Genomic DNA, 53,865 nt, shown 5'->3' with positions numbered 1-53,865 from the left:
TCCATGTTGTGTGCAACGTGTATCAATACTTCATTCCTTTATGTGACCAAAATAATCCTCCCTTCACCGGTACACCACATTTTGTTCACGCATTCAGCAGTCGATGGGCGTTTGGGTTGTTTCCACTTTCGTGGCTATTATGAATAGCGCTGCTGTGTGTATTTGTGCACCAGTTTTGAGGACATATATTTTCATTGTTTCTGCGGATATACCTAGGAGTAGAATTACTAAGCCACATAATAATACAATGTTTAACCTCCCAAGGACTACCAGAGTGTTTTCCAAAGCAGCTGAAACTTTTTTAAAAAAGATTTATTGATTTGAGAGAGAGAAAGAGCACACAAGTGTGGGTAGAGGGGCAGAGGGAGAGGGAGAGAGAGTCTTAAGCAGACTCTGTGCTGAGCTTGGAGCCCGATGTGGGGCTCGATCTCATGACCCTGAGTTCGCGACCTGAGCCGATCAAGTGGGATGCTTAACCGACGGCGCCACCCAGGCGTGCCAGCCGCTGAACCTTTTACATCCCCACCAGCGGTGTGTGAGGATTCCAGTTTCTTCTCATCCTCACCAACCGTCATTACCCAACTTTTGGATTCTGTGGTATGACGAGGTCTCACTATGGTTTTGATTTGCATTCCCCTGATGGCTAATGAATTAGAACATCTTTTCAGGAGCCTGTTGGCCATTCGTATATCTTGTTTGCAGAATTGTCTGCTCAGATCAGTGTCGAAACTCCGCGATGTTGTTCCCTTACACAGACTAAAATGCAAACCCTACTGAGGTCTACAAGGCCCTACATGATCGTGATCGGGCCCTGCCTTCGACTGCATCTCCGCTCACTCACCCTGCTCTGACCACGCTGCCCTCAGAATGGCAAGCTGGTCCCCACTAAAGTCCTCCGCACGGGCTATTTTCCCCTGCCGGACGCCATGTACATAGCAGCCCTGGGGTCAGCGTCACGGAGGCCTGCCCTGTCCCGTCAATTTCAAGGCCCTCCTCCCCAGGCCCTTGCCAGCACTTCTCAACTTTTCCTTTGATCTTTTTTTTTTTTTTTTTTTTTTTTTTTTTTTTTTTTTTTTTTTTACTGTCTGATAAGATCTGGAAGAGCTGGGCTCCAGGCATGACTACACCTTTCATCACTGTGTGACCCTGGACAAGCCACGGTCCCTCTCTGGGCCCCAGCTGCTCCATCTGAAAACCAGGCAGGGGCACACTGGCTGATCTCATAGAGCCTTTCTGACTCTGTCCTTCTTTGATGCCAGCTTCTGAGTGACAGCGCTGCCAGGAGGGCACGGGCCTGGCACCGTGGCAATGAGGAAAGGGTGGCTGGAGCCAAGTTGGTCACAGATTGGAGCAGGCGGCATGACTGATTATCGCCAGCCCTGTGGGGACAGTCTCCAGGAACATGTGGCGGCCTTGACCTGGTGCCCAACCTCCAGGAACAGCAGGAAGAATTGTGAACAGCTCCAGCCGGGACTGGATGCCTCAGCCACTTTCCACTTGGAAATTACCCACCTTGGCTGCGAGAATAATCTTCTAACCTCCAGACCTGCTGCCCTGGGGGAATCAGAACAGGATTCACAGAGCTGGAGGTAGAGGTGAATGGGGAGGGCAGCAGGTAGACTGAAGAGCATTCCAGGTAGAGAGAGAGGCATACAAAGACACAGAGCCACAGAGCCACAGATCCTCCAGGTGCGCTCAGGGCATGCAGGACAGCTAGGTTTTGCCGGAGGACTGAGGGGCAGTGGCAGGTGGTAACAGAGGCGTCGACAGGGCAGGATCCCGCAATGCCAAACTGAAGAGTCTGGACTTTGTCCTGTAGGCTGGAGAGCAACACAAGGATTTTAGGCAGAGGATAGAGGTGACCGGGTTGTGTTTTCTAAAATGCCCTTTCCCCAGATAATGTGAAGGCAGGTGGGGCTGACGAGAGAGCGGAGACCTGGAATAGTCAGGACAGCCCTGCTCTCGCCCAGGTGAGCTGGGATAAAGGCTGGAACACTGCAGCTGGAGAGAAGGAGACCGACTTAAAAGCTGTTTGGGAGGTGAAAGCACATGAGAGGGATGTGGGTTGAAGGAGAAAGCGGAGTCTAAATAATGAACAATGCAGGAACAGCGGATGCCAGCCTCCTGGGGTGCTGGCGACAACAGAGACGGCACAAGGAGCTGGCGTGCCACTGTCCAGCTGCCTGAGGGATGGACGATAGAGGCAGCAGCAGGAGAGGGTGATCCCAACCCAGGGATCGGAATGTGCAAAGGCACTGGGGTGCGAGAATATGGAGAGTTACAGGAAGGATGAGGCTTTCTGGCTGGCCGTTGCACAGAGGGTGTGATGGCAGGAGAGGAAGGGAAACTGAGGCCGAAGAGGGCGGGAGGGGCAGAGACACTGGCATCAGAGGGCTGCTAGAGCCCAGAGCAGGAGCCCAGCTGCAGCACCACCGACTGTCACTGCCTGACGCAGAGCGTTCACTCCGCACGAGAAGGCTGGTTGCTAGGGTTAGTCAGCCTCTCCTGGACTCCTTCCCACATGTGCGGGGCAGAGATGGATGGATGTCAGCCCGATTTTCAACCAGAAGGAAGGCAAACTCCCCTGAGCAATTGGCCAATGAGTTTGATGCTGATCTTGGGCAAAATTCTCAAAGCAATCATGAAAGAGGGTGGGTGGCTAGAAAAGGAAGTAAATCCTCGGGGCTGACCTGGCTTTCTGAGGACTCCAGCAACACGCTGAGCTCCTAGCCTGCAGCTGGTGGAGGACTTTTGCAGGGAACCGTAAGATACTAGGGAAAAAGAGAGAGAGAGAGAGGAGAGAGATTGCATCGAAAAGCTTGGATATTTTATTTTATAGCCAGAAGATTTCATTTAAAATCCAGATTTCCAGCTTCTCTTGAAGAATGCGGCCATCTGGCAACACTAGGCCCGTAGTGACCACAGTGACCACCCCTCTGGCCAGGACATGCCTCCTCTTTCTGGGTCGCCGTGCCCACACCCCTGCAGTCCCACAGTGGGTGTAGACATTTATACTCGGCTTACCAGGTTCCGGGAGGCATGAGCAGCTTCCTGGTGTTCCCTTACCCAGTGGTCCCTCAACTGGTCCTGGGAGCATCATTCTTCAGGTGGGCTCCGTGGGGAAAATAAGGGTGGGTGTGAGCCCTGGGACTTTCTTTGGCTTGGTGGGAGCCCTGCAGTCCCCAGCCTCTCTCAGTCCCAGCACATGCTGATGGGGTCCGTCAAGTGCCCCATTAAGACCCTGGACTTACAGCGAAATTCGGGGTTTTTTTCAGTAGCAACTTGAATGCCCACAGAGCCCATTTGGGAAAATACTGCCTTTGCTAAAGATTTATTAGATAGTTATGCTTTCTTTTTCTTTTCACTTTCTGATTAGAGAAAACATTCATGTGGTCAGAAATATAATATCCGAAGGTGCACAGGGAGGGCCTCACTCCACCCCGGCCCCCATCTGCCCAGCCCCCAGCCCAAAAGAGGGGGTCACTTTTGTTTGCTGTGATGTATCCTTCCAAATTTTCTTCATGCATTATATAGATATAGATGCATATTTTTGACATGAGAGGAGTACAGCATACACAATTCTGCATCTTTGTGCTCTTTTTAGACACTGCAGTATTAATTCTCAATGTAGGAAAGTTTGAATAAGGGAATTTGGAAGAAGACAGTAATAAGTCACTGTACCGGCGCCCAAAGAAAACCACTATTACCATCCAGTCTGCCCTTCTAGACAGAAATGGTAGTTGTTTTTCTCTCCCGTAGGTTAACAGGGCAGGAGTTCTTAATTATAATCATTTCCTAAATACCATTTCAGTCTTGCGATTTTATTACTCAAGATAAACATTTTCTCTTATTCTTTCATAGTTTCCAAAATGGGATAGCAATAGCTATCAGGATGCCATTATGACATAATTTCTCCACCAGTCCTCTAGTTTGAAACACCTGGAAGTCGTTCCCAGTATTCAACTGTCGTAAATAATACAGTGAAACCTGCAGTCTGTTCTGCATCTGGGTTGGGCTGAGTGGACGTCTCCGGAAGCCTCGCCCCCAGATCAGACACTGAAGGGTCAGGGGTGGTCCCCCAGGGCAGGGGCTAGGAGCTGAGGGTGCTGCTGGGGGAACGTAGCTAAGAAAGGGGACATGCTGAGGTCAGGGAAGGAGAAGGGACAGGGCAGGACAGAGCCCAGCTGGAGGAGGACGGGTTCTGGGTCAGGCATTGTGCTGCGTTCACACCCACTGAACACCGACTACTGGGGCTTTGCACACCTTTGCCCATTTCTTCCTGACAACAGCCAGATAATATAGAAACTACCATCATTTCCATTCTGCCTGTTGGGGCATCCGAGGCAGCGAGACAACACCATGCCACTGCTTGCCGTGGCTGCGGAGAGCAGCGGTGGGGGGTGCTGGTTCTAGAAGTGCCTTGCTCTTAAGCCTGCAAGCCTCTCGGCACCCTTGTGTGGGTGAGGTTATTATCCCCATTTCACAGGAAGGGAAATTGGGGCTCCAAGCCAAGTCTCCTGGACGGAGTGGCCTCACTGGTAGGTAGCAGAGCTGGTGTTAGAATGCACGGCAGCTGCTGGGGGGACCCTTTGTTTCCCTGGGGCCGGGAGGCCGAGGTGAGGGTGGGCTGAGGGGCAGGCCGGGAGGTAAAGCCTGCTAACCGAAACACCGTCCCCACTGGCCTGGCAGGCTGCCCTGCGCTCACCAGGAGCCGCCCCTGCACCCACACTGTCCCCGTGGAGACCCGCGTGGCCTTGCAATGCTCATTTCTTCTCCCCGTCTGGCCACCTGGGGTGCCTTGCCTCCCAGAAAAGGCAGGACTCCCGCGTGCAGGGTTTCTGAGAGAAGAGCAGAGAATGGCCATGGGGAAGGGAGTGACACTTGCTTGGGCGCCACCTCACTTCTGGTACCATCTCTTTGTGTCCCATCTCGTCTTCCCAGCACTGCACGCTGCAGTATCGTGCCCATGTACAGATGGAAAACCGAGCCTCGGAGAGGTTTCTGGCTCCTCTCCACTGCACAGTGGTGGCTTCCTGCATGAGCCAGATGTTTCCTCAAGGGTGGGGCAGGCAGCCCCGGCATCCCGAGGTGGACTTGGGTGGTCAGCGGCACAGATGTCAGCACGCAGCCCATCCTACGGAGAGAGGATTCCCTTTTCAGTGTCCAAGGGAACAGTCCCTCCCTGTGTCCAAGGGAAAGTATCCGTTTGGTGCCAGTCCGTCTTCAACACCTGTCCAGGCCTTTCTGACAAGGAGAGAGGCTGGTTCTTCGGCAGCACTAGCCATGGGGGATGTAACATCGGTTAATCGCCACATTAATTTTCAGGGTGACCTATTTGAAGGAAAGTGATCTTGCTGGTTATTGCAATGATAAAACAATTCCGTTTGCAATAAATCCAACCACTTTAAAGAAAAATATTAAGTGAAAAAACAGGACTGGTATTTTGTGGGTTTGGCAAGAATCCTGGAGGTGGCGCATGAGCGAATGAGGGTTAAGAAATAGAGGAAGTGGGGGCACCTGGGTGGCTCAGTCGGTTGAGCTTCTGCCTTCGGCTCAGGTCATGATCCCAGGGTCCTGGGATTGAACCCGCATCAGGCTCCTCGCTGGTGGGGAACCTGCTTCTCCTCCCCCCACCCCCCCGCTCGTGCTCTCCACTATCTCTGCCTCTCTCTCTCAAATAAATATATAAATAAAATCTTAAAAAAAAAGAAAAGAAAAGAAAAGAAAAGAAAAGAAAAGAAAAGAAAAGAAAAGAAACACAGGAGGTGTGGGATGGGGGTAAGTTGTCGGGAATGGGAACCGGAGATGGCTCTTCCTGACTTTGACCAGCTGTGTGGCCTTGCCTCGGCGGTTGGCCTCTCTGTGCCGCATTTGCAAAACAGCATAATAGTTAGTGACTGCCCGACTGCTCTGCAGCGCTCTCCTGCGGGACCCGAAATGAGGCCATGGGCCTGTGGGGGGGCCATGGAAAGTGGGAGAGGACAGAGAGGATTATGTAAGATAGCCAGTGTGTATGCATGCTCCCAACAAATGTCATTTGCTGCCGCCATCGTTAAAGCCGGCGGCCGCAGGAGCAAGCTGCACCTTGTCGGAAGGGCAGCACCTGGAGTGAGCCTGGGGGAAAGCAGCACAGAGACGGATGGAGATCCCGTGTTGGCAGGGGCAGCTCCGGTGCCCAGCTCTCGTGGCGGCGGTGGCCGGAGGTAGGGGGAGGTGATACGGCGATGGAGATGACGGTGGCGAGGGTGCTGATGGCAGCGGTGACAGGCAGGGCGGTGGTGGCCCTGATGATGGTGAGGAGTCCAGTTGGAGGGCCCGAGGGCTGTTTGATCATAAAGAAGCAGAAACTCAGGAGAACAAGGAGCTCTGTCGAGCTGCCTGGAAAAGGGGACTTTGTTCTATGGGGCTTCAGAGCTCTAAGGAACCTACAAAAATGTCTGCAAACTCATACAGGCGCACACACACACACACACACACACACCCCAGATCTAAAATACAAAAAGAAAACCACAAAATTGCAAGTAATAAATGTTTAATTGCCCATCTACAATTGTGCCACTATGACAGCTGGTCAGTGGCAGCTCATTATACCAAATAGCTAACTACACATTCTCTTTTCTTTTCTTTGGAATATGCATTTATTATAAGGCATTTATTATGCAATGGTGTATGCCTCCAAAACAAAGAGTGTGTAGGGCTCTATAATGTCTTTAAATGGCTATGACTGGTTGGCAAATAATTTCTGAGATAGTAAGTCCCCCATCACTGGAGGTATGCAAGGCAATTGGGGCTGACTACCTTTCCGGGATGCTGTAGAAGGGCTTCTTGACCACGGGGTGACCACTGAATGTTGTTTCCACCCAGAACACTCCTATGTTGTTATTTTGGGAGTTCATGATTCCATCCTTTCCACCCCCTCTACACATGCATGCATAAAGTTGTTGGAAGAAACCTTTGAGATATTCTAAGCCCATCTCCTCACTTGTCTGCTGAGGAAACTGAGGGTACGGAAATTGTTGGAGGTAGCACAGTCAGTCAGAGTCATACCGGGGACTCAAACTCAGGGTCCAAATTCCCAACCCTGTGCCCTCTCCACACCATCCCTGCCCCCCCTGGATGGCAGAGGTCTGGGCCCCCCTGCAAACATTGGCAATTCAGGTCTCACCCCTCAGAAAATCCAAGGCAGAATTTTCATTTGGTCCAGTCCAACTCCGGCCCTGAAAAGCCCTTTCCCCGGCCTTGCCCACACTTGCCAAGCCACTGCTGGCCGTGGACTTTGGCCAAGTCACAATAACACCATAAACCTCAATTTCCTTATCTAGAAGATGGAGGTGAATAATGGAATCCACATGATGGGTTATTGCAGAGATTAAATGGGATAAAGCATACGAGGTACTTAGAACATTGCTTGGCACCTTCAAAGTGCCCAGTAAATGGGATATTTTATTGTTACGATGGTTGTTTTCAACATGCATTTAGTCAATCCAGTAAGTATTAATTGAGCCCTCATTAAGTGCATGTCAGGGAACAAGACAGAGTGGATCCTGGCCCTCATGGCACCCACGTTCCAGTGGGGAGAGAGAAATAGTGTAGTGAACAAGTATAGGGAAGTAAGAAAAAGGCCAGGAAAAAAATGTGCTCTGTGGAAAGCCGAATGGAGGGATATGATAGAGGTGAAGAGAGCTGCTTTGGGGGGTCAGGGATGGCCCCTCTGTGGAACTGACATTTGTGCCAAGATTGGAACGTGCGGGTGAACAGCACGCCACGAGCAGGAGTGAGGGGCATGCCTTCGGCACTGGAGCGAGGTCAGCCTGGCCAGGTGTCCACTGAGGCCTCAGGCATGATGTAGACCAGAGAGGCAGGGCGCAGAGCCCACGAGGCCTTGGGAGCCCAGGGGAGGTGTCATGGTACAGCGCTGGCAAGAGAGAAGGGAGGCCAGTCGAGAGCGGTCACAAAAGTCCAGGCAAGAGATGATGCTGGCTTGAACTGGCCCTGGGATGGCGGCAGAGGCCAAGGAAAGCAGCCACATTCTGGACACACGCATTTCAGAGTCCCCGGGCTTGCTGGCAGGTTGGACATCCAGGGTGTTGTCTCGGTATTTAGCTGAGCACCTAGGTGGATGAGAGGGAGGCAGGGGGTGGAAAAGAGAATCAGGGGTCTCCCCCAGCCCCACACTTGCCAATTTTACACGCACTCTGTGCCTACGACATCCAGGATAGGCAAATCCAAAGAGCCAGAAGGCAGGTTGGCCGTTGGGAGGGACAAGAGGCAACGGCGACTGACTGCCTGAGGAGCGTGAAGTCTCCTCTCGGGGAGACCGACCTGCTTTGGAACCACGACGTTGTGAATAGACCAGATGCTGCTGAATTACACACTTTGAAATGTTAATTCTCTGTTATGTGATCCTCGCCTTAATTGAAACAAGAAAGGAAGGAGAGATAAAGACTGTCTCAGGCAAACACTAACTAAGGGAATTTGTTGTCACCAGCTGTCCTTCAGGTCCCCACATCAACCGTTAGCAGGGGCCAGGCAAACAGCGTGGGGTCTCTCACTGATAAGGAAACACGTCAACGAGAGCGGGTCGCACAAACGGTCAGGGATGAGCTGGACCAGATGCGTGTCTTGGACACTCAGAGGCTACGGCCCCAGGCCTGCTTCCGTGCCCTGCCTGTGTCTTTACAGCTGTGTGCCCTACAAGTGACCTTAACCTCTCAACCTGACTTTCACCATCTGTCAAGCACAGATAATAATAATCTTAGCCTCACAGAGATGGTCAGCTATCTGTAGGTTACCAGCAGATGGAAGTGACCACTGCCCCGGCTTGTGGTCCCGGGTGCGGACCTCAGTGTCCCCCTCAGTGCGATGCCAAGGTGATAGCATTCATCGTAATAGAATGTCCACTTTGATCCCACTGCCCCACTCTGGGCTAAGGAGTCAGTGGGACCCTCCCCAACCTGTGCCAAGTGGCCCCAAATTCCAGAACCTTCGGATCTGTTCACCTCTCAGCCCGTACAGAGGGGCCCCACCAAGGGGGCTGCAATGCTGGAACAAGACGCACTTGAGGACAGAAGGAAACACAATCCCTGGCTTTGGGCCCCTGGAGGAAATGGAAGAGGAGACCAAAGCTCAGATGACTGGAATCCAGGACCTTTCTCTCTAAAGAACAGCCTCGACCAGAAGCCTTTTCCTGCCCACAGGGCTTTGACCAAAGGTCCAGCCCACTGCCGGGAAGGTGTTAGAAGTCTACAACCACAAAGATGAGAGACTAACATTAGTGCTATTGCAAAGAAGGAATCACACCACCTCTTCGAAAAGCCCAAACGGTCATTTCTTTCTCTACAGGGAAAGATAAATAGGCAGTGGCCCGCTACAGGGACTCCGGAGTCCGGCACACGTGGATTCAAATCCTGACTTTTCCACTTACCGGCGTTGAGACTTTGGGCAAGTTCCTGAACTTGTCTGAGCCTTGGTTCCTGCATTCGTAAAGTGCAGAAGCAGTTTCTTGCCTCAAGATGTGGTGGTAAAGCGTAAAAGAGATGATGTTTATGGAGAGAGCCCGAGGCCTGCTGAAGTAAGAGTCCAGACATGCTGACGAGTAACGTGGTCCTCACTGATGGTTGGCTGACTGGATAATCTTGGACCTGGTGGTTAAAGTTTCAGTGGCTTTCCATTGCCTTCAAAACTAAGTCTAAACTTTTTTTTTTTTTTTATGTAAATTCAATTTAGTTAACCTATACTGCATTATTAGTTTCAGGGGTAGAATTCGGTGATTCATCAGTTGCATAGAACACCCAGGGCTCGTTCCATCACGTGCCCTCCTTAATGCCCGTCCCCCAGTTAGCTACCCCATCCCCCCACCTCCCCTCCAGCAACCCTCCCTTTGTTCCCTATGGTTTGCCTCCCTTTCTGTTTCCGTCTTATTTTATCTTTCCCTCCCTTCCCCTATGTTCCACGGTTTTGTTTCTTAAATTCCACACACGAGTGAAATCATATGGTATTTGTCTTTCTCTGACTGCTAAGTCCAAACCCTTTAGCTCCATCCCCAGCTCCAGCTTCCCCTGGAGAATCAGCCAGAGAGATTGGCGGAGGCCAGATCCTACAGGGTGTGGCAGGCACGGTCACCTTATGCGAACAGCAGGGAAGCGTTGGAGGGGCATGGCATGAGCAGGCTGACTCCCAACCCTGTGCACTGATTGTGCGGAGAGGATGGTCCCTGAGAAAACGAGTTCGGAGTGGAGGATTAATTATAAGGGGGCTCCTGGACTAAGCAGACTGAGCTCCAGCCCTGACCTGGAGCCCTGACCAGCCACACAGCTGGTCCTGCTCTCCGCGTGATCGGATCACCCAGCTTCCACCCCTCTCTGTGGTGTTCCCTCTGCCAGGCATGCTCTGCCCCTTCCGTTCTCCACCTGCCCAACTGTGTGGCTGTAGGTTTTGAATTGGTGACACATTCCCAAGGGAAAAAGACTCAAAAGGTCCCAAAGGGCATAGAGTAGAAGAAGTCTCATGGGACACCTGAGCTGGCTGAGTTGGTTGAGTGTCCGACTCTTGGTTTCAGCTCAGGTTCTGAGATCAGGCCCCACGTCAGGCTCTGCGCTCAGCGTGGAGCCTGCATGAGATTCTCTCTCCCTCTTCTGCTCGTGTTCGTGTCTCTCTCTCTCTCTCTCTTTTTCTCTCTAAAATAAATAAATCTTAAGGAAAAAAAGTCTTTCTCCCACCCTTGGCTCAACCCCCAGGTCCGCAGAGGAAACAGCCCCCTTCTGGCAAGTCCCGGTACCCTTTCCGAGGCAGCCCCAGGTGGATGCGTGGGCACACACACATTCCCCTTTTCCTAGCCTACTCGGCACATGTTCGGAGACCGTCCCACATGGGCCCAGACAACCTACTCAGTCTTTCTGATGGCTTTGTTGCTTTGTGTCCTCTGGCCTTTTACACCATTTCCAGCTTTTGCTAACACAGTCAGTGCTGTGGGGAGTCACAGGACAAGTTCCTAGAAACACAACTGCTGGGTCAGGAGTCTGAGTGTTCTTAGCATTAATGGGATTTTCCAGGCTCAGTAAAGCACACGTTCGCACACACACACAGCTGTCACCTGCCACCAGCCACAGAGCCCAACTTCATTTCTCCAAGTTCCCACAGCCCTTTCTTGTCTCCACCATGGCCCCTGCTACCCATCCCTTGGCTATGTCTGAACTGCGGGGGCTGGGACCTGCCATGGCCACTTGGTTTCTGTCCCCGGCCCCGGCCTCACAGCTCGCACCAGGCTCCTGGGTGATGGTAACGGGGAGCCCCAGAGCTCCGAGCACCTAACAGGCAGTCAGCATTTCTTAAGCGGAGCTGCCCCTCAGCTGGCATCTGTAAGTGGGAACAAAGGACTCCCGGGGAAGACCAAGGTCATTTCCATTCTGACAGACCACTGAGCCTCGGTCATGTTTGCTCAGCACCCCATGGGGGTAGGGCCAATCTGGAGCTTGCAAAGGCTTGTCTGCCTTCCTTAAGGAACGGAAGTTGCCCCACTGACAGAAGTCCTGCTTCTCGGGCCCCTCTGGGACTGCTGACAGGGACAGAGTTCCTGAGGGTCTGTTGCTGGGGTGGCTTTCTAATGCCCTCAACACCAGGTGCCTAGGACATTTGGAACGGCCAATTATAGGGAGGTTCTAAGAAATTATGGCTCATAAAGAGACCGAACTACCTTTCCAGAACCCAGTGACTTCTGTCTCATAACCTATGGTGATTCCTGGGGGTGGTCAGCAGGGCCCAGCTCAGGCCCACCCCCACTGCCACAGCCCGCCTCCTGGGAGAGACCGCAGGACAGCAGGGCAGGGGCCTCTTCCTGCCTCCAGTCACATCACCCTTCGCTTACGCTCCCCCTCTACCCCTGAGGCTTCCCATGGCTCTGCGGTTAAAATCCACCATCTCCCTCCTGGTGGAGCTTTTGTGCAGAGCTCTTCCAGTGTCTGGAACCTGCTTGTCCCCCATTTTCATTGAGTTTCCATCTGTTCTGGTGTCTCAACTCACATAGCCCTTCCCTGAGAAGCCTTCAGTACGCCGCCATTAGATAATCTTTCGGCTCCCTATACTTTCCATTTATATATAAAACTCATAATACAACTGTAATTAAATGAGCAATTCTACAGTGAGTTACTTAATGTTTGTCTCCCCCACTGTACTAGAAATTTCTGGCTGTGTCTGTCATGCTCACTGCTGCTTTGCAAGAGCCCAGCACAGTGTCTGTACCTGGAAGGCACTCAGTAAATATATGGAGTGCTCATGAATGCTATTTCCTGGCTGTATAGCTTAGACAATAGTACAGATAACATTTGGGGAGAACCTACCGTGTGCCAGGCCGTAAGGGTTTTACAGACCTTTACTCTGCATTTTCACATCCACCAAGCAAGGGAGGGCATATTATTTCCAAATTTTACAAATGAGGAAACTGAGGCTCAGGGAGGTGGCAGTAAAGTGCCCAGGCTGACAAAGCTATTAAATGGCAGCCCTGGAATTAGAACCCAGATCTGTCCAGAGTCCTTGCTTTCAGCCCCGGGGCTCCCCTTCACTTCTCTGGGTGCCGACGTTTGCAGAATAAGGATCAAATCACCTCCTTCACAGGATTGCCTACTGGATCACCCAGCAGGTACCTGGCATACAGGGGTCGTCTGATGAATCCCGTTTTCTTATCCTAGTGTCAAGTATTGCTTGGAAAACCAGACTCATCTGTCAGGCCAGGTGAGCGCCCCAATCAGACAAGCCTTAACTGACCCCCCAGATTGCTGGCTGCTTGCACAATGCCAGCTCCCTGTGCCTGGAGCCTAGCTATTTAAACCTTGAAAGGGGAACTTCATTTCACTTCCCAGTGAAAAGGGGAAAGAAAATGCTGGACTCAGTTTGATAAAACCTGAAAGGGAGGAGATCGGAGCCCCTAGACTCGTGGCTTTTCTAGAAAGCCTCAGCCCTCTAGTTAGCAAACAATCTACCACCAGTGGCATTTCTTCTGGGATTTTGTGTGTAAGGAATAGTGAGAGGGAAGTTGAGGCACGAGGCAGGCCTGGGTTTGGTCTGGGCTACGCCTATGCTGGTGGGGCGACCCTTGACCCTCCAAGCCCCCGTGCTCTTTGTGCTGCGTGGGAGGAATGAGGGAAATAATATTCTGGACCCCAGCCACCACAGCTCAGTTCCTGGGGACACGCATTCTGATAATGAATCACCAAGGACCCCCCGGGAGGAGAGTTTTCCTGGGGCACCGAAAACCCAGGATTCTACCCGGTGCACCCCAGAAAGCTGGAGCCAGTACCAGAGGGGGTACAAGGGGGAGGTAGAAGTGAGAGGACGGAGCCAGTACCCCCGGAAGCCTTCCTAGCTGGGATAACAGAGGAGGCCAGGTCTTACAGGAAGAATGAAGGCTTTGCCAGGCAATAGAAGGGAGGAGGGGCATTCCAGACAGGCGGAACAGCATATGCAAAGGCACAGAGTCAGAATGGGCCTGGCGCTTTCAAAACCAGAGGAATGAAATGTCCGCAGTGCCGTGTTTCTCCAAGTGTTAGCCTAGGACACGAAAGTGCACATGGCAGGCAGGAGCTGAGATGAAAGAAAGAAGACAGAACCGGGTCACGAAGAACCTTGAATACCACATCAAGGATCTAAACTTAGAGACCAACCAAAGCTAGTAATGGAAAGCGGATCAGACCTCCCCCGCACAGAGCCCAGCACGGCGGGTCTAAAACACATCCGAGAGTGCAGTGAGTGCCCTGCTCACGCTGCGCTGGGGAAGCTCTTGAGGGCTAATTGGCCAGCATGGCCTCGAGGAGGCACACGGTGGGGCAGACTCTGAGCCGGCCCCTGCTCTTTGTTATGGCTGCATCTGCCAGGTGAAACCGCAGGTAAAGGTCAGAAGCCTCCCCAGGAGGCCGCGGGGAGTACGGCAACCCTGAGCCAGTTCTCCAGAAGGTGCCTTTTGAAAGGCTATTAAGACAAAGATGAGAAGAGAAGCAGTGGGACGTGTGCAGCTGTGAATCCGCGGTCAGCCTACAAGAGGGGCAGGAAGTGGCTGAAGCCTGTTTTAATGAATTTCATGTGATTTTCACACACACACACAGAATGGAGGTGAACAGACAATTATCTAATCTTCAGGGACAGTTGGATAAGATCTATTGTATATTGTGTTGCTTTTTCAACTTTTTGTGTGTGAAAATTTTCACCGTAAAATGCTGGGGGAAATAGGCCCATTTTCATATATCCATTCAGATACTAACCAGACTCACTGAATCCCAAAGTGAGTACCCATATATTTCCAAGATGGGGAAACCACACACACACACACACACACACACACACACACACACGCTCACTCACACTCCATGTACCCTTTCTCCTGTTATATAGACAACAGAAAATGTTGGCTGGATGGGTGGATGGATGGATGAATGGAGGGGTGGATGGATAGATGGGGTGGAGAGAGGTGGGCAAGATCCAGGCCCTGCAGGGAGGGCAAGCACAGAGCCATATTAACACTGCAAGGCAGCAGGTGCCGAAGTACAGGGGAGAATGCTTCTGCCTCCAGGCATTCAGTAAGGCTCCAGGGAGATGGAGGTATTTGAGCAGGGCCCTGAAAGGACAGTAGTCAAAGTGAACACAGGGAAGAGCGGGGCTGCGGGTCAGGGAGACAGCAAAGGCGGGAGTGAGGAGGTGTGATACGTTTGGGGGGAAAGGCTGGGTTAACTGAATGGTGAAGTTAGGGGACAAGTACAGGGGTGTTTGTTGAGATCCAGCTAGAAGGATGGGGCGAAGTCTGATCCAAGCACAGCCATTAAGACAGGCTGAAGGGGTGTGAGCTGAGTTTGAATCCAGGCTCCGTGGCCATTTGGGACATCACTTGGCCTCTCTGAACCTCACTCTTTCAGACGTTAAATGGAGCAATGATTGCCCTCACTCGTGGGTTATTGTGAGGATGAAATGATGTTTCACATAATATGTGATCTCACCCTGCCCAGGACGATTCTACAGTAAGGATGCTCCGTGATGTCTCAAACCAGCCCCCGCTGCTGGGCGCTCCGGTGGTTTCCGCCTTCCGCTGCTTGCAAACCTGCTGTCACAGACGCCCTTCATAGCCCACAGAGGCTGTACTGCCACAGCACAGGTCCTCATAAAGAAGCAGTGCGGTCTAAGTGACCCAGAGGGGTGTCCTTATACAACAAAGGAATTAGGGAAACAGCGTTGCTCAGTAAGGTGGACAGCGTGTCTGCCTGCGTACACACAGAAGCCCAGAGCAAGCGGGAAGGCCCCCATCACACCGAACCGCCAGCAACAGTCACCTTCCAGGCATGAGGGCCTCCCGTGTGACAGTGCCAACAGTCGGCCTTTTCCGTCTCCCTCAGGATACCGGGTTTACTGCAGTAAGTATGGCATCACCTTGGAAGTTTGAAAGGAAGATTCGAGAACGTGTTTCTATGTTATCTGTGACGATGAAAACAGTGACAGTGACCTCGTGGTTCCATGGCCTCTGGGGCGGTCCCTCTACCCACCACGTACAGGGTGTATGAAGTTTCATCTGAAAGTTCCTGCCTTCACGAAAGGTCACCGGAAACTCTGGGACCTGGGCTGTAAAATAGAAACACGACAGAAGTGATTCTTCCTTGAAACTCCATGAAAAAAGCGACCACCGCGGCTCTGTTCATCATTGTGCCCCCAGCACCTAGACCAGCATTTGCCACGTTGTAAGTTCTGACAGAAACACTCGCTGAAAAGAACAGAGGGAAGGAAGAGAAGGAAAGAAGAAGGGAGGGGAGGATGAATTTCGAATTATGTGAGAGGCTGCTTCGTTCAAATTTGAAAACTCCAAACATTAACTAAAACATTGGTCCGGGGCCAAAATACCTACACCTGGCTGTTAAGAAACTCAGAAAAAATTGATATCAGAAATAGGGATTCTCAGAAAAGATAGCCTTGCTGCTGTCTCCTCCCCAGTTAATTAAACGTACCAGTGAGAGGCCTGCTGCTTGCGCTATTTATGTCATGAAAAGATCTTCTAAAAATAATACCCAGCGGCCCAGCTCGCAAAGCCCGGTGGCTGAACCAGCTGGAGTGGCAGAAGGTGACCAGGAGCCGTGACCCCGGCACTGACACAGTGGTTACGATTAAATGATGATTCTCATATTCAGGTTGCAAAACCGCTCCAGGCCAGAGCCTAGGAGAGGCTTAATTTATGTCACATGGCGATTAGTTTGCTTCTGAGAGGGATTCCACCGTCATCCTGATGTCTGCAGGCTCCCAGATCCCAGTAGAGTGCCTGCTAGCTGCTCTCCGGAAAACCAGGATCGGCTTGCGTGAAAGGGAATCGGCAGGTTCTTTGCTTGTTTTTCATCGACTGGAATCATAGTGTATCACCAGTAGGAGGGGGTCTCTGGGATTTAACCAAGAAGCATTGTGTGTGGAGCCTTTCTGTTGAAGTGAGGTTTGCCCTGGGACAGGTGGAAGGAAGGTAGGAAGGACAGGAGGGAAGGAGGAGCTGGAAACCACCAAAATACTCGTGATAAAGGCATAATAGGATCAACTGTGGCCAGCCACCCTGCGGGCTGCCAGGCAGCCATTGGAGAGATGGAGTGAATTCGGTGCTGGCTGAGCCGACCACATGTGCTGCTAAGTAAGAAAAGGAAGACTGAGAGCGATGTTTGGAGCAGGTGTGGGCAGGGCTGCCGCTGGCAAACCATGACAGCAGACTATATCTGGCCCTCTGCCTGGTTCTGTGCAGCCTGTGAGCTAAGAATGGCTTTTACATTTTTAAAGAGTTTGGAAATAGTTTTAAAGAGTTGGAAAAAATCAAAAGCAGGATCCCATTTTGTGACACGTGGAAACTATGTGAAATTCAAATTTCAGTGTCCATAGTACAGTCTCATGGGAGCACAGACACACTCATTCATTCGCACGTTGTCCGTGTAGGTGCTTTCAGGCTACAGTGACAGAGTTGAGTCATTCCAGCAGAGACCTTGGGGGGATGCAAAGAAGAAAGTATTTACTACCTGGCTCTCTCCCGAGAAAGCTGGTCAGCTCCTGCTTTACAGTATGATGACATTTTGTAAAACCAACAGTGTCAGACACTGTTCTCGATGCCTGATCAGAGCAAATTCATTACATTTGCTTATTTATTCACTCATTTGATCATTTGTCCATCAGATGCTTAATGCCTACCTGTGGGAACAAGTAGACACAGCCCCTGTTCTTGGGGTGTTTAGAGTCTGTGTCTAGTTCTTTCTTTCTCCAGTATAATAGTCCTATCCCTCTAACCGTATCTCGCAGGGTGACACAGCGGTCCAGACCCTTGTATCCTGCCTCCTTCCTCCTCCCACTGCACATCCCGGTTGCCTCAGTCCCTCCTAAAGAGAGGTATCCGATTGGCTCTATGCCTCCTGGTGTCTCCCAGGGAGGTCAAGGTCCAGAAGGATTCCTCTCGAATCGGTCATGCTCTTGGTCTGATTTCAAAGTGTCCAACCCTTGACGCTTGCATTTTTCAGCTCCTGTTCACCAGCGGCCCTAGGAGGCAGATGCAGCAGCCCTCGACCCCCGTCACATGGGTGGGAGCATCCGCCAGCTATGGAGAAGGATGTGGCCACACGTCCACATGATCCCTCCCACATAAAACCAAAGCCCCGTCCAGACACCTGCTCCAGGGCCTCAGTCTCCATGCAGAACCCAGACAGTAGAGACCTGCTCCAATCCCTGGAGGAAGCTGGCTTTGCACGGGGTGAATCGAGGACGGGAATTTGAACCAGGAACTTTCTCCTTTTGCTCTTCTTCATTCCTACTCATGCCCAATACCTCCCAGGAGACTGCTTTATTTATTTCTAGAAAAACAGTACTTGGGCAGTCATCGTCACCTCCCCACGTTTGGACATTTTCTCTTGGCTCCGTTGGGAGCTTAGAGCCCAGGGGTTTACATAATTGACACCCTGGGAGCTGGGCGAGAAGCGGCCAGGGGCCGCGGGCAGAGGACAGAGCCGTAGGGTCCCAGGATGGTACCAAACAGCACAGCCTCTTCCTTTTGTCTGGACTCGCCCCCGTGCAAGATCACCGTGAGCGTGGTCCTCACCGTCCTCATCCTCATCACCATCGCTGGCAATGTGGTGGTCTGCCTGGCCGTGGGCCTGACCCGTCGGCTCCGCAGTCTCACCAACTGCTTCATTGTGTCTTTGGCTATCACCGACCTGCTCCTTGGCCTCCTGGTGCTGCCCTTCTCGGCCTTCTACCAGCTCTCCTGCAAGTGGAGCTTCGGCAAGGTCTTCTGCAACATCTACACCAGCTTGGATGTGATGCTGTGCACGGCCTCCATCCTCAACCTCTTCATGATCAGCCTCGACCGCTACTGCGCCGTCACGGACCCCCTGCGCTACCCCGTGCTGGTCACCCCCGTCCGGGTCGCTGTCTCCCTTGTCTTAATTTGGGTCATCTCCATCACCCTGTCCTTCCTGTCCATCCATCTGGGGTGGAACAGCAGGAGTGAGAGCAGCAGTTCCAATCACACCATCCCCAAGTGCAAAGTGCAGGTCAACTTGGTGTACGGCTTGGTGGACGGGCTGGTCACCTTCTACCTGCCGCTGCTGGTCATGTGTGTCACCTACTACCGCATCTTCAAGATCGCCCGGGAGCAGGCCAAGAGGATCCATCACATCGGCTCCTGGAAGGCAGCTACCATTGGGGAGCACAAAGCCACAGTGACACTGGCTGCCGTGATGGGGGCCTTCATCATCTGCTGGTTCCCCTACTTTACCGTGTTTGTTTACCGGGGGCTGATAGGGGACGATGCCATCAACGAGGCCATCGAAGCCGTTGTTCTGTGGCTGGGCTATGCCAACTCGGCCCTGAACCCTATCCTGTACGCCACGCTGAACAGGGACTTCCGCACGGCCTACCAGCAGCTCTTCCGCTGTAGGCCTGCCAGCCACGGGGCCCAGGAGACCACGCAGAGGTCTGGCGGCTCTCAGCTGGCCAGGAATCAAAGCCGAGAAGCCATGCAGCAGGAAGAGAAGCCCCTGAAGCTCCAGGTGTGGAGTGGGACAGAGGTCACAGCCCCGCGGGGAGCAGCAGACAGGTAACTGCCAAGAATGTGTGTGTGTGTGTGTGTGTGTGTGTGTGTGTGTGTACGCGACAAGCACCTGGGGAGGGGGTCCCAGTCACGATGACCACGAAGGTGGCGGCTGTTCCCAGGTGCTGGTCGAACATTCTGTGCTGGGAAGTCTTCCTGAGCACTTTGCAAACCTCATGTTGTTCCATCCTCCCAACGGCCTCCCGAGATAGAAGCTTTGACTTCCATTTTTAAAGGACCACATTAATTCTTGGAGAACGTGACCGGGGCCACACAGCTGGGACCTGGACAGAGATCCCTGCCTCCAGACCTTGTGGGCCCTTTATTCTAGCTGCATTGTCCTCATAGTCGGGAGTCCTAAGTTCCAGGCCCCACTCTGTCACTTGGTTAGTCATCTGGGGTGTTCTCCCTAGCTCTCCAGGATAGCCCTCAAATAGCCAGGCACTGATGCCGCCGCCTGGGGGGCACCCGCAAACCCAGCTCGGTCCACATTCGTTGAGCACTTATGATGCACCCATTCTTATGCTAAGGGTGCTCTGGTGAGAAGAGAAAGAGGGCTGGCCAAATTGGGAAGGCAGAGCCTTGCAGGTCAGGCTAGGGGCTTGAACCTTGTACGTTGGTCTTAGGGGAAGACGGAAGGATTAGAAGCAAGGGTGGGGGTAAGCCAGGCAGCTCTGTGCTTTGGAAAGAGCGCCCTGGTTCCCTGTAAGACATGGACCAGAAGGATGAGACGGGGCCATCGGTGAAGGGGGGTGTGCACTGGCCCATGAGAGAGGAGAAGGGAATCGAGCAAAATCTAGGAGGCTATTAAAAGAAATAGGCTTGGAGAGCATTGGATGTTTGGGGTACAGGAGATGCGAGAGAGAGAATGCCCCAGGATTCTACCCCCAAGAGGTATCCAGGTGGAAAAGATAAACAGATCGGAACGAGATGTAGATGAGTGCACTGACGGCAAAGCCAGTGCCGGGTATTCAGGGAAACCCCGCCAGAGACCCGAGCGCGCTGAGGACGCTCACCTCAGCAGGGGAAGGACGCCGACCGGCCTGCGGGCACGCTAGCTGCAGAGAGGGCAGTGGTGGAACATCTGGCACGTGGAAGTGCTCACCAAACGTTGCTTTCCTCACTCTTCCCACAGACCATGCCTTTGCCTCCCAGAGTGCAGGTCTGTGTGACTGACCCACCCACCCATCCGTTCGTCCGTCTGTCCGTCTGTCGGTCCGTCCGTCCATCCAGCCATTCATTTGCAAACATTTATTGACTCCCACGGCAGGCTGGGAACTGTGCTGAGCCCCAGGGGTGCAGAAATGGCATTTGGGGCATTTGCTCTGATGCCCAGGCATGGAAAGTGCACTGCATAGCCCCGCTCTCGGCTCTGTCTCAGTCTGTGGTGTGAGCAAGTCCCTGCCCCTGTCGGGCTTTTGTTCCCTCATCTCCTAGGGTGTAGGGTCCGTCCTCACGCAGCCTGCCCTGCTCACCTCCCAGGGTCGCCCGATGTCCCTGGGAGCCAATGGAGGTGAACGGGCTCTCCAGCCCCCATGGGACACTTGTCTCCTCTCAATAACTGAGCACCACGCTCAAGAAAAGCTTCGGCGGGTGCCGCAGCCCCACAGCCTCTGGGTTCTGGTGCCTGTGGAGCGTTGTGGGAGCAAAACTGCCCATGAGAGACCCCTGGGCCTCATGTCCCCTCTGGTCCTTGCAGCAGCCAGGTGTGGAGTGTCCTGCCATAGACTTGGGTCCCGGGCCCTCCACCCCTCCACTGCCAGCCTTCTGGAACAAGCCTCATTGCTCCTGCCTCCAGCCTCCTAACCTGGAGACTCTCCCTCTCAAATCCATCCTCCAAACCGCCCAGCAGTGTCTCTCCGAAATGGAGATCTGGAGCCTTCCACATCCGGCCCTGATGGGTAAGGCCCCCTCTGACCGTGTCTTTCCCCACTCCCTCCCTCATCCAGGACGCAGCCCAGAGCACAAAGCTGAGTTAGATCATGAAGCAAAGAACAAAGCACAGGGACTGGACCCTGTAGAAGGCCGGTGACATGATCCGGTCTAGTCATGAGTGCCACTTCCCGCGGCTCTTACCCGTGTGACCCCCCTGGTGAAGAGGTTGCCTTCACCCCTAATCCATGGGGAACTGTATTCAATAAGTACTTAGCAACAACAGCCGACAGTCCTCAGGCACCCACCAGGTGCCCATTGGACACGTTCGCCCTTGTTTCTATGTATAATCATTCTGTGGGCACCCTATCCCCGCCCTTGTGCTGGGTGCTAAGGGTGCAAAGGGAAATAAAACAAGCCCCCCAGCCCGGGTCTCACCACCTGTCATTGCTCATGGCCTAGTTGAAGAGTAGATGGGCAGCAGTTCAGAGCAGCACGTGCCGAGGATTGAAACCCAGTGTGCTGGGTGCCCAGAGGAGGCCGTGCGTGGCCCAGGGAGCCCAACCCGGGAGCAGACCTCCGAGCTGAGCCTTCCGGGCAGGCAGGAGAGACCTTATTCAGCCAGGGTGGTACTGGACCCTTTGGACTTGTGACCTCATTTCACTTTCCCCACAACCCTATGCTTGTGTAAGTTCCACTTCACAGATGGCAAAACTGAGGCTCAGAAAACGTAAGTTGACTGCCCCAGTGACACAAGCTAGTGAGTCCACCAAAGCCATGTTCTGAGCAACAGCAGAAATAGCAGCCCCCCGATTGGCTGTCCTCTGGGTGCTGGGCACACCGTGGACCATGAATTCCCACCTTTTCTTCCCATCTTCACAGCCACCCTGGGAGGGGTGCTAGGAGGCTGAGGCCAGCTGAGAGGCTGTGCCTGCCTGGGTCACACACAGTAGCCACAGAGCCAGGGCCTTCCGAGCACACGTTCTGTGTGGCCGTGGCCATGCTCTGTCCTCCAGGCCCTGGAAACAGTGGGCAGAGGGGGTTGGCAGAGGAATGTGGTGAACTTGTCGGAGGGCTTCACACCGCGGTGGGGGCTAGGGGGTGAAGGAGGCCACGACCAGCCGGAGGCTGATTTTCACACTGACACTGCCAGGGCATCAGGGCCTCATGTGGCCCTCCATGAGTTGGCTCCCAGCTTCCCTGATGACCGATAGCATGTCCTTTCCGCTCTCTGGGGACAAAAGTCAGCATTGGCCCCACCGAAGGCCCTTATCAAGGCTGAGCGGGTGGAGGCATTGCTCTGGAGTGGGGAATTCTGAGGGCCTTACTGGGCCTGCCCTTGGGGCAGGGCGGGGCCCAGTCAGGGGCGTGGTGGCGCCAGCCAAGGGGAGACTCCAGGAGAGGGTGGCCCTCGTCACCTCTGCAGCCACGTGCTCCCCCGCCCTGCCCAGTGACCTCCACCGCTCCTGCTGGTATCAGTCTGCGTTCGTTTCCTAGGGCCACTGTAACACTTGGTGGCTGAAAACAAGGCAGATGGGTTGTCTTCTGCTTCGGGAGGTCAGGAGTCTGAGATCAAGGTTGCTCTGGAGGTTTCAGAAGAGAATCCATTTCCGTGCCTCTTCCAGCTCCTGGGGGCTGCCAGCTCCCCTTGGCTCATGAGTCCTCTCTCACAACTTGTCCCTCTTGCTTCCTTTGTGACAACTCCTTCTGCAGCCAGATCTGCAGCCAGATCTCCTGCCGCTCTCTTAGGAGGGCTCTTGTGACTATATCTGGGACCACCAGGATAATCCAGGATCATCTCCCCATCCCACCTTCCTTAACTTCATCACATCTGCTAAGTACTTTTTTTTTTCTCTCTTTTTTTGCCACAGAAGGTAACATGCTCAGGTTCCAGCAATGAGGATGTGGACATCTCTGGGGACCGTGCCACAAGTCCCAGCTCCTCACCTGGCATTAGAAGCCCTACCCTCCTCCTGATCTGTCTCTTGCCAACATCCCCTGGCCCACACCCGCCCTCCACGCTCCTCTGTCACAGCCAAAGCAGCCCGCTCAGAGCCCAGGATCCCCAGGCACACAGCAAGCATTTGCTATATGGCCAGCCCTGCCTGGGGCATAGCAGTGAGTGGATCAGAGGCAATCCTCCCTGAGGGATGTTATTGTAGGGCAGTGGTTCTCAAAGTGTGGGCCCTCAGCCAGCTGCAGGCTTCCAGAAGCAAAGTGGCCGGCATTGAGCCACATAGCCTCAAACATGGCTAAGCGAGGATTCCAGCCCAAGCCTGTCTGACCCTAGAGCTTGGGGTCTTTCTACAGCAAAACACTGTCTGGATTTAAATTTAGCCCAGACTCTGTGCTAGTCCCATGGACACCAGATGAGGGAACTAAGATCACTGGGAAGCAGGTGACTTATCTGAGGCCCAACGCAAGCTCAGGAGGGGCCAGGGATAGACCCGGTACTTTGGACCCCTGCCCGGGGCTCTTGGGTCCTTTCTCCACGCACTGGCTTGCTCTGGGTAATCTCCCAGGGCAGGGAGATAATATTCATAGGCACCTGGAGTATCAGAGCCTCTCCTGGGCGTGGCACATCCTCATTCCTGCAGAGCGCCTGGAGGCTGCAGCCAGAGATCTGGAAAGGCCCTGGGAGAAGAGGTGCAAAGGGAGGCAAGGTGCCCCCACCCCTCCAGCCCGCTTTCCCCCCAGAGGTGCCATGGCAGCTGTCCCCCAACCCCTCCTATCTGCTCTCCTTCCCTCTGCAGCCAGGGAGCAGGTTTCTACACGGAAGTGGGACTAGAAACCCCCCTCCTGGAATAAAGTAGCAAGTTCTTATCCTGACCTCCCAGGCTTTGGACTCCACACCCCCTCGCCTCAGCCCAGACTGTCTTACTCCTCTTGATGCGTTCTCTGTGTTTCAGGTCTGCACCCCACGAGGGTGCGCTCCCCAAGGGCAGGCCCATGTCTGTGTTGTTCACTGCTGTATCCCTAATAGGATGGGCACAGTAATACTGTTGAAGGAACGAATGGGTGAATATCTAGTTTTACTTCCCCAAGAGCCGGAAGAGGTAAATAAAACTGCCTCCACTTCAGAGAGCAGGAAACCACAACTCAATGAGGGAAGTTCCAGGAACTAGCGGGAGCTCAGAAATCCCTGGTTCCCTTTTCTAATTCGGACGTCACAACAGGCTTCCCTCCAAATAGTGGTGTCAGGGCGGGCCTCACAGCAGAATCCCACCGCAGGCTCTGAGTCAGTCCTGCAAGCGGGAAGAGGCCCCGAACAGGAACCCCGCCCCTCCCCCTGACTGTGTCACAAGCCAGCCCAGAGCGGAGAGGGGACTTGTGCCAAGGATGCAGAAAGGGAGCCTCCGAGTGGGGTGGGAGTCCACAGTGCCTGACAACCTGGCGCTGCCCCTTCCGTCTCCACAGCACATCACGGTTTGGCCAGAGTTTGGGGGCCCAGGGGCGTGCGAGGCTGACTTCACCTGCTGCTCCAAGCCCAGGCTCTGCCCATGAGGCTGCGGAGCCACAGGAGTGGAGGAGCCCCGTGAGCCATGCACACGCGCTTCCTAAGAAGGAGGGTTGCTCGGGCCTGAAGCATCCCGTAGCTTACCCTGCTAAGAGCCAAAATTTGCTTACCTGTATCATCCCGGCTCTAAAGTCGTCTAACCTTTGGGCACACTGATTCTAGCATTTCTTAACAGCCTTTACGGTGTTCTTTGCAAGGGTGCCAGGAACAGCTCACCCCCAACGAAGGGCCCTGGACACCCCCCTGCATGCTGGAATCCCACTGGCCGCTTTGTCACCTCTACCCTCTGTGCCTGGCCATCACAGAAGAAGGCTGTTGGGGTGTTCTCCTGCTTCTGGGGTGGAACTAGAGAGCTCCAGTATGAGGCCTGCCCCACCACTGCATCGGGGTTGGTGTGGGTTTATGTCTGGGCTCTCTATTCTGGATCCATTGATCTATGTGTCTAATTTTATGCCAATGCCATATTGTTTCAATTACTACAGCTTAGTAGTATAGTTTGAAATCAGGGGGTGTCATATCTCCAGCCTTATTTTTCTTTCTCAAGATTGCTTTGGCTAGAGAAAGTCTTATGTGGCTCCATACAACTTTTAGGATTATTTGTTCTAGTTCTGTGAAAAAAACCATTGGAATTCTGATACAGATTGCATTGCGTTTCACTGTAGTATGGACATTTTAACTATTAATTCTACCAATCCATGAACATGGAATATCTGTCCATGTATTTGTGTATTCTTCAATTTCTTTTGTCAGTGTTTTATAGTTTTCAGTGTACAGGTCTTTTCACCATCTTACTTAAATTTATTTCTGGGTATTTTATTCTTTTTTGATGCAGTTGTTTAAGAGATTTTTTAAGATTTTTTAGATTTTAATATTTTATTTATTTATTTATTTGAGAGAGAGAGAGAGCGTGCATGCAAGTAGGGGGAGGGGCAGAGGGAGAGGCAGAGAATACCAAGCAGAGGCCATGCTGAGCGCGGAGCCCAACTCAGGGCTGGATCTCACGACCCACGAGATCATGACCTGAGCTGAAACCAAGAGTCAGATGCTTAGCTGACTGAGCCACCCAGGCGCCCCTAAAGAGATTATTTTCTGAATTTTTCTTTCTGCTACTTCATTAGTACTGTATAGAAATGCAACAGATTTCTGTATATTGATTTTATATCCTGTGACCTTACTGAACACATTTATATCAGTTTTTTGGTGGAGTCTTTAGGGTTTTCTGTATATCATATCCTGTCATCTGCAAAAAGTGACAATTTTACTCTTCCTTTCCAATTTGAATGTCTTTAATTTCTTTTTCTTGCCTATCTGCTGTGGCGAGGACTTCCAGTATGATGTTGAATAGAAATGGCAAGAGCGGGCATCCTTGTCTTGTTCTCGGTCCTAAAGGAAGAGCTTCCAGCTTTTCACTGTTGAGTATGATGTAAGCTGTGCGGTTGTCGTATATGGCCTTTTGTGGCCTTTAATATGTTGAGGTATGTTCCTTGCGTACCCACTTTGTTGAGAGTTCTTTTAATCATAAATGGATATTGACTTTTGTCACATGCTTTCCTGTATCTATTGAGATGATCATATGATTTTCAAACTTTTTTTTGTTAAAGTGGTGTATCATCATCGATTGATTTGCAGGTGTTGAACCGTGCTTGCTTCCCTGGAGTAAGTCCCATTTGATCATGGTCCTTTTAATGTATTGTTGAACTGATTTGCTAATATTATGTTGATGATTTTTGCATCTGTGTCTATCAGGGACATTGGCCTGTAATTCTCTTTTTCTGTGCAGCGTCCTCGTCTTGCTTTGGATCAGGGTAATGTTGGCCTTAACACGGGTTTGGAAGTATTCCCACCTCTTCAATTTTTGGAAGAGTTTGAGAAGGATAAGTATTAAATCTCTGAATGTTTGGTAGACTTCACCAGTGAAGCTGTGTGATTTTGGACTTTTGTTTGTTGGGAGTTTTTTTGGGCGTGGGGGGTAGTTTTTTGATTACTGATTCAATCTCTTTAATAATTGGTAAAGGAATTGATCTATTCAGATTTTTCTGTTTCTTCATGATTCAGTTTTGGAAGATTGTATGTTCCTAGGAATATAGCCATTTCTTCCAGTTTATCCAATTTGTAGGTATATAATCGTTCTTGGCAATCTCTTATATTCCTTTGTATTTCTACGCTATTGGTTGTAACTTCTCTTCTTACATTTTTCATTTCACTTATTTGAGCGTTTTCCCTTTTTCTCTTGATTAGTCTAGCTAAAGGCTTGTCCATTTTGTTTATCTTTTCAAAGAACCAGCTCTTATTTTCATTGATCTTTTCTATTTTTTTTTAGTCTCTATTTCATTTATTTCTGTTCTGATCTTTATTATTTCCTTCCTTCTAATAACTTTGGGCTTCATTTATTCTTCTTTTTCTAGTTTCGTTAGGTGTAAGTTTGGATTATGTATTTGGGATTTTTCTTGTTTCTTGAGGTAGTTGTGTATCCCTATGAATTTCCCTCTTAGAACTGCTTTTGCTGCATCTCCTAGATTTTGGACTATTGTGTTTCCATTTCCATTTGTCTCAAGGTATTTTTTTTTTAATTTCCCCTTTGATTTTTTTCATTGACCCATTGGCTGTTTAGTAACATGTTGTTTAATCTTCACTTATTTGTGATTTTCCCAGTTTTCTTCTTTGTAATTAATTTCTAGTTTCATACCACTATGGTCAGAAAAGATGCTTGATGTGATTTCAATCTTTTTCTTTTTCCTTCAAATTTTTGTTTTAATTCTAGTTAGTTAACATGTAGTGTAATAATCATTTCAGGAGTAGAATTTAGTGATTTGTCACTTACCTGCAGCACCCTGGGCTCATACCACAAGCACCCTCCCTAATACCCATCACCCATTTAGCCCATCCCCCATCCACCTCCTCGCCTTCAACCTTCAGTTTGTTCTCTCTCGTTAAGAGTGATTTCAGTCTTCTTAAATTTATTGAGACTTGTTTTGTGGCTTAACATGTAATCTAACCTGGAGAATGTTCCATATGCACTTGAAGAGGATGTATATTGTGCTGTTTGAGGATAAAATATTCCATATATATCTTTTAAGTCCATCTGGTCTGATGTGTCATTTAAGGCCAATGTTTTCTTATTGGTTTTTTGTCCGGATGATCTATCCATTGATGAAAGTGAAGTATTAACGTCCCTTACTATTATTGTGTTACTGTCAATTTCTCCCTGTAGGTCTGTTAGTATTTGCTTTATATATTTAGGTGCTCCTGTGTTGGCATATAAATATTTATAAATGTTATCATCTTTTTGGGTTGACCCCTTTATCATGATGTAATACTCTTCTTTGTCTTTTATTACAGTCTTTGCTTTAAAGTCTGTTTTGTCTGGGATGCCTGGGTGGCTAATTCAGGTAAGCATCCAACTCCTGATGTCGGCTTAGGTCATGATCTCAGGGCCTTGAGATCAAGCCCCACATCAGGCTCCATGCTGGGTGTGTGGCCTGCTTAAAATTTTTCTCTCTCCCTTTGCCCCTCAACCCCCCCAACTCATGCATGTGTGCTCTCTCTCTAAAATAAAAATAAAATAAAATCAATTTGTCTGATATAGCTAAACCAGCTTTCTTTCCATTCCCATGGAATATCTTTGTTCACTCCTTCTCTTACAGTCTGTGTGTGTCCTTATATCTGAAGTGAGTCTCTTGTAGGCAATATATATAGTTGTCTTATTTTTATCCTTTCTGCCACTCTGTGTTTTTTGCTTGGAAAATGTAGTCCATTTACACTTAATTATTGATAAATATGTACTTACTGCCATTTTGTCAAATGTTTTCTAGAACATAGTTTCTCTGGGTTTTTTTTTTCCCCTTGTTCTCTTCCTTTGTGGTTTGATGCATTTCTTTAGGGTTATGTTTAGATTCCTGTATCATTATGTTTTGTGTATCTACTATACACAAAAGTTTGAATGCGTTCTAAAAACTATATTCCCCCCATGTTTTATGATTTTTGTATTACATTAACATTATTTTATTTTGTTTATCTCTTAACTAATCATTAATAGTCTTAATTAATTTTACTGTTTTTATCTTCTAACCTTTATACTGGCTTTATAAGTGGTTAATCTACTTTTACTGGTGAGATTTTTACTCTCATATGTTTTCTCGTTATTAGTTAGTGCCTTTTCAGCTTGAAGAAATTCCTTTAACATTTCGTGTAAGGCCAGTTTAGTGGTGATGAATTCCTTTAGCTTTTGCTTGTCTGGAAAACTCTTTATCTCTCCTTCAATTCCAAATGATAACCTTGCCAAGTATTCTTGATCAGAAGTTTTTTTTTTTTTTTCCTTTCAGCACTTTGAATATATCATGCCACTCTTTTCTGGCCTGTAAATTTTCTGCTGAAAAATCAGCTTATGGTCTTATGGGGGTTCCCTTGTTTGCAAGAAGTTGTTTTTTTCTTTTAGTGCTCTTAAGATTCTCTGTTTAACTTTTGACATTTTAATTATAATGTGTCTTAGTGTTATTCTCTTTGGTTTCATCTTATTTAGAACTCTCAAGAGGCGGGGCGCCTGGGTGGCTCAGTTGGTTAAGCATCTGCCTTCGGCTCAGGTCATGATCTCAGGGTCCCGGAATCGAGCCCCACATCAGGTTCTCTGCTCAGCAGGGAGCCTGCTTCTCCCCCTGCCTGCCCCTCCCCCTGCTTGTACTCTGTCTCTCTCTCTGTGTCAAATAAAATCTTTAAAAAAACAAAAAAAAAAATTCCCCGGGCTTCCTGGACTGGGTGTTTGTTTCTGTCCCCAGGTTAGAGAAGCTTTCAGCCATTATTTCGTCAAATAAGTTTTCTGCCCCTTCCTCTCTTTTCCTTCTGTGACCCTATAAAGCAAATGTTATTCTGCTTCATGTTCTTCCATAAGTCCCTTAAACCATCTTCGCTTTTTAAAATTCTTTTTTCTTTTTGCTGCTCTGGGTGAGTTCCACTGCCCTGTCTTCCAGGTCACTGATCCATTCGTCTGCTTCATCTGGTCTGCTGTTGGGCCCCTCAAGTGTATTTTTCAGTTCCATTATTGTATTCTTCAGCTCTGTGACTTCTGTTTGGTACTTTCTTACATTTTCTGTTTCTTTGTTGAAGTTCTCACTGTGTTCATCCATCCTTCTCCTAAGTACAGTGAGAATCTTCATGACCATTACCTTGAACTTTTTAATAGGTAGATTACTATTTCTGTTTCATTAAGATCTTTTTCTGAGGTTTTGTCTTGTTCTTTTATTTGGAACATATTCCTCTGTTTTCTCATTTTGCTTGCCACTCTGTGTTTGTTTCTATGTATTAGTCTAAAGAACCACCTCCCCCAGTCTTGAAAGAGTGGACTTGTGTAGGAGATGAACCTTATCGTTCAGCCTTGCCCTAGCTCTTCTCGCCCTCAAACCTTTGTGACTGTCTGAGCAGCCTGATTTATTCTTGATAGGCCGCCGTGGTTGAAGGTGTGCCAACACCTGCCAGTGCTCTAAAGGGAGTAATCACAGGCAGCACCTGTGCTGACTGGAAGCCACACCCTCAGGTAGCAGCTTTTCAAGTATGCAAATGTATATAGTCCCGTGGAGCTGCAGTTGTAAACCTTGCTGGCCTCCAGACCAGGAAATCTGGAGGTGGCCTGTGGGCAGCTGTTGGAAAAATCAGGGCTTCAGGCAGATGTATAAGCTCTTTTCTAAGTGATACCAGTGAGCTGCGTGAAGGCCAAGGGAAGGCTCAAAGGTGTTATTTCCTTGCCTGCGTTCCCTCCGAGTGCCGCTATAGCCTCTAGATGTCTGCAGACCTGAAGCCTGTCCCGTAGGTTGAAGCTCCAGGACAAGTAGTGGGGCTTTTTCAGAGACAGACTGGAGCTGGGTTTCAGTCTGCTGTCTGTGCAGTGCCCTGGGCATGGTAGCTTGCCCAGAACTGTCTTTCCAATTGCTATGGTCCCATGGGGCCCATAAACACAGGCAATTCTGGCCACAAGGGCCAGGTGCTCACGGGTGTTGCCTGTGTGGACGGCCTTCCCCTACCAGCTTCAGCGAGGCTGCTGGAGAGTGTTGAGGCCAGGGCCTGCCTACGGCTCTGAGGAGGCAGAGAAAGAGTGCCGGGGGCCAGGCACACCCAAGGCTTTAGCAAAGCGGTGTCTGTGCACACCTACCTGTGCTAGCAAGGGAGACGGATAATACAAAATGCTGCTCGCTGGCACCTCTGTCCCCAAAGGGAGTCCCAGCTGACCTCCACCCTTCTGCTAAATGCATCTCCTCTACGTATAACCCAGTCACCTCTCAAACTGCTGCTCCCCGCCAGTCCCAGGATGGGCGAGTCTGTGCACGAGCCCCCCAAAAGGAATATCTCAGATTTCCAGACCCCCGGGTTTCCTGGACAGACGCCCCATTGGTTTCCAAAGCCAGATGTTCTGGGGGCCTCATCTCTTCAGTGAGGGTACCAAGGGTTGGGGTGTCCAGTGTGGGGCACAAACCCCTCTCTCCTCAGAGATTCCAGACCCACAAGATCTCTCCATATTATGAATTATCCCACCAGGGTTGAGGTTTTTGGTGAGATTGCGTCTCCACCTCTCCTACCTGTCTTGATGCGGCCCTTTTATCCCTTGTTGTGGAGGGAAATGTTCCACTACTTTTCTATTCTTTTGTTCCCTGTGTAGCTAGAGACTGAGTATGTCCCTGGGAGGAGGTGATTTCAGGGTCTTCCTGTGCCGCCATCTTGGACTGTCTTCAATCTTTCTTCCTTCCATGTAACAGTTTTATTGAGATATCCTTCACGTACCATGCAATTTAACCATTTCAGTGTATAATTCACTTGTTTTTAGTATAGTCACAGAGTTGTGCCACCATCACCACAACCAATCTTAGAATATTTCCATCACCCTCAAAAGAAACCCTGTAGCCTTCTGCGATCGCCACACAATCCCTGATTCCTGCCTGCCCTCCACCAAGCAACCACTAATCTATTTTCTAACTCTACAGATTTGCTATTCTGGACATTTCATATAATATGTGGTCTTTTGTGCTCTGCTTTTTCATTTAGCATAATGTTGTCCAGATTCTTTATTTCTGCTTTTTCTTCCTTCCTTTCTTCCATTCTATTTTGTGTTTTCTTTTCTTCCTTCTGTTTCTTCCTTCCTCCCCTCCTTCATCCATGGTCTGAGTTCTCCTTCCCCAAGCACTTGGGCTTTATGGAAGCTTTTGGCCATTTGTAGGCCCTGGGTGGGGAGCTCTAGGCATGAGACTATGGCATGGACTCCCCAGGAGCCCACGTCCTTACATCCTGCCCCGAAGATGCCCAGAACACTGTGCTCGGGCCTGCGGGCCTCACACCTCTGCTCAGTTGCCAGCCAGAGCAGACTGGCTACAGCCAAGAGTTAATCCTTTTCATCTTCTGTCTCTTCTGAGAGTTTGGGGAATGAGATTCCTTCCCACCCCCAGAGGAGAACTCAGGGGAAGGACAGCAGAGACAGAGGAGGTGGGAAGACTTTTACAGCCTTAAAAGTCACGGAGAATAAATAGTGCCTCCCAGGAGTCACTTGAAAGGTAGAGAACTCGTCTTCCAACTCCCTGGGGATTGCGCCTTTGAAGCCAGCGAGCGGCCCCAGCTTCTGCCCAGGCCGTCCCTCCTCCCTCCCTCTGGCTTCATGCAGACCCCCTCCCCTGCTTGTTCCCCACCTTCACCATCCACTCCTTCTGCTGCAGATCTGATGGGACATACTTTGGGGCTGCCTTCCCAGAGGCTGTGATGGGGACGGGACGGAAACTGTGCATTTGGGGCCACTGCTAGTCGCTTTGTGCTCACAAAAAAGGGGGGGTGGTGAACACTCCAGGTGAACAAATTAGGGAAGGGCCCTTCTCCAGGGGATCCAGCCCCAGGGCACACGGCTTGGCAAGCAGAAGGAGACCTGGGTTTCAGCCCTGATGCCCTTGTGCAAGGACAGGGAGGCCCTGCAGACTTCCCAGGCCCCCTGGGAAATTGCACGGCATCAGGAAGGAGTTAGCCAATCTTATCTGCAAAGAGCCAGATAGTAAATAGTTTGGGCTTTGCAACCCATATGTTCTTTCTTGCAACTACACAACTCTGCCCTTAGAGTGCGAAAGCAGCCATAGACAGTACATAAATGAATGGGGGTGGCTGTGTTCTAATAAAACTTTATTACGGATGCTGAAATGTGAATTCCATATCATTTTATCGGTCATGAAATGTTATTCTTCTATTTATTTTTTCCTCCACCATTTCAACAGAAGTAGGTGGTAGGCTGGATTTGGCCTGCAGGCTATCGTTTGCCAATCCTTGATGTAGGGGAAAGAAATGGGTGTCAGTTTCAGCCCCAGCACTGGCTGGCTCTGTGACTTTGGGCGGGTGGCTTGTGCTCTCTGAGCCTCATGTGCAAAATGGGGATAGAAATGTCTCTCTGTGAGGATAGCAATTAGGCTCAGCATCAATTTATAGAAAGCACCTAGCAGAGAGTTGATGCTCAGTAAGTGGTAGTCTTTCTCTTTCTTTCTTTCTTTCTTTCTTTCTTTCTTTCTTTCTTTCTTCCTCCCTCCCTTCCTTTCTTCCTTCCTCTCTCTCTCTCTCCCTTCCTCCCCCCTTCCTTCCCTCCTTCCTTCCTTCCTCCCCTCTGTACAAGAGTAGCTGGGAAGTTCAAGGCAGGCTTTGTGGACTCGTGTTGCAGCTGTGCCCTTGAATTGTTCAAGTCAAGCCCTGACCCCTGAGTCTCACATCTGTCCTCTGAAAATGAGGGACTTGGATCAGTCTCAAGAGACAATTTCAACCCAAATTATATATAAATGCTTAACAAGGGAGAGATTTTATGCCAAACCCCCAATGTGTTTGTGTCAAGAATCTTCTGGCAAGGGCAGCAAAGAACATGTTTTTCATACTAACAAATCATTCTGAGTGTGGAGGCAAATTCAGTAAAACGTGTCCTTGTCACGACCCAAGCTGTGAGTGCAGATGGGGGTGTAAAGCAGGTGCGCGACAGGGCTGCCGCGAGCCTCCCCCCGCCCCCCCCCCGGCAGGTGAGGGGCCAGATGCTTCACAGCCTCTGCTGCTGAGTCCCAGTTTCCTCATCTGTCAAAGAGAGCTACGGCTTCTGGAGGCTGCCATGGCTCCTGAAGAAACAGCAGAGAACACAGGGCTCTGTGTTCTGGGGTGTTCATTGGACCCATATAGGAGCTGTTTGCGGCATGTTGGTGGCCAGAAATAGGGTACACCTGAGACCCGCTGTGCATTGCAGGGTGTCCGTAGCCCCTGAGGCTCTCCTGGGGCTTGTGGATCACTTACTGCCCGGAGCTGGGAAGGAGGGGGGCAGGGGACTTTGTCCCACCTGGCGTAAGTGGCGGGTGGCGCTCCGGCGCCTTGGCGGGGCTGCGGCTCTGTACCGATCATGCGGAAGGTTGCAGCGTGCGGGGAGGGCCATAGGCTTGGGCAGCACGGGCCCGTGGGTGAGACTCCGGCCTTCCTCATTGCAGGACTGAGCAACGTGCCATTGTCACCCAGGGACAGGCATTGGGGGGGGGGGGCTTGGCAAGGCAAGGCGGTCCCAATGCCCAGAGGGTTCAGGGAACTTCCCCTTTCCATACCAACTTTGGAACACAGTATTTATAAATACTTAATTATTGTGGAAGGGGAACATTAGAACTGAAAGTGGAGGAAAAACCCCATTCCTGTTGCCGCCTTACGCAATCCCCGAAATCATGGCTCTGTTCCCCTGCATGTTCTTCACGAGCAGATGTGGCCTCAATATCATGGTGAAAGAGAGGTGCCGCACTTGAGCTCCTCAGCAGACTGAAGTACGAGGTGTACCAGGCAGAATCTAGAGAACAGTGACCCCAGGGCCGCACGTCTCCCGTTTTAGGGGCTGCTGAGCCTTCCTGAGTCGTTGATTCCCTTACCTTTTACCGAGGTCCCGCTCCCCTGCAGAGGCTCGGGTGGGAGGGAGGGGGACACTGACGGAGGCCCTAGAAGAGTAGGGACACGTGTGATGAGTGCCCAGACCCTGTTGCTGTGGGGGCCGAGCTGGGAGTGCAGAGAAAGCCTCCTGGAAGGGGTGGTGTCTCAGCTGACTCCTGAAGGACAGTAGGAAGTTTCTAAGCTGAGGAGCAGAGGGGCCATTCTGGACGAAGGAACAGCATGGGGAGAGGGGTACCCTCACAGGCAATGAGGTGCCGTTTAGTACTGTGGTCTGTTGAGAGAGTTCTGAAGGCCAACCTCCCCATTTTTGCTGGCTGGTTGATCTGAGCAAGTCCTTTCCTCTCTAAAACTCTGTCCCCATCTGCAAAGTGGGGCTGGTCCTTACAGCACCTCCATGCTAGGCTGGAGAAAGGAGCAAGGCTGTTAATGCATGTGCCTGGGACAGCAGCCTGAGCCCGCGCAGGTGTAAGATTCTTTGTTTCATTCTGCTCAGGGTCTGGGGTCTGACCCCAAAGGAGGATGATGGGTGGGCCCCACTCTACCACCTAACCCTAGGCCTCCTGCCCCAGCCCCCAGGTCATTCCTCCTCCTCTCTGGGCAGTAGGGGAACTGCTCTCATGGGCTCTTAAACACCAAACACCCTAGGACTCTCTCACTCCTGTTTCTGTTTGGGGTCTAAGAAATCATCCCTGCCCACACCCGCCGTTGCTGCCTGGCGGGGGGGGGGGGGCCTGCAGGAGTGAGAAGCCACAGCAAGCCCTCGACATCTCAGAATAGTATCCCACCCTGCCCCACCTGAGACCCCTCACACACTGGGCACACTGGCCTGCATTTAACAACTAACTACCTGGTGACAGTAACTAGTCACCACCACTGCCCTGGGAGTGGTTGAGCCTGGTGGAGTCACACTGCCTGGAAGCTGCTGACCTTGGGCACATTACCTATCCTCTCCATGCCTCAGTTTCTTTGTCTGTAAAATGGGGGTGTTGCCAGGACCCACTTCAAAACGTTGTAAGGATTAAAAAGGAGAGAATAAATATAAAGGCCTGAGAACAGTGCCTGGCACTTGGGGGGTCCCCCAATGACCACGGGCCCTTAAGAGTTTTCGGGGGGGGAGGGAGTGCAGGGGGAGCCTCATGAGTGACAGAAATATTTCCCTATTGCACTTTGCTGTGGTCTCCAGATTTTTTTTGCTATTATAAACAACCCTATGATGAACATCTCCGTGCAGAGAACACTTTGTTCCTTTCAGATTATTTCCCTAGAAACTGAATTTCTGGGAACAGAATTACTGGTAGAAGGGGAGGGATATTTTAAGCCTTTCATCACTCTTTGCCTAGTTGTTTTCTAGACAAGCTGCCGGGCTTCCCTGCCACCAGTTACACTGGAAGGTATCACTTCCTCAAAGCCAAGCTGGGGGAGCAATTCGGAAGGGCTGTAAGGGGCGCCGCTGGCTAGGGCAGGGCATGGGTGCAAGGAGAAGGGGCCACCTGCATTTTAGAATGGGCAGAGGGGACGGAGAAGAGCGAGAGTCTTTAAAAGGACTAAGAAGGAGCCATCAGAGAGGGGAGAGCCTGTCACACGTTCAGAGCACATGAGTCTCGACCTGAAGAGGCCAGCATTGTGAGACAGGGAGCTGAGCCCAGGATGCAGCGCTGACAGCACCTGACCATGGGCATTGCCTAAGCCTCAGTTTCCCCATCTGTAAGGTGGGCATGACACTTCGCCTACCTCACGGAAGTGGGATGGCGTGAGTGATCGGAAATGACCTTGAGGATTGACTCGGGTGCCACGGGTTCTTTTCCCATAAACACCCACTGGTGTAAGTGAGCAGGGCCTAGGGGTTTTCTTCAGGTGTCCCAAACATTCTATAGTTTCAGGGAGAGGATTGGTCGAGGCAGCCAGCCTCCTGGGGATTACTGGAGGGTTCGAGCAGCAGGGCAGGGGAAGCCTAAGGTTAGGACTGGGGCGACCTGAGTGTGATCCAAACTGTGTGGGTGACGCCTGGCCTCCCCGAGAGCCGCTTTGTGTGTTGGAAGGGATCAGGGTGGGCAGGGCATCTCCAGCTTTGCCGCTGGGCCACACGGGGCTCTCTCAAAGCTCCACCGCTTACCTGCTGTGAGTCACCGGGCAAGTGGCTCAAGTTCTCTGGGCCCAGACTTCGTCTGTTAGTGCTAAGGAGATAACAGCTGTACCGCATGTGTCACACGGGTGCTGGGAGAGCTCAGTATGGGGTGCCCAATGCATGAGCACAGTCGTCACTCTTTCATTTGGCAATCCTGGTGCAGCTGCAGGAGACGGAGGACGTGGAGGTCAGGGAGGAGTTGAGTGGAAGCAGGCCTCCCCGCGCCTTCACTTCTTCAAGCAACAAGCCCAGCGTGCTGTAACATCCCCAGCTCCCCTCACCCCTGCGCGACCTCAAGCAGGTTTCTAACCTCTCCGTGCCTCAGTGTCCCCTCCATCAAATGGGGAGAATCGTAGCACTTACCCCATGAGGGTTGCGTGTCGATGAACTGAGCTCAGACTCCCAAAAGGCTTAGACCCAGAGTGCAGGAGGCGCTCCGTGGACAGTGGCTATCATGCGGTTGCTCTCAGGGCTTAGAGTCCAGGCTTTGCACCAAGGAGACAATGGCAAGAACCCCGTTCCTCTACCCACCAACTCTGCGACCTTGGTCAGGTCACTTAATTCCACGAAGGGCCCCTCCCCTGGTCCGTAAAGATGTGGGCAGTGCCCACATGGCAGGCCAAGCACACAGGAAATGCTCAACATGACTGGAGACTGAGTGTCTTAAAGACAACACCCGGGAAACCTGCCCGGGCCCTGCAGCATCGGCCGTCCCTGTCAGCGGGAGCAGATGTGACAAAGGGTCACTCTCCCTCCCCACCGGCCACCCTATGCCAGGCACTCCCTCAGGTACAATCTCACCGACCGCAGAGGTGTAAGATCATGGAGAAGGGCCAGTCCAGGCCACGAGCTGAGACTGCTCCTTGGCCAGTTCCTGACAGTCCTCGGCTCCATCGCGGCCAGCCTCGCTCCGGGGCCTGCCAGGTTACTTGCAGACTCGTCCAGCGGGCCCCCATGTTCTGGCTCTGGAACCCCTCCCTGTCTCCTCGCCCACTGCATCCTTACAGGGTGCAGGTGAACTAGACCAACTAGACAGCCCTGCTCTCAGAGCACAGTCCACAGCTCAGGCTGCCCCGCTGCCCGAAGAGACACCCTTCCTGCCGACATCCCCGTTCGATTCCCACTCATTGCCCCAGGCCCACCTCAAAGGCCACCTGCTCCACAGAGCTTCCCCTGATCCTCGGCGCCAGAGATGGCACACGCACGCACACTCAGGCCCTGGCACACACTCACATACCCACACATACACACGTGTGTTCACATTCCCAGCCGCTCACACCTGTGAGTTACTGGAGACAAGTGACACTGCCCTGACCATCGCCACATCTCTCATTTTACGCTCAGTCCTGTTCTGTCAAATTCATTTCGTCTGGTCCTCAGGAGGGAGCATACCAACGGCTGTTGTTTCCTGTTTGAGTTTTGTTATTGAGTGACCTAGGGACATCACTTAACCACCCAGAGCCTCAGTTTCCTGGTCTGTGAAGTGGGACACCCGTGCTTGCCTGATAGCACCGCTGGGAGGGTTAACTAGAAAAAGGGTGCCAAGCAGCCCACTCAGGACCTAGCATGTGGGCACTCAGTAAGTGCTGCTTCTTGTCAATCATTTACTCATTCACTGGTACAATTCACGACGCCTGCTCTGTGCGCGGCCCCTCGGGGCTGCTAGAGTCGTAGCCAGTGACTCCTCACTGAGCTTCCAGTGCGGCCCGGGCAGTGCCCCGCCAAGCAGTCAGGGGTGCGTGCCCTGGGAGTCCCTAATCGAGATTGCTTTGGTGAGCCGAAAGCTTTCAGACCCTCACCAGCTCCTATGTCACCAGGGAAAAATTTAAAGGGGCCAGTGGTTTATGACAATTACCTCTAGATCTCAGCTAAGTCCCAGGGAGTTCTGGGGTGCCTTTCTGGGATCAATTTCACCTTCTCTGGCATGGAAATGAACACCGTGTGCGTGCACAACTCCTGCAGGAAGCCTCTGCCCAGTTCGCTGTGATGCTCGCTGCTGAAAGACAAAAGACCTCACCACCATCCCTTCAAAGTAGATGCTGGTGGAGGCAAACCCTCTATGTTTGCTTCCAGAAAATTCTGAGAAGGGCATGAAAAAATAATTTCTTTCAAGAGCAGGGGCCTGAAGTTTGGTCATGCCAGCATATCGGGCAGTATGATTTGTGGCAGAAAACAAAGGTATTTGAACACGACGCTCTGATTGGCTGCTGGGTAGCCTGGTGTCCTGAAATGCCCACCTCGTAGCTTATTCAGAACAACCAGAAATGAGGCCTGGCCTGGAGAAGAGGGTCACCTCTGAGTTTGACAAAAGCTTAAGGCCCAAGAAAGAGCCCTGAGGGGCTATTGCCAGCTCCTGGGGCACAGAGAGCCTCTTCTCCTTTCTCGGCTCCTCCACTTCCTTTTCCTCGTAAAGGAGTTTCGGTGACCCAGTTCCCAGGAGGCAGGCGAAGCTGACATGAGGCCGTGACGGTTCTGCTGTGCGGTTGAGCACAGGAGAATAAGAACCCTGGGTTCAGAGTTCAGACCAGACCCTCAACACACAGTCCCTCACCCTCCAGTTCTTGGGGACCCTGAGGAACAAAGCAGCCAATGGCCATACCCATTGCAGGAAACAAGGGAGGAGGAAGGGGAGGCTTCCTCTCCCAGCGCTTTCTCTGGGATCATCCTGTTTCACAGAGGAGGAGGGGGACTTGAGGGAGAGAGGGAATGGTCTGAGACCCAACAGCAGGAGAATGAGGAAGGCTCAGACCACACTCAGGACTCCTGGTCCCAAACCTCCCACTTTCTCCATCCCCCCCCCCAACATGGCTAGTCTCAGAGGTGCTGGCTGAGATGACCAGCGTGCCTCACCGTCCCTCCTGGAGTTCCTGTCCACAAGGCCCTTCCCGGCCAGCAGCAGGGAGGTGGATAGAGAAATAAAGCCAGCGTGAGTCACCACACACAGCGGAAGGGCCGTCAGAGCGGCAGGGGAAGTGCTTCGTTTCTGATGATCTGTGAATTGGGGAAGTCAGAACCTGGGAGAATCACTATTGAAACTGAGATGGATTGGGCTTTTCGTTTTCACACATGTGACTGAACACCGACTCTGAACTTGGACGGCGGGGTGGAGGATGAAAGATCCAGGGCCTGCCTTTAGCCTGGGAGATAGACAAGCAAACTGATCGCTTACTCAAGGAGGTCAGTGCCTCCGTGGAGGGGCTCCAGGAGCTGGGAGGGGATCAGCAATCCTGGGAAGCCTCAGAGACAACCTCCTACCGGAGGTGAGGCCTGAGCAGAACCTTGAACCTTGAAGTAGAAGTTGAGCAGCAAAGAACATAAAGGCAGCCCCAGCAGTGGGACATGTGCCAAGGCACAGACGGGAGGGCCGGCAGGTGCCGCACGCAGGTGGTGGTCCTGTGCGGTCGTCTGTACTGTGCACAGTAGACGGCAGTGGTGAAGAGTACTGACACTCACACCGGCAGTCCGCACAGCAGTCCCGTGAGCACTGACACTCACACCGGCAGTGCGCACAGCAGTCCTGTGAGGTTGCCGTTGCCGACTTAACTTCACAGATGAGAAAAGCGAGGTTCAGAGAAGGCCCGAGCAAGGCTCCTGTAGAGAGAGCAGCGCTGAATCTGGATCTGGACCGCGGGTGGCTGACTATATTCTAACACCCTCAATGTGGAAAGATGGGATTCTGATTCAAATTCAGATTCTAGGACTATGATGAATCAGGATACTGTTGACTGCCAGGAGCAGAAACCCAGTTAAAAGAGTCTGGGGGGGAGGGGCGCCTGGGTGGCTCAGTCAGTGAAGCGTCCGACTCTTGATTTCGGCTCAGATCATGATCTCAGGATCATGAGATCGAGCCCCACATCAGGCTCAGCACTGGGCGTGGAACCTACTTAAGATTCTCTCTCTCTCCCTCTGCCCCTCCCCCCAACTCATGCGCACCCATGTGTGTGCGCTCCCACTCTCTCTCTCTCAAAAAATACATAAATAAAGTAAATAAAAGAGGCTGGGATTGGTGGAGGTGGGGAACTGGCTCACGAAACTGAAGAAAACAAGGGTAGCTTCAAGCGTGGCTGGATCCAAAGGAGCAAATGTCATCAGAAAATTCTCTTTCTCCAGCTTTCAACTCAGTTTGACACCGTGTTGACTTCGTTCTCAGAGTCTCCCTGTGGTGCCACGAGCAGCTCCAAGCTTACATCACCCCACCTTGGCAACTCCAGTGGAAAAAGTCCACAAAAAGTTTCAGGCTTTCATTGGCTGGTGGGTCATGTGTCTACCTCTGTACCCATACCTGGAGCCAGGGCAAAGAATAAGAGGTCAGCCCCACCTCACTCACATGGGCAAAGAGTGAGGAAGGCTGGATCCCAGAGAATCAAAGTGCTATGACCAAGAGAAGGGAAACAGATGAGAGGAAGGTGACAATGACAGGTGTTTACCATAAGCACTTACTGTGTGGCAGACACTGTATTATGTGCTCTTCAGAACCGCGTTAACATCCCCTAGCTTCAAGATTTAGGGCTCAGGGCAGGATGGGCCATGGGGCTATGAAGGGGGTCAAGGATTATTAAACCTACTGGTATTTCTAGACTCTGTAATGTAATAGAGTCTACACAGAATTGGAATTTAGCTTAGTGTCTCATCCTAACTTACCTTTGGCAGGGATGGCAAGCTAAGTAAAGGAGGAGGGCTCCATGCCACTAGATTTTACTATGTTAAACATGCATGTTAAACTTATTTTATAAGAGGCTAGAAATTCTGCAAGGTAAGAAGGAAAGAGAATGAGGACGGAAAGGGCAATCTAAAGCAGAGCAAGAAAAGATAGGAAAATTTAGAAAAGGTGGGGCAAATATAAAACACAAAACCCCACTGAAGAAATTAGTCAAAATACATCAGTAATCACAACCCATGTGAATGGAATAAACTGTCCAAGTAAGAAAAACAAAGGTTGTCAGATTTGATTTTTTAAAAACCCAAACAAATGTTGTTATAAGAAATAGACTTAAGGAAACAAAACTGTTGAAAGTATAAGGAAAGAAAAATACAATATGCTAGACAAATATTAACCAAAGGAAATCTAGCTTCAAAAATATGTAAAGTAAAATTGACAGAACTACAAAGAGAGATTCATCACAAACGTCATAAATAAACAATATTAAGAGTTTAGAGACGATATTATTTTAGATGTTACAGAGATTAAGAAAGGTAATAAGAATACTATAGTCAATTCTATGCCCCAAACAAGGGAAAACTCAGATAAAGGGAAAAATTTCTAGCGAAGCAGAACTTGCCAAAACTGACTCACAATGAAATAGAAAACTGGACTGGTCCTGTAACCATTAAAAATAAATAAAATGAATGAAACACTAGTTGTACTTAGTCTTGCAAAGGAGTTCTACCAAATACTCTAGGAATGGTCATTCCAATTCTGCACAAACTAGGGGAGAAAAAAGGGAAACTCTCCAATTCATTTGATGAGGCCATTATAGTGTAAATTCAAAAACAAGTATGAGAAGGGAAATGATTTTAAAAAATGGAAAACAACTCAGATGTCCATCAACAGGTGAATGAATAAATAAACTGGAGTATTTTCACATAATGGAATACTTGACAGCACTGAAAATGAACCACAGGTTCATGCATCAGCACAGCTTAATCTCAGAAATACAGCATTCAACAACAACGAAAGGTAGCTGCAGACAATCATAAAACATGATTTCATTTATCTAAAAGGAAAATACTGAATTGTAAATACTTTCAATTTGTAGTTTTAATCCTTCTTTGGATTTTTCTGGTTTTTTTTTTTAATAAGTGGTGAATTTTTTTTCAACTTCAGAGTAAATTATAGTTATTACAGAAATGTATGCTTATTACTTAAGTGATAATGATTGAGATGTATGCTGAGAGGTTATGTATGCCAAAAACCACTAATTGCTTTAAATAATCAAAATTTTAGTATCTGAAACTGTGTATTAACTGATAAATAAGCCAGTATTTTTCTTTTTAAAAAGATTTATTTATTTATTTTAGAGAGAGCGAGAGAGCGCAAGCAGGGGGAGGGAAAAAGGGAGGGGGGAGAGAATCTTCAAGCAGACTCCCTACTGAGCATGGAGCCCATCTTGGGGCTGGATCTTGGGACCCTGAGATGAGGACCTGAGCCCAAACCAAGAGTCAGACACTTAACTAACTGAGCCACTAAAGCGCCCCAATAAGCCAGTATTTTTCAAGCCTTTATATGAACACAAAATGTCAAATAGGGGGCAGGTCCTTCCAGTCATGTTCAACTTGTGTCTGCAGTTATAAAATACTATAAAAGTTATTTTGTTTTCAAGCGTGAAGTGTTGTAGGGGGTTGTTATGATCGTAAAGTACAGAAGGTTGTTGTGTTTATGGTTATAAAATGTTGTAGGAGGATCTTTCACTAACTATATTATTATTGGAAATAGTCTGCCTCAAATAATACTCTGTGTTGTTATATTAGACAAAAGTCTTTTTTTTTTTCCTTTTTAAAGAGAGAGAGAGCAATAGGGGAGGGGCAGAGGGAGAATGGGAGAGAGAATCCCAAGACCCTGAGATCATGACCTGAGCGGAAACCAAGAGTCAGACGCTTAACCGACTGCACCACCCAGGCACCCCGGACAAAAGTCATTTGGTTGCAAGTGAAAGTAATTCAGGTGGAGAGCCGCTGACTGCCTTATTTCCTGTGCCCCCAGCTTCTCTGGCTCATAAGGAAGATGCAGTCGTCATGGGAAGGACTCTCTTTCTCCCGAGTTGAGTTTTGAACTCACCTCTCAAGCAGTCGCTGTTGCCACATGGAGAAGCGAATCCAAAAGCGTCCTCTAAGGGATGGGGTCCAATAATTGCACTCCCACCCGGACCACACGCTGTGGGGACGGCATGGTTGCCAAAGGAAGGCGTGTGGGGCAGAGACATCACATTTATATAACAGGGTTCATTTCAAGATGCTTGTCATCCATGAACAGCCATGTTCCAGACAGACAATCCAGATTTAGCCCCCATTTGGAAAATGACAATATTGCCGAATTAATCGTTATTTTGTAAAAAGAATAAAGCTGTAGTTTGCAGCCCCCCCACCTCTGCCAAAAAACAATAAATAAATAAATAAATAAATAAATAAATAAATAAATAAATAATAAAATAAATAAATAAATAAAGTGCAGAAAGAACACCACAGTACGATGTTTCAGGATACCAAGGCATGTACTGAAACAAGTCAGGTACTGGTAAATTCTATCCCTTAACCTGAGAGGTGGTTATACCTCTAAGATGGTGGTATCCATTTTAGTATTCCTTAATATTCTTTGAACCACACGTATTTGTTTTTTATATAGTCTCTTTGGATGTATGATGTATTTCATTTAAAAATACTTAATGACAGAATCAACATGTAACAAAAAGATATGTCTGAGTAGAGGAATTATTTGAGATGTTTATCTTCTTTGTTTTGTTCATCTGTCTGTGCTGAATTTTTTACAAGGAACATGTGATATTTCCATAATAATATTATTTTAAGTCATCTGTAAGCTCTTGAGAAGGGAGATGGTTATTTCCTAGCCAAAGCTCACTTTTCTTTGCTACTTTCAGTGAAAGTCGCTTGACCAGAGCTGCGTCTGGAATGTTAACCCAAGGGTAGATACCTGCCTGCTTGGTCAAATATGCACACCGCCAGCATGGAGGACTGGGGCCTGGGAAGTGCCAGGGCTATAACCTTGAGGCCCAGGTGAGGGCACGTGTTCTGGGGAGGGAAGGGCTGGCCAAACCTCCAGGGAGAGCTTGGGCCACTCGTGGCCTTCAGCAGTGGCTAAGCTGGACCATAACTATGGGCTGAGGGAAGCTTGGGTGTTGGGGGCAGTTGTCAACTGTGTCTTACAAAGTCAGGCGTCCAAATCCGCAACCCCCATCTAGCTAACAGATGCTAAAGGGAAGCTCAATGTTCTTCCCTCTCTCTACGGAGAGAGGCAGAGGAGCAGGGAGTTTGACGCCTCTGGCAGCCAGATTACTTAGCAGATGATGGCGAGAGCTGAGACCAGGTGTGGTCGTCTCGGGACATCCCAAGGAACCGCAGTGGGTCCCAGGGCCAAGCTGGTGGCACCCAGCTTGAAACTGATGAGGAAATTGACCACTCCAGCCTAGGCAGGGAAGCCAGAAAGTGGGTAGCGTTGGTGGCTTTAGACAGAGCTGAAGCCAGATTTTGTCCTGCCCTGGGGCTGCAGAGACCCCAGAGTCTCTAGGGACACCATGCACTAGTCAGCTTCTCCTGTGTTTGGGCTACGGGGAACCTGGGATGTGTCAGGGACTCAGAACGGCACTGCCCAAACCCCTCGCGCATTCCCTTCCCATCCGGTCCAGCCCATAGTCTTCTCCCACTTGCATTATATGCACTTGAAGCTCTACACCAACTTGCTGTTTTCACTGAAATAGACCAGGAAACTTTACATTGTCACCGTAAATGGAAATGCAGTTTCACTTGCGGAAAACAAAAAGAACCCATGAGCATAGATACAGTGACACAAAACACTGTCACCAAAGTTTGACCAGACCCAGTTGCCTGATGAAAGCTCTGACCTGCCTCCTGTTCTCTGTTCTGAAGGGAGATCTGCAGGTGTTGGGGTGCGGAAAACACAAGAGCGCCTCCCTGAGCCTTTCCCTCTGACTTGAAATAAAAGAGATAAAGGAATTCTTACTCACTGAAAGTAGCTAAAGAGAAAAGCAGGTCTGCCATCCGCACCCTAGCAGGCAATAGCGCAAATGACCTCTGTATGCCCAGAAGTGAGGGAAATCCTCTTCTTCCTAAAAATGTATGCCAAAGACTTTGTTAAAAACTTCCCTACCAAGCTTTTGGCTAACTCAGTCTTCGGTGATCTATTCTAAAGGAAAGTGATCAGATCGACTCAGAAGACGTTAATGGAGGAACTACTATATACCAGCCGTAATTGTGGGGGGCTAGCGCCTTAGCTTTGGGGAACACGCATTCACATGGAGACAGATGTTCTCACAACTGGTTTTAATGCAGTTAAAGTCTTCTCCCAGCCTCCCTTCAACCCACGCAAGGCATACTGTCGAGGCCAGGAAGCATTTCGCTGAGAGTGAGAAACAGCAAACATTAATTGGGCTCCTCCTGGGAGCCAGGCAAGGTGTGAGATACTTTTGTATATATTTTATAATACTCAATCCTTCCAAGAGTTGGAAAGGTGGTTGTTTTCTCCTCCATTTTGGGGTTGAGAGGAGTGAAGGGGCTCACGGCATGTTGGAAGCAGGCCTGAGATCTGAAAGCAGGTCTCCCGAACGCTCCCCTCTGCGCGTCGAGGGAAGAAGTCCCTGCCCCTCGTGCGCTGCCCCGGTGGCCAAGGAAGGGCCCCCACCTCATCCCACCCCACCCTTCCCAAGGCTGGCTTAGGAGAAGCAGAGGCCAGAGGGTGGGCCCTGGGCCCGCTGGCCTTGTCCCATGGCCACCTCCGCCCTGACCTGTGCTTGTGTCTCCCCAGGAAGCCAGCGCTGCCCTGCACTGTGTGCTCCGGCAACCTTCTAATCTGCTGCAAGAGTCTGTGGGGGCTTGGGTTCCTCCAGAGACACACGCGAGGCCCCTCAGAGGAGCAGCCAGGCGAGCCGCTGTCCGAGGAGCCACTGAGGACACCACCCCAGGAAGCGGTGAGGACTCTGCCCTCCGAGGCTGTCTAGACCCGGCCCAGGACACAGAAGATACTGCTTCTGGTCACCAAGATTTGACTCCTGGGGCCATTAAGGACCCAGAAGCCCCCAAAGCCACCGAAGATGCACCCTAGCCTGAGTCTAGGGTCTCCCAGAGCACACAGCGGGGTGCTGGGGTCCTGGATCTAGCGCGGAGCAGCCTGGGCGGTGCTCAGCATTCCCAGCCGATGCTCAGAACTCTCCTGGGCCTGGGTCCGCTCAGTCCCATGGGTTCAGAGCTCGCGTGGGTGCTGGCCCTTAGTCATGAGCAGAGGGGGCTGGACACGGGTGTGTGTGTGTGTGCGTGTGTGTGTGCAGGTGAGTGCATGGATTTGTACACGCAGGGACGCGCAGGCCCTCGGAGATATGGTTAGCCTCTCACTCCGTCACGGGTTCTGCAAGGTGAAGGAAAGGAAGGGGCGAGGGAAGGGAAAGAAAGGAAGGAAATTGGCCTTTAAGGAGCACCTGCCGTGTGCCAGGTCAGCATGAGCTCGCGTAATCCTTAACGTGGTAAGAATCACCAACCTACTTTACAGATGTAGAAACTGAGGCTTAGGGAGACGGGGGCCCGCCCCAGGGCACTCAGCTAGCACGTGTGCCTGGGTCCTGGGAGGCCCTGGAAAAATAGTTGTTGAGGGAATGCAGGACCAGGAGCACGGGCCAAAAGCCAGGCCTCGAGCCCACGTCCTTGACATGGCATTGCACTGCTGCTCAGGAGAGAGATCAAGGTGTTCACTTGCCTCAGCCCACCCTTCTCTTAGAGGGGCTCCCCCCCGGAGCCCGAGGGGTCCCTTCATGCTGCAGTACTGCCCCTCTCTGGTGCTTTTCGTCAACAAGAAGTGGTGCGGAGCAGAGCCCACAGCGGGGCGGGTGGGGGGCAGCGGTGCGCCAGAGTCAGGGAGAGGTGGCGTTGGGGGGCGGGGGAGGGGATTGACCCCACAGCACCCTCTGCCAGATGGTGACCTTGGGGGCATCAGTAGTGATCTCTCTGAGCTGCTCGGGACTCCTCCACACAAGGGGCTAAGATCCCCTTTGCTATTCACAGGGCTGTTGAGGAGACCCAGGGAGGTGGGGGAGGTGACACCTGGAGAAACGAGGGTGTGCATGGACTCTGCCTGCTAACCACGGCCCCTCCCCGAGCCCACTCCTGCCTTGGTTCCAAAGCCCCCGGTGGCGTCCCCCTCCGCGCACCCATGCCTTCGAGGCCGGCCGGCGGCTCACTGTCCTCTCCCGGGCCGTCAGGGCTGCCCGCCCCATAAGCCTTCTCTTCTCGCTGCAATTTCTCTCCCTCTGTGGCCTCGTCTGCACCCTCGCAACCGAAGTCACCGGAGACTTCTCTGCGAGGAAATTCCTCCCGGGTTTGTGCCTGGAGCCCGGGCTTCCTCTGGGGGCTTCCCCCCATGGCTGCACGCCCGAGCCCCCCGCCTGGTGTTTCGAAGGCACCTCCGTTTGGGCACGTCTGCGGCCACGCTCTTGACCCACTCCCTACCCCTGCTTGGCTGCCGGGCTCCCTGTCCCGCACAGAGGTCTGCCACCGGCTCCGCAGCCCAAGGGTCCGCCCCTCAGGGTCAGCGTTCTCGAGCCCCGGCTGCATACACAGCCCTCTGCTCGATTCTCGGCACCTGCCCTGTCCGCGCTCAGCCGCACTGCCATCCCGCGGTCAGGACAACCGCACAGCTCGGCCTCCGTCCAGCCCGCCCCCACCCAGCAGCCGCCGCGGGCTGTGCAAAATGCTGCCGTGGCCACGTGGCACACGCAGGCCGCAGTCGTTGTCCTGGCCCACCGGCCCGCGTGCTCAGGCCTGCCCCGGCCTCCGGCCCCCGCCCCCGCCACGCTCCCCTCTGTCTCTTCAGCCCAACCGCCCGGCTTCTCCTTTCTGTCTGTTTATCCTCCTGCTCCTGGCCGCTACAGGGCCATGCACGATGCTGTTTCCATGACGTGGAGCGCTCTTCCCGCCCCTCTGGCCCTGAGAGCTCAGCTGAAATATCACTTCTTGAGGAAGTCTTCCTTGACCCAGCCCATTAGGTCAGGCCTCCCCCACACACCACAACCGTCTCCAGAAGCCACTGCGTGTTTGTAATTCACTGTCATCCATGTGGTTCCCTCACCCTTGTCTGTCTCCCCCACTCAGGAGGTCACGAGCCCTGCCGATTTCTGCTGACCTCTGTATAACTAGCTCCCAGAAGGGTGTTTGGCACATAGTAAGGGCTTTAAGCAGTTTATCTGCCCAAACACCTGAAGGCATGATTTGCCCCCAGTGACCCTCAGAGGTGCTCTGTCTCTTGGCCGGATTCCTTCTAAAAGCCCCAGAATCCCCTCCTCCAATGTTTTCCCAGGAGTCTGAGGCAGGTGGGTCTCTAAGTCATGGCCAAGTAGCCTCAGCTGGCCAGGGCTCCGACCCCGTGTGCCCACACACCACCTGGCATGGCAGGGGCCTCCTTTGGGTCTGTGTCTGAGCTGCCCTGCCCTTCTGGCTGCTCCCTGGAGCCTCTCTGCTGGCTGCAGAAGTGGGGCACATGCTGTCTAGAGGAGGGGAGCATCTGCGGTGGGCCCCCAAATCCATGTTCTGTGTTACCATCATGTTCCAATAAAGCTATCGAAACAGATGCTGCCTTGCGGTTTTATTTTTTAACTTCCTGGTGAGGAATACTCCCCAAACTTCATCACACAGTGTGTCTTGATTTAGAAAAGGAGTTATGGTAAAATACTGGAGTAAAGGCCAACTTGGCAGTTGCCTTAAAAAGTCAAGGAGTTCTCAGGGAACTAGAGAAACACCACACTGGCAACGAAGGACGGGCTGGTCGGAAGGATCAGGCCTTTGTCCTGCTCGCCTGGTGAGCCAGGTACGTGGTGGGCGCTCGGTAAGGGTTTGCGGAAGGCCACGCTTCCGCAGTTTTCAGCTGCAGAGATGCTTTTGTGAAGGAAGAGAAAAAGACATCTTTAAAATGGCAAACTTGTCAGTCGAGGAAGTCTGACTTCCTGGTTGAGGAGCAAGAAAGAAGCCACCAGATCAAGAAGAGGCCTCATGGACTTGGGGCCGGGAAGGAACCCCAAAGGCACCAGCGGAAGGGTTTGGAAGATGAAGAGAGGGAGCTGACCAGAGTAGAGGTGAGCACTGACAGTGTTCCCTGGGAGGGGAGGGAGGAGGCCAGAGGAGGCTGTGGAATACTGAACTTTGGGCCTTGCAGCGAATGCAAGAAGACGCACCTCGGTGAGTGTCTACAGGAGGCAGAGAAGAGATGACGAGTCATCTCAGCCAAAGCTTATGGGAACTGATTGGCTCAAAGTGGATTTTTTTAAAAGATTTTATTTATTTATTTATTTGAGACAGAGAAAGAGAACATGAATGGGGTGAAGGGCAGAGGGAGAAGCAGGCTCCCCACTGAGCAGGGAACCCAATGCAGGGCTCGATCCTGGGACACCGGGATCATGACCTGGGCCGAAGGCAGACGCTTAACTGACTGAGCCACCCAGGTACCTCTCAAAGTGGATTTTATTATGGGTTTTTTCAGGGGAGAAAAGACAAAGCTGTGTTAAGGGAACTTGGGAAAGATGAGAGTAGCAGATGGAATCAATAGACGGTATTAAGCAGTTCTACACAGATGGAAGACAATGACTGGGAAGTGTCTCCTGAACCATAGCGGTGGGTGTGATGAATAGTGGGGGCTATAGAGGCAACCAGCCAGGGCTGGAAGCTTGGGATCACAATTTCCAGAATTCTATTCCAACAGGTGTACATTCCACCAATAGGAAGCCGAAGAGAAGCAAAATCATTCTTGCTAAATGGGCAAAGGTGGGAGGGGAGGGAGAGAGGAAGGAGACCAGGGAGTCTAGAAGGGCTTACCTCAGAGTGAGAGCAGGCCTCCGAGGCAGCTGCATTGGGTACGTGGGTCATGGAATGGCTTGGAAGGGTCTTCATCAGGAGGCTAAAATGAGGAGGTCTGTGTGGGAAGATCATTCAGACTCCAGTTTGGAAAATTCAAGAAAGATAAGGTCTGCTATGGAACTACCATTCAGACTCCGGTTGAGGGAGCGGCCCCACTGCTGGGGAGGGTAGACTGGAGGATCTACTACGGGCTTTACTGCAGACTGTGGGTGCCATGCTGGGAGCCCAAAGGCACAAACCCTCCAGAGAGACTGGCTCGTACCTAAAATGACCAGGCAGTCATGCAAAGAATGGGATACGGGGGCCAGTGCTGGGGTGGCCAAGGCCTGATGGAAGGTGCAGGGTGCGGAGTGTGGGAGGACATGGCCATGGAAGCCGTGACCTTCTGAAGGTGTACGTTCCTGGGGCCATGCTGGGACTGTGCTGAAACTCGGTTAGAAGTGTGGTGGGTTGGAGGGAGTGCTCAGTAGCCCAGACTGAGGGAATCCATTCGGAATCCCATCTCAGCTAAGTAGCCAGCAGCTCACCTTTGCCGACCCAACTTCATCTGGAGCTTTGAGGGCAAATTTACCATCTTCATTGTCCATTTGAGGGAGCTCTTTCCAAGCCACCCTAGCAGGAAATGGTAGCCAAGGACATACTTCTCTCAGAATTCCAAGCATTCCAGTGGTAACTGGGGAGACTTCAATGGTCACTCACAGCCTGGAAGGTGACTGGGAGAAGCTCTCCCACACCCAGCCAGCAGCTCTAAGGTGTTCATAATTTGTTATTTTTGGAGATCGTTGCCGATGTTGGTGCCATGTCCTCAACCTTGCCACTCGGGGTCACAGAACACAACATGCTTCTCATACCCTAAGAAGCCACTGCGCAAGTCTGAGCACTGGCCCAGCTGGACCACAGCCCTCACTTCCTGGGGCCTCGTCAGGGCTCTATGTGCCCAGCAGTCCTGGCAGGACGCCCAAGGAAATAGAGCCCCAGCAGGACCTGTCACCTGGGCTATATGCCTCCCAGACGACCGTATCCTTTGCTTTCAGCTGACATTTATGAGCCCTTTCCTGTGCCCAGACACGATGTCAGCCCCTCCACAGACACCGGCTCATTTCTTCCACCAATCAGCCCTGGCAGGTAGCGCTTCACATCCCCACCAGCGGGCGCCTGAAGAGGGACACAAAGTGCCCAGAGTTAAAAACCTAAGTATGTGGCACAGCTGAGGTTCCAATCCAGACCCACTTGTCTTCAGAACTGTAACATTACAGAGAAAGCCAGAGTCCCTTTGACCAGCGCCCCCGCCTTCCCCAGCACGTCCCCCTGAGGCAACCATCGCTACCCAGTGGCTGCATGTGTTTGGTTCAGTTCGGTTTGCTTTTCAACACAAACGTTATGCTCTACCTTACGAACTGAATTCAGCAGTGTGTCCTCAAGGTTCAACCCCATTAGCCCATAAAGGGCTCTCCATTATTGTTAATCATCAGAGGGTGTTCCGTGATGTCCCCCTAGCCACGAACATTTGAGTCATTTCCAATTTTTAGCTGTTGAGACAATACTGTGTTGATCGTCTGACAATATTTCCTTGTGCGCATACGCAAGTGGGTTTTGGTGGTGGTGGTGGTGGTGTGTGAATGTGTTTAGCATACCGAATAGTGTCATTCTGGAAACAGAGTATACATTTTGCCCAGTAGCCCTTTAGAGAGGCACACCATCCAAGCTCCCAGCAACAACCCTTGAAGGTAGAGGGCCTGGCTCCCTACAGCCCCACCATCCCACCTGTGTCTTTTCTATCACGCACTGTGGCTTCTTCCATCCCCTAGAATTTAGAATATTCCCCCTAGAGATGCCCTACCTCTAGTGAGTGCAGGACAGGACATTTAACTAGAAGAAATCCCCAGAACTTTCCTTGGCCTCACCCCAGGCTTTCCACGAGCTCTACCAGGTCTTGCCTTCCTCCTGTGGGTCTCGGTGGAGGAAGTCAGCCTGCCCAAGCCACACAGCTGGTGAGAGACTGTATTAGCTCATGATGGCCACAGTAGTGCTGCATAACAAGCATGCCCAAACTCTCCCAGAAAATGCCCGTGAACATTTATTTAGCTCATGAATCTGTAGGCTGGCTAATCTAGGATGGGCTCTGTTGGGTTGTTTAGATTTGCTCCACAGGCCTCCCATCCTCTCTTGGGACCAGTAGGCCTACCTAGGCATGTTCTTGTCATGGAAATGGCAGGGACTACACAAGACAGCAAGCCCAGCAGCACGAGCGCATTTCAAGTTCCCAAGCATCTTGCCTACAAACACATTAGCCAAAGCAAGGCCCATGGCCAAGTGATGGATAGAGCGAGTAAATCTACTCCTCCCATGGAAGTGAGGTAGAGGTGGGGGTGAATGTTACTGGATGACCATCTCATCCACCACAGTGACAGAACCTGGATAGGAACTGAAATCCACCCAACTCTGAGCTCTGCAGAGCCAGGGCCCTTCGGACGGAGGAGACGTGGGTCCCCTAGTGCCTGGCAATTGCTGGGAGCTCTCTAAGCTTCCCCACTCCCCAGTAATAAGTTGCTTCCAGTCTCTTACACACCCTATGTTCATTCTCTACCCTGGCCAGCAGCACTATGTCTAAGACTCAGATCTGGGCCCCGGCACTGCCCTCCAAAAGTCACGTCCCAACAGGGAAGAGAGAGGGAAGCCTGTCATACCCCGAGCTCAATCTAGGATGCAAGATCAAGTCAGGGCTGCCCTGGGCACCCAACATCTCATGGAGATTTAGGGACAGAGTCCATTTTGAGTTTCCTCCAGACTCTTCTCCCAGGGAAGCAGTGTGCATCTGATCCGGGGGGGCCGAGCCAGACAGGACAATGGGAGTGACAGACACAGTCCTCTCTGACCCTCACTTTCTCATCCATGAAATGGTGGTACCGCGGACCTTTTTCTTTATGCTATTTATAACCTAACTGCTTTTTCAAGAGAAGATCCTCTCGTTGATAACTGGGTCCTCTTTGTTCTGTTGAGCACCTAGTTGAATCTGAAAATGCGTTCATCTGCATAACGGTGGGGACAGTCTGGGGTTGCAGATGGTGAAGAGAAGCTACGGGAAAAGAGGAAAAAAACAAGAGCCACTAAGATGGAGACAGAGTGATGTCACTGGGACAACTTCCCAAATAACACTTTGAGGCCAGGGGAGTGCCCAGTGTTCATCTTATAGCTGTGCACACTGATGTGATGCAGACTCATCTCCATCTCTCCTCCTACAAAAAAAAAAAAAAAAAATCTCCAGGAAAGTTCACTGCACTCATGCATATTTTGTGTGAGTGGCTTTTGGGGGGAATTTAGGAAGGGGGAGGAGTTTCACATCTGGGTCCACAAAGAACATAACGGAAGGGGTCCCAGAGGAAGCAGGTGCCCGGAGCAGGAGAATCTGAGACTCTGAGCCCTGTGGGAAGGCACCAGAGTCTCCAGGAGGGCTGTAGACTTCCTGGAGGGTTGTGCGTTGGGGAGGGCTCAAACCAAACTTGTCCAGATCTCAAGGGGTCAGGAGGCCCCAGATGTCGTTTTGGTTATAAGGGATAATAAAAATCTACTTGCAGGTTGAAGTTTAAGATTAAGGATTAAAGTTTAAGGATTAAGGGACCTGATCAATAAAGGCATCTGATGAATACATAGAGACAACAATTATTTGAGGTGGATTTTCCTCATGGTTACATCCTCCGAAAATGGCTGTCTCACAAATGCCACACACAACGTGATAGGAGTCTCCAGTTCGAAGATCATGTCTCATACAGCGTAAGAAAATGCTAAACACGG

The 53,865-nt window shown here is 51.2% G+C and overlaps 1 protein-coding gene across 2 annotated transcripts; it reads left to right on the top strand.

The window, feature by feature from the left end:
- Nucleotides 1–17,551: 17,551 nt before the first annotated feature.
- Nucleotides 17,552–47,031, top strand: HRH2 (histamine receptor H2). Of its 2 annotated transcripts, none has more exons than XM_008692354.2 (2): nt 17,552–19,078; nt 45,986–47,031. In XM_008692354.2, exons 1-2 carry the CDS (start codon nt 18,003–18,005, stop codon nt 46,176–46,178), a joined length of 1,269 nt encoding a protein of 422 aa, XP_008690576.2. In that variant the 5' UTR covers nt 17,552–18,002; the 3' UTR covers nt 46,179–47,031. The 2 variants fall into 2 exon arrangements, with proteins under 2 accessions (XP_008690576.2, XP_040486208.1); XM_040630274.1 differs by lacking the exon at nt 45,986–47,031 and adding an exon at nt 20,208–20,244.
- The last annotated feature ends 6,834 nt before the right edge of the window (nt 47,032–53,865 follow it).

This window comes from Ursus maritimus, unplaced genomic scaffold (assembly GCF_017311325.1).
Source record: "Ursus maritimus isolate PB19 unplaced genomic scaffold, ASM1731132v1 scaffold_15, whole genome shotgun sequence".
Taxonomy (NCBI): Eukaryota; Metazoa; Chordata; class Mammalia; order Carnivora; family Ursidae; genus Ursus; species Ursus maritimus.
This window is presented reverse-complemented; position numbering and strand designations above follow the sequence as displayed.

Bases quoted from the DNA above. Each gene is read 5' to 3' on its own strand.
- HRH2 (XM_008692354.2), top strand. From the start codon at position 18,003: ATGGTACCAAACAGCACAGCCTCTTCCTTTTGTCTGGACTCGCCCCCG. The intron at 19,079-45,985 runs GTAACTGCCAAG...GTGTCTCCCCAG, and splicing joins CCGCGGGGAGCAGCAGACAG to GAAGCCAGCGCTGCCCTGCA.